Source organism: Bidens hawaiensis, unplaced genomic scaffold (assembly GCF_021521415.1).
Source record: "Bidens hawaiensis isolate Kalapana, Puna unplaced genomic scaffold, B.hawaiensis_p1.1 tig00025392_1, whole genome shotgun sequence".
NCBI classification, from domain to species: domain Eukaryota; kingdom Viridiplantae; phylum Streptophyta; class Magnoliopsida; order Asterales; family Asteraceae; genus Bidens; species Bidens hawaiensis.
Genome location: NW_027494060.1, coordinates 67,556 through 139,644, shown reverse-complemented (window position 1 = coordinate 139,644; position 72,089 = coordinate 67,556). Strand labels below are relative to the sequence as shown.

At 39.9% G+C, this 72,089-nt stretch overlaps 2 protein-coding genes and 1 long non-coding RNA gene across 3 annotated transcripts; 1 reads left to right on the top strand and 2 right to left on the bottom strand.

Annotated features, from left to right (window-relative positions):
• Positions 1-18,164: 18,164 nt before the first annotated feature.
• Positions 18,165-29,490, bottom strand: LOC143571556 (beclin-1-like protein). Its single transcript, XM_077056950.1, has 9 exons — positions 29,361-29,490; positions 28,770-29,197; positions 28,578-28,702; positions 28,455-28,503; positions 24,478-24,636; positions 24,241-24,326; positions 24,052-24,123; positions 18,496-18,645; positions 18,165-18,421 (listed from the first exon to the last, which is right to left on the bottom strand). The coding sequence occupies exons 1-9, from the start codon at positions 29,488-29,490 to the stop codon at positions 18,217-18,219; spliced, it is 1,404 nt and encodes a 467-aa protein (XP_076913065.1). The 3' UTR covers positions 18,165-18,216.
• A 1,263-nt stretch (positions 29,491-30,753) lies between these two features.
• On the bottom strand, positions 30,754-42,780 carry LOC143571555 (phragmoplastin DRP1A-like). Its single transcript, XM_077056949.1, has 16 exons — positions 42,619-42,780; positions 42,025-42,088; positions 41,835-41,939; positions 41,145-41,246; positions 40,247-40,297; positions 40,084-40,145; positions 39,387-39,477; positions 38,779-38,843; positions 32,647-32,841; positions 32,427-32,546; positions 32,197-32,267; positions 31,888-32,113; positions 31,669-31,719; positions 31,364-31,592; positions 31,143-31,282; positions 30,754-31,058 (listed from the first exon to the last, which is right to left on the bottom strand). The coding sequence occupies exons 1-16, from the start codon at positions 42,745-42,747 to the stop codon at positions 30,930-30,932; spliced, it is 1,830 nt and encodes a 609-aa protein (XP_076913064.1). The 5' UTR covers positions 42,748-42,780; the 3' UTR covers positions 30,754-30,929.
• Positions 40,993-41,247, top strand: LOC143571557 (uncharacterized). The gene is made up of 2 exons (XR_013142115.1): positions 40,993-41,026; positions 41,058-41,247. It is a non-coding gene; the product is annotated as an uncharacterized LOC143571557 (long non-coding RNA).
• Positions 42,781-72,089: the final 29,309 nt, after the last annotated feature.

Genomic DNA, 72,089 nt, shown 5'->3' with positions numbered 1-72,089 from the left:
GGGATTGCCCGCAAAGGGGAAACCAAGCTCGCGGGAGAGCTTTTGTGATCAGCGCGGGTGAAGCTAAAGAAGAGCCGAATGTGGTAACCGGTACGTTTTTGCTTAACGGCCATTTTGCATCTGTCTTATTTGATACTGGCGCTGACCTGAGTTTTATATCCGCTGAGTTTAAAGACTCCCTAGGCCTAGCAACCAGTAGACTAGACACGCCTTATACTATAGAACTAGCCAATGGTAGGCAGTTATGCGCAAACGAAAGAACTGAACAATGTGTAATAGTCATGGGAGGTCACGGGTTCAATATTAACTTGTTGCCAATAGACTTGGGAAGTTTTGACATTGTGGTAGGTATGGATTGGTTAGTCGAGAACCGCGCGGAAGTTATTTGCCATGAGAAGCAGGTTCGGATCCCACTGTTGAACGGAGAAACCTTGGTGATTCAAGGGGAAAGAAGGGGAGTTGCGACGAAACTGATTTCGTCCCTAAAGGCGCGCAAGTGCCTAAGGAAAGGGTGCTACGCCTTCCTGGCGCATGTCGTAGAGAAGAAAGGAGATGAGCGAAGAATTGAAGACTTACCAGTAGTGCGCGAATTTCCAGAAGTTTTTCCTGAAGATTTGCCCGGATTGCCGCAGCCGCGACAAGTCGAGTTTCGTATTGATTTGGTCCCAGGAGCTGCGCCAGTAGCTCGAGCGCCTTATCGATTAGCTCCATCTGAGATGCAAGAGCTATCCAATCAGTTACAGGAACTATTGGATAAGGGTTTCATACGCCCAAGCTTTTCACCTTGGGGAGCTCCAGTACTGTTTGTTAAGAAGAAGGATGGTTCCTTCCGGATGTGTATTGACTACAGGGAGCTGAACAAGCTGACAGTCAAGAATCGGTACCCTTTACCGAGGATTGACGACTTATTTGACCAGTTGCAGGGATCCAGTTATTATTCAAAGATAGATCTACGGTCAGGATACCACCAACTTAGGGTCCATGAGGAAGATGTGCCGAAAACAGCCTTCCGAACTAGATACGGCCATTATGAGTTCTTAGTGATGCCTTTCGGGCTAACTAATGCGCCGGCTGTGTTCATGGATCTGATGAACCGCGTGTGCAAACCATATTTGGACAAGTTTGTGATTGTGTTTATAGATGATATTCTGATTTACTCTCGGACCAAGGCCGAGCATGAGCAACACCTGAGATCGATTTTGGAATTGTTGAGGAAAGAAAAGTTGTATGCGAAGTTTTCCAAGTGCGAGTTTTGGCTTAGAGAAGTTCACTTTCTCGGTCACGTTGTAAACGAGAAAGGAATACACGTTGATCCTTCCAAAGTCAAGGCCATCGAAAACTGGGAAGCGCCAAAAACCCCAACTGAGGTGAGGCAATTCCTAGGACTAGCTGGCTACTATCGACGCTTCATTGAGAACTTCTCCAAAATAGCTCTACCTCTGACCGCGCTAACTCAGAAAGACAAGAAGTTTGTTTGGGGCGAAAATCAGGAAGCAGCGTTTCAAATGTTGAAACAGAAGTTATGTAGTGCGCCAATTTTGTCTCTGCCCGAGGGGACGGATGACATCGTCGTTTACTGCGACGCTTCACATCAGGGACTCGGATGTGTCCTTATGCAACGAGACAAAGTCATAGCGTATGCCTCACGCCAACTCAAGACCAATGAAAAGAACTACACAACGCATGATTTAGAACTTGGAGCGGTTGTCTTCGCGCTAAAGATTTGGCGCCATTACCTCTATGGTACAAAGTGTGTGATCTTTACGGATCACAAGAGCCTTCAACATATATTTGATCAAAAGGATTTAAACATGAGGCAACGAAGATGGGTGGAGTTGTTGAATGATTATGATTGTGAAATTAAGTACCACCCTGGAAAGGCGAATGTGGTAGCAGACGCGCTAAGTAGGAAGGAGCGAATAAAAACGCTACGAGTCAAGGCTCTAAGGTTGACCATTCACGCAGATCTCTCTACCCGCATCCGAGACGCTCAGCAAGAAGCCTTGAAACCAGAGTTTGTTAAAAACGAATGCCTTGGGGGTATGGTTAAAAGTTTGGAACTGAAGGAGAACGGCAATCTATATTTCGCTAACCGCATATGGGTCCCTCTCAAGGGAGGATTGCGCGAGCAGGTATTGAACGAAGCTCACAAGACGCGGTATTCCGTACATCCTGGCGCAGACAAGATGTACCAAGATGTTAAAACGCTGTATTGGTGGCCCAATCTTAAAGGCGCCATCGCGACGTATGTCAGTAAGTGCCTGACGTGTTCGAAGGTAAAGGCTGAATACCAGAAACCATCAGGGTTGCTTCAACAGCCAGAAATTCCCATGTGGAAGTGGGAACAAATCTCTATGGACTTCATCACCAAACTGCCAAGGACACCTGGGGGTTATGACACAATATGGGTTATTGTGGATCGGCTAACTAAGACAGCGCACTTCCTGCCGATCAAGGAAACCGATAAGATGGAAAAATTAGCCCGATTGTATATTCGAGAAGTAGTTTCAAAACATGGAGTCCCAGTGTCCATCATTTCTGATAGAGATAGTCGGTTCACCTCAAGGTTTTGGAGATCGTTACAAGGAGCTTTAGGTACTCGTCTTGACATGAGTACGGCATATCATCCTCAAACGGATGGGCAAAGCGAGCGAACAATCCAGACATTGGAAGATATGCTACGCGCGTGCGCAATCGATTTCGAAGGTAGCTGGGATACTCATCTTCCATTGGTTGAATTTTCTTACAACAATAGCTATCACACAAGCATTAAGGCTGCGCCGTTCGAAGCTTTGTATGGGCGCAAGTGTAGATCCCCACTGTGCTGGGCTGAAGTAGGTGACAAGCAAATGACTGGTCCAGAATTGATCCAGGAAACAACAGACAAGATTTTTCAGATAAGGGATCGCCTTAAGACAGCGCGCGACAGACAGAAGAGCTACGCAGATGTGCGAAGGAAACCATTGGAGTTTCAAGTAGGGGATAAAGTACTTTTGAAAGTCTCTCCATGGAAAGGAGTCCCCCGTTTCGGCAAGCGAGGAAAGTTGAATCCGCGCTACATTGGACCATTTGAGATCCTGGAAAGGATCGGTCCGGTTGCTTATAAGCTCCGTTTACCCGCCGAACTCAGTGGAGTTCATAATACGTTTCATGTGTCCAACCTCAAAAAGTGCTTATCTGACGAAACGTTGATTTTGCCGATGGAAGAGATTCACATCGACAAACAGCTGCACTTCATAGAAGAACCTATAGCAGTAACCGATTGGAAAGAACAAAAGTTACGCAGGAGCAAAATCAAGTTAGTAAAGGTTCAATGGAACTCGAGGCGTGGGCCTGAGTTCACTTGGGAAAGAGAAGACCAAATGCGCAAGAAATACCCACACCTCTTTCAGAGCATAGCTTCTGACAGCAACGTCTCCTAAATTTCGGGACGAAATTCGTTTAACGAGGGGAGAATGTGACAACCGGTAAATTCCCAAACCCATAAGCCAAGTAATCAACCTAATAATTAGGTGATTGTAAATATTAAGCGCGTGCATTTGTTATGTGCGCCCTGCGCGAGCGCGCCATGTTAGTCAGCGCGTGCATTTGTTATGTGCGCCCTGCGCGAGCGCGCCATGTTAGTCAGCGCGTGCAGTTGTTATGTGCAACCTGCGCGAGCGCACCATGTTAAGAACCAGCGTGAGCATATGTTATATGCGCCATGCGTGAACGTTTTGGCCTTATGTTTTCATGAAACTTTATGTTGTCTAAATGGGTTGACCGTCACGCATGAGGCTAAGGCGGGTGCATCCCAAAACCAATTATGCGCGTGCGGGAGGGGAACTAACCTACCCGCATGGCGGGAACGTTGAGAGCTAGTTTGTCTGAAGCTCCAAGATGGAATTGACTTCAACATGACTGATCACTATGTTGAAATACCAAGACCACCTGGAGAATCTACAAATGAAACTCAAATGTCCCTAACTGCGAGAAGGTTACGTATCTACCCGCAGCAAAGAAATGTCCTTCACGCAGAAAGCTATGCGCACAAAGTTATACGCGCAGAACACTTAGTCTATTCTCCAGTTATAAGGAGATTACTCCCGCCCGAAAGGAAACAGTAGCGTGTTTCAGAGATTTTCCACTTTTTACTGTACACTGACAAAAGTACCTGAAAAAGCACACTGTAACATGAAAAGTCAACTGTCAGCCACCCTATTCTCACCAACCCCAGACCTGCATGTTCTGTCCAAATCAAATCAAAATCTTTTATCCACCACTCCACTCTTAAGTAAATAATAATAACTTCCATACTTTATCATCATTACATTTAGATATGAAAAGATTTCAATCCCCTAAAGCAAGGGATTGTGTTCCCTTGAGTTTGCCTATAAATTTGTAACCTAAATTATCACCCAAAACACACTTCAAAGAACTACAAACTTGCACTAATCCTCTCCCAAGCATCCGTTGTTTTCATTTCCGATCCTGTTACTAGACCTTCGATTCCGAGGCCAACACCAAGAAAACCCGAATCTCGATTAATCCCTTAACAAGAACCACAGGTGAGTCTCACAGCCCCTATTTTCACTGTTTTTAAACTACTTTCGGGGCGAGGGACACGTACTTAAATAATGTTTTATCATGGTATACTTACAAGCTATGCAAACGATTACGTGTTTAAGTTATGTTTCATGATGAGCAATGCGAACAGTTATCTATGGTATTTCGATGTTAGTGCACCAGATTCGAGTAAGTGATCACTTTACCATTGGAACTCTAAGGGTAGGGACTGCTGGTTTGATCCGCCCACTCGTAGGGGTCGCACCTCTTACACAGACGAGTGCCTAGTATGGTCATGGGGCAGTACTATGGGTTTGAGCCCGCTCGTAGAGGTCGCTCCTCTTACGCAGACGAGCGCCTTGTTTTCCGGCACAACGTCCGCGCGTAACCCGCGGGACGGTATTACAGTATTATTCGCTCGTAGTGGCAGCGCCACTTACTCAGACGAGCACAGTTTTCCAGAAGTGTCCGCGCGTAACCCGCGGGACGGTATTACATTATTTTAGCTCGTAGTGGCAGCGCCACTTACACAGACGAGCACAGTTCCCAGAAATGTTCGCGCGTAACCCGCGCAACGATTTTATCAGAATATGTTGATAGATCTATGTTTTACCAAGCATGTGTTTAATAATGCTATCAGAATTATGTTTCAGAATGATTTGTATCAAGATTATGATGCAATACGATTTATCAAGTTACTAAAACTTGTGAACTCACTCAGTTTATACTGATTCAAATATTTTTACGTGTCTTTCAGGAGATAACTAGGTAGCGCATGGAGTCACACTTAGAGCACCTCACGCTGAACATCTAAAACTAGCTTTTTGGAAGATTTTAGTTCTATCCCTTCGATGCGCGTGGTTGTACCCGCCGCGCAAAGGGGATATGGCGTGGAAATCTTCAACAGTTTTTATACTTGGATGTTTTTATGTAATCTTTAAACAATGTAATGTATTTGTATTAAACATTTCATGCGCAATGAAAATCTTTGAATGTTTTGCAATGGCCCGTGCTTAATTATCAATCCCCACTCGTGCACGCCCGGCTGTTTCCGCCGCTCAGGGCCGGGTGTGACAGTTATAACTCGGATCTGTAAGAATCTAAAGGAATCTAGGGTAACTCACTCCCGTGCAATCACTACCCAAACCCGCAAAAGACTAAAACAGACGACACTTAATTACCTCCCGGTCTCTCAAGTGGCAGAATACTAGGTATCTTTAAACTCTCAATTACCGTTCCTATGGAATACGTTAACAATAAACCATAAACTAGTTACAAACACACAGTAAGTAACCTAATATGCATCCATACATGAAAGACATTCACAAAGACGCATATAGATAAAAAACTGATAATAACTTAACACCAAATACGCATATGCATCACAACCAAATAAAATAAAAACTTTACCAAAACATGAAGCAATAATAAATAATCCAAGACAAAAAATAAAACGAGTCTAAAAAGTATTCATCCAAACCCAGGCAGTATAACAGTTTAGCCTATCATAATAATATTCGACGAAACAAAGATATAATAATTATCGCAGTTCATCGAAAAATATAATAAATAAGACCTGCTAGCTTGCTTCTTCAATTCTTCGAATTTTTTTGTAACCCAAAGATGCACAACAGCCTAGGGGCGGCTCCCCCCTTGACTCACGTGCCCCCTCTCTGACTTTCGTTGAACAGGGGATGGCCCCCTTTTTTCGTTTGACCAACTCCCCTCACTTTTCTTTTTATATTTTCTGAATTCTTGTCCAAGTCTCCCCCCACGGCCAAACCTATGTGAGTCCAGCCTCTTTTTAATTCACGTATTGGGCAACAATTGCTTGTGGGCTTGTAATGCTCCATTTACTCCAACTTAAATTTAATTCAACGTAGCCCACTTTCTAGAGTACTAAACGAGTAGTTTTTATTTGTTGATGCATAGCTCAATACCACATATTATATGTTTACTTTATTTGAGATTTGAACTTTTCATGTGAAACTCCAATCTACATCATCACCTGTACAAAATCAACATTCATGTTTTAGTCTTATATTGAATGTGTTCATAAATTAAGAATTATAAATCATATAAATGTTATATAGGTTAAACAAAATTGATTTTAATAATCTGCTCAATCAAACAATATAATAATAACGTTTATTATTTACTTGACAATTTAATAATGGATTTGCTTGTTTTAGCTCGGTGTCTCTTAAAACCTTAAAAACCCACATATGAACCACTTAAAATAAAGTTTAATAAAATCTGGCTCCAAAGTACTTAAAAAGAATAGAAAACATTTATATAATTAATGTATAATTAAACCACATCAGACGTATAACTTAGCCTACCACAAAAAGACACGCGTCCAGACGGTTATTGGAGATCTTCTAGAATGGGACAGCTGGCCCTATCACAATTCCCACATCCTTTGGTTATAAATACCCTCTTCATCTGCATGAGGTACACATTCACTCTCAAGTATTTACTTTCAATACTCTAGTACTCTCTTCACGTAAGAACAGTACTTATTCACATGACGGAGGGTGGTTACGGGAAGACCCCCCCTCTTGTCATTCCCGTGACGAGACTCACGGTGTTTGTTTTGCAGGTTCCGGTCACTGGAATTTGGGAAGTTGTGCTCATATCGTGTTGGTTGTTATCGTATCCTACCCGGTTGACTCATTAGATCCAGGATCCGTTAAGGGGATTGGATCGGTGTTTCTTCATTGGCGCCATCCGTTTTGGTTTTAGAACTGCACAAGTTTTCGTTGGTTTTTTGGTTCGTACGATATGAGTAAGCTTCCTGAAGGGCCGACGGGAACTCCTGTACATGTTTCATGTGTTACGGATACCGAAACACCCATAGGCTTTGCCTCGAGTGTCTTCGCATGTATCACTGCTCCTGGTAGTTCTACTCCAGGCGATTTGGGACATGCCACGATTCCAGCAGATCCTACTCCGACGGACCTAGGGCATGTCACAGCGCCAGGAGGTTCTAGATCCAGCAATCCCGGGCGAATTACGAAGGAAACTCGTCGGACTCATTCAGAGTTAGGTCTGGGAGATGATTCTGGCGAGTCTGAGCAAGGAAGAACCCATCATCATAGTTCCAGAAGTAGGGGACCCTTGTCTCCGGACGAGTGGTTCCGTCTCCAACAAGAAAAGGTGGTAGCAGAGTATGAGCGAGGGGTGCGCGAAGAGCGACTCCAAGCTCGAACTCTAAACTATGGAGAAACTCCTAGGAGAGCTCTCTCTCCTCCCCCAGCAGTAAGGAGGAGTTAGATCCGCCATATGTAACATCCCAGCCTCTCGTACCACCAATATTGTCCGCTTTGCCCCCGACGGGTTGCCCATCCGGGAACTCACGGCTTTGTTTTTGGTTGCCCAGGTGGTCACACATCCTAGTACTACTTCCATCTAATCACACTTAACCGTGGAGTTTTCATGTGTTCCACAGCCAACTAAGCCCAAAACGCATTGGTGATGTTAAGAGGCAAGACATTACTTATGAACCAAGGATCTCTTTTTGTCCACGGCCAATGTGGGATAGCCTAAGAGTGGGACGATGTTGTGTTTGCCAAGGGTGTTACAAACAACCCCCCTTTGGACACATCGTCCTTGATAAGGCATGTCCCATCATCCCGAACGGCACAAGAGTGGCTCTGATACCACCTGTAACACCATAATCATTGTATTTTGTTCGGGATGATGGGACATGCCTCATCGAGGACGATGAGTCCAAAGGGGGGTTGTTTGTAACACCCTTGGCAAACACAACATCGTCCCACTCTTAGGCTATCCCACATCGACCATGGACAAGAGAGATCCTTGGTTCATAAGTAATGTCCTGCCTCTTAACATCACCAACGCGTTTTAGTCTTAGTTGGCTGTGGAGCACATGAAAACTCCACGGTTAAGCGTGCCTAGGTGGAAGTAGTACTAGGATGGGTGACCTCCTGAGAAGTCTCTACCTGAGCAACCAACAACAAAGCCGTGAGTTCCCGGATGGGGAACCCATCGGGGGAAAACTAGACAATATTGGTGGTACGCGAGGCCGGGGTGTTACACCATAGTATTCAGGCGGAGAGAGATCCTAGAGAAGTTCAGAGATTGCGGGACCGTCCTCGTATGGTCATGCACATACCATCCTACCTTGACGAGTTCGACAGTTATGTCCCATCATACCGTCCAGGTGATATTAGTTACTACACTGGTGATAGCCGCCTTCACATAAATGAGGGAACTAGCCGTCCGCAGGCGGTAGTTCGCCAGGCGGGTTATCACAGTCATGCTGAGGAAGACTTTTCTAAGCCATATCGTCCGGCTGCTTTCGCTGAAAAGTTGAAGTTCATCGCAAAGATTGCAACTGCCCCGTTCACGGTTAACGCTAAGATCCCAACATCTGCAGGGAAATATGATGGGATGACTGATCCCAGTGATCACCTGCTGAATATTGTGGCAGTTGGAGGAGTTAGCGGTTGGACTCTACCAAACTGATGCCACATGTTCGCATTAACCTTCACTGGGGAAGGGAATTGTTCAAGAAGTTGCCGGATGGACAGATAAAAAGCTGGGATGATTTTGTTGCTAAATTCTCACAACACTTTAGCCAGCAGAGAAAACACACCCGCGACCCATCCAAAATATTGGACGTCGTTAGACAAAACAATGAGTCTATTGAGGACTTCATTACCGCGAGCATAATTACAAACGCCAGTCGCAGAAGTATTATGATTCGCGGGTCAAAAAATTGCATGTTCGATGCGGGATATTTTGTCTTCCGCAATAATGAAGCTTCCATCCAAGAGCCTCCGGGCAAGTTGGCCCCAACTTGGGATGGCCCTTACAAGATTAAACAAGTATTATCTAAAGGTGCCTACAAGTTAGAAAAGTTGGACGGGACTGAGATTCCTAGAAATTGGAACATAGCACAGTTAAAAAAATGCTACATCTAACAAGACATGTTTTTATTTTTTCAGGCTTGCGCGCCAAATAGATTAATGAAAGACGTATAGCGTCGTCTCTTGTAATTTCGTTCGGCTTAGGCCTTGGCTATGAAAAATTGTTAGTTTCATATTTCAGTCTTATGTAATATACGTATTCTGGTCTGCGTGCCAGAAGGGGTTCATATGATCGAACAATAAGAACGGCGTAATCCTTTATTGACATAAAAGAAGATCCTACAAGCACTTATATTATGAAAATAAGACAAAGTGTATCGGATAATGCAAACTTCTTATTAATGTACAAATGGGATTACAAAAAGATTACAAGGAAGATAGATCTACAAAAACATTACAAGAGATATAAAACTATGTTGCTTCATCTTCCGCGTCTTCATCTTCCGCATCCTCTTGATCGGCGTTGACAGTTGCAAGAAGTTTCTTCAACTGTTCAACCCCGTCCTCTTTATCAGCAATCTCTATTATTTGGTCCGTAATAGGAAATTTTAAATTGTCAAACGTATTCGTTTGATCAGCAAGAGCCTTGGCGGTATCTTGGCCATGTAAGACGAATTCCTCGGGGAGTCTACCTTCTTTAGCAAATTTAAACCCTTCCCGGAAACCCGTCTGACGACCATCTCGAGGAGATGCGATCAAAAGTCGAGCAAGACAGTTCCCAAGTTCATCGCCACTTCGAATATGGGCGATAACCTGTTAAATTTAAACTGTGAACGAGTGTATTACATTTGATTACATAATTCAATAAAATTGGGAGTAACTATTACCTGGGGAACTCCCTCTGCCAACAACCATTTTGTGTTCGCCTCAGCCCGGACAAGTTCCATCTTGTGCCCCGCACATTCCAAGGCTTGCTCCCTGTTCTTGGCAGCAAGGGCGGTAAGGCGTTCATCCTTGGCCGCCGATTCAGCCTTCAGAGTCCTTATAAACTCATCAAGTTCATCCAATTGTTGCTGGAACTGGCTCCTCTCTGCTTCCAGAACAAGCTTGGCATCCGCCAATTGCCGTTCCCAGCTTCAGTAGCCAAACGGCTCTCCCGGGCTTAATCCATAGCCCTCAGGGCTTCACTTTTCGCCTCGGAATCCTAATTCATACCTAGCCAGTCTCAGAATATTTCTTGAGTGGGGGAGATGGTGTTGGATAAGCTGTAGGAATAGGAATTCAGCAACTCTTGGCGCGGGCGCCTACGTTGGCGTTCCCTTTTAGCAGGAGGAAGACTCCTTTGCAAATATTCCATGCAGACGTCCGCATCGGAAAAATTTGAATCATGACGTAAGGACCAACGCGGACGACGCATAATTGGATCTTCCTCATGAAGGGGCGAAAACGCTTGTGGTCTGCGACCAAAAGCACTAACACCTCCTTCATCCCTAAAACGGTAGGCAAACTGGAAAGGTGAAGAAGTAGCGGGGTCCTCAGGATTTCCGTCCTTATTACTCCCAGAAGGTGGGGTATCCATGATAGTGATTGGATCCTGAACATCTGCTGGCGGAGACGTGGGCGGTGTAACAAGTGATGTTGACCCCCGCAGATCAGTAGGACCCTTCGCATATTTATCCAAAACTTCTATAAGAAAAACAATACTTTAGGAAATCAAGCACACACCTCACGTGTTAATAATGGATCTCAAAATTGCAACCATTAAAATTACCTGAAGAAACATCATCAGTTACAAGCTGTTGGTGACGAGCGCCTAAATTTGGCCCTTTCTGTTTTTTGGATGGGACGGCTTTGGTCGATTTTCCTTTGCGTTTCCCCGTCATTTTAGAAGTACTCACACCAACAGCTTGATGCTCATCTTCGATGGTGACATCGTCAGCAGATGGATGATGGCCCTCGATTGTGACATCGGCATTTTCGTTGCCAGCTTCCTTATTGGTCGCCTCGGAAACCACAGGTTCCGGGCGGAGCGCGGTGGGGAATAGGAAATTGGCACGTGTATGCTCTAAGATAGGCGCGTCCTTCGGGTCGATTTGGCGGCGCACCATCAGTCCCTCTTCATGGTCCAAAAGAGTACTAAATATAGAGCCTTCACCTGTATCAACAAAAATAGAAGTCATACCTCAAGAGGAAAGTTACAAATAAAAAACAGTAACGGACCTACCCTTGTTTGGTTTTTTGTAGTATGGCTCCAAATCAGGGAATGGCCATAGACGGCTCATCTTAGCACTCACCATTGCCCCCTCATGTATCGCGCGCATAGGAGTTGGTGTCTTGGTCAATGTCGTGAACCAAGGAAGGTCCACATGGGCGGCGGCAGAAACTAATGGCATCTTGTCTTCCGCCTTACGATAGGTCATCGTAAACGGAATGACATCCTCCCGGATCCAGAAAAATGTTGGCTTCCATTCATGGAGGCTGCAGAGCCATTTAGTACCAATAACTGCCTTCCCGGTGGTAGCCCAGCTATACCACCCGCCGCGGAAGGTCATCTTGTAAAAAACGGCAAACATGCCGACGAACAGTTCAAGTTCGCGAGCTCGACAACAGAACTCAAAATGTCGAACTCTCAACATCCCAAAGGGATAGATCTGCGATAAATGAAATCCATATGCTGTCAAGATTGATTGGAAAAACCTCGTCACTGGCAACCGGAAATTGCCTGTTGTAAAATGGTCCACATAAACGGCCATTTTATTCGTCGGTGGTTCGGTGGCAACGGCACCGCCCGCCGGACGTTCTGGTTCCCACTCTGTCGTCAGGCCATATACGTTAACAAAGTCATTATAGTCCTTCACCTTGAGGTTAACGACAACCTCCTGAATAGCAGGAGCACTCTTCTTATCCCCCACCATATAATTAAGAATATCAGATAATACAAAAAAAACTCACTATAAAGGTCGAAATGTATAATGAAGAAGTCTCAGATCTGCTATTGAAGAGAGAAGAAGAAGAAGAAGAAGAAGAAGAAGAAGAAGAAATAGTGAAACGTGTGAATGAATTGAGGTGGATATGGCCTATTTATACGCGTCGCAATTAATGCGACCGATTGGATGCTAGTGGAGAGAGAAACAGCGACCCAATTACAGACTGACACGTCATGCGGGAAAGACGAAAAAACAAATATAGTCTGTCAACAGGCGTCTCACACGTCTTGTCAGTTATTCTGCGGCGTTTCTCTTTCTGCCATGTCATTTCTCTCACCCCACATGCAGAAATTCAAAGTTGGAAATTTTGAAAATATCTCACAAGATATTATCATAGAGCAAAAACAGTGCAAAACTCACAAAAGGACAAAAGTTTTCTTTTTCATTCATAACAAAGATATTTACAAAGATATGGAAATGAAATTACAAGCCTAATGCCTAAGGGTCCTGGGCGGAAGCATCTTCCGGAGGTATAGATGGAATATCTTATGGAGGAAAAGGCGGAGTTTCTTCAGAGTCCTCCTCCAAGTATTCCTTCAACTGTTGAACACCATCAATCGCCGCAACAAACTCTGGAAGCTTCTCTTGCAAAGGAAACAGTAGATTATCATAATCATTGATCCGCATGTCATACTCCTGAGCAACGTCAAGACCATGAAGCGGATGATCTTCAAAAGAGCGACCGGTTTGAGCATACACCATCCCTTCATTGAACCCCGCTGCACGGCCAGATTGGGAAGAAGCCTTAAGTAAAAAAGGCAAGGCTATCTGTCAGTTCGGGTCCCTCCTTGATATGTTTAATCACCTATTACAGTAAAGAACACTTATCAAAATAATGGACGGAAAAAAATAAAATGACAAGCGGCAGGTTGAGGAGAACGTACCGCATTAAGACCTTGACCTAGTAACCATCGCAGGTCTTGTTCAGCACGATCAGCCCTATCTTGTAGTTCCCGGAACCCGTCAGCTGTTTTTTGTTTATCATTTAACGATTCAGCTGCACAGGCTTCCGCGTCTTCACGAGCCTGCAAGAGGGAGTCATAGGCAGCTTGCATTTCAGCAGCATTTTTGTCTTTTAATTCGGACTACTCATTCTGCAGCTTCAACTCTGTTTCAAGCTCATGGATTTTGGCACCTTGGTGGGTCACTTGGTTTTCTAAGGCCGAATTAGCCTCAAGTGCCCTAGCCAGGTCCTTCTTTTTTCGCTGGGTTTCATCCCGAGCAGCTTGAAGGACAATATTCTGCTTCTTACAAGCCTCCTCCCACCGCCGTGCAGCAGCCGTATGACTGTCTCTCTCACTCCTGAGGGCAATCTCGGCGTCACTCAGCTTCTATTTAGTTGTGTTGGTTGTAACACGGCATTCGTCAGCTTCTTTTCGAGCTTCCTCAGCAGCCGGGGTCATCTCCCCCAGCTTCTCACCCATTGTCCGCCACTCACGCAATATTTCTTGTCCACAGTCCATAGTGTTGGCCAAAGACGAGGAATAATCCATGTGAAGGTCATGGCGAGAGCGTCCACGTTGGTGGACTCACTCCGCAGGCGGCACACAATGGTTGATGAATGCTGAACAGACATCAGGATCAGTAAAGCGGGACCATTAACGATATCCCAATTTGGGGTAAACAAGTGATAATCCTCCCCAGGATTCGCTTTCCCATAATAATCCGAACTGGATGATGGACGGAACACATGAATCGAGGAGGATTCCCGGGAAGCATCTCGGGTTGTCACCCTCTCAACGTCCTGCGGAGGGCGTAGAGATTGAGAACCTTCCCCTCCACCAATGAAAAAAGGTGAGGAGGCAAAGGGAAACGGTGGAGGCGGTCGAGGAACAGATTCTTGTGTTTCGGGTATTTCTTCGTTCACAACCGGATCATTTCCTGTGGAACCAAAAGCTCCCCTAGTCCCAAAAAGATAGTCCAAGGAGTCTTCAGTTTCTGGCTGAAGGACTGGATTCTCTTGGATCGCATCAGCAGGAGCTGGGAGCCCGTTTCCTTTCTCTAGTGGTTCGCCCTCTTTTTCTGGAGGAGGGGACGGTAGTTTCTCTCCCTCAGGAGTAGGATACGGTAATCTACCTCCACCAATAACATCCGACGGATCTAAACAAAAGAATCACTCATTAGCAATAATCAAAGGCATAAAAATACAAAGAAGGGGGGCTAGTATTATTTACCAGCTATCTCCTTCATAGACCAGCAAGGCTGAACGTCTTCTTCGGACGCCGCGTCTGCTGCTTTTTGGGCGCCGGACCTTCCTCCGTGTAAGCGGAGCCAACACCTGCGCTGCTTGCGCGAAGAAACTCGAAGTTTCTCTTCCGCTCAAGCTCTGCTAATAGATGTGACACAGACGATATTTCAGAAGCGCCATCAGAACTTTCGTCTTCTTGGGTTGAAGAATCGTCATTCGAGGAGAGAATGACGATTACCCCTATCAGAAGAAAAAACGTTAAGCGGACAAGGGTTTAAGGTGTACGCACCTGATTGGAAGATCGCATCCGAATTTGCAGGCTCGGCTGGTACATTGGTGGCGAAGAGGAACTGACTTTGTGTCCTCTCCAAAACAGGTGTTTCATTCGCCTCACGAATGCGTTTCGCCATGCACCCCATGTTCTCAAATAGGGCATTTAGCATAGGCCCTTCACCTGAAAATACACAAAAGGTCAAATAAGCTGATTAATAAAGGAGACAAAAGAGAAGAGAGGGAAAAATAACTTACGTTCGTTTGCGCCCATAAAAACAAGCTCTAAATTAGGGTATGGCCACAAGCGGCTCATACCCGCCCACACCAGAGCTTCCTCTGGTAGAACCCGCATAGGGGATGGCTCTGACATCAGGGTGCGGAACCATTCCTGCTTCTCATGAGAAGCCGTAAAAACCTCCGGAAGCGTCCCGCCAGCAGGGCGATGGACCATGGGAACTGGAACAACGTCTTCTGAAATCTAGAAGAACTTGTTGTGCCAATCTTTGGAACACCCCCCCCCCCCCCCTTAGGCAGAATGCCAATAATCCTATCCTCTTTAGCGTAAACTTAAACCACCCGCCGCGATTGGCCATCTGAGCGGTCAACACAAGGTAACATTGCTTTCGCCTTACACAAAAATTCAAAATGAAGAATTAGCATAACGACAAGAGGATGTAATTGGGATAAATGGATCCCAAAGGCACTCAATACCTTCATAAAAAATTTCGTCATAGGAAACCGGAAATTTCCATACTCAAAATAGTCAGAGTAGACATCCATCTTGCCAATAGGAGGCAAACTCGCTACGGATCCGGCAACAGGGAACTCAGGTCCCCATTCCGGTGGGATTCCATAAATACGAAGTAATTCTTCGTATTCAGAAACATCTCATTTGATCTATGCAGTATCAATGGTCAGTACCAGAGATCCTGCACTATCAGCCATCGTTTCGTTGATAAACGGAAAACAACGAGCAATTGTGATAAATATCGAAGATATTGGCTAGAAGAATCGAGAGAAAACAAAGAAAAATCAAAATATCAAAGGCAATAAAATTTCACAAAGAAGTTAATCTCCACTATTTACACCCATCGCAATTAATGCGATGGGATATGAACAGTAGAGAGAGAAAATCATCACCCATTCAAATTCAACAGACGCCACGTCACGCGGGAAATTTGAAAAAGGGAAAAAGGTGCACAGTCGGGTACAGTGACAGCCGGCATAAACGTCCTATCACCTGCCCATGCGCCTGCGAGTGGTCAACTTGTCTTTTTCATGATTATTTACAGTTACAACTGAAGATATTTCTACTGGCATAAAAAATTTAAAAACCCCCAAATTTATCTTAAGTCCAAAATTTCACCCGCATAAAAACTTCACGCGGAAGAAACAATGGACTAGGGGACTTATAGAGGTAGGGTACCAAAAAGACCCAAATACCCTTAAGTATCACACGCGGGTAGGAGAGGAATCCCTCATATGCCACCCACGGAACATATGGATCATCTGCATAACATGATAGAGGAATAACATCCTCATATCACACGCGGAAGCATCCATGCACCCTTAGACGTCATCCGCATGATAGCACATCTATCCGCCAAGATTGACCGGAAGGCAATGCCAATAGGACATTTGTAAATAACTAACTACCTTCTAGAAGAATAACCACGATCGTTACTTGGAGAATACGTGACCCGTCGACCAATGAATGAAGGACACCTGGCCAGTTTGTTATAACCGTGCACATGGCCAGGGATCAACTCGTCCTATCATAGAATGACACGTGTCCAGGTTGTTACCCATGCACATGGGACGTATAGCTCAACCTACCACAAAAGGACACACGTCCAGACGGTTATTGGAGATCTTCTAGAATGAGACAGCTGACCCAATCACAATTCTCACATTCTTCGGCTATAAATACCCTCTTCGTCTGCATAAGGTACACATTCACTCTCAAGTATTTACTCTCAATACTCTAGTACTCTCTTTACGTAAGAACAATACTTATTTTCACGCCGGAGGATGGTTACGGGAAGACCCCCCTCTTGTCATTCCCGTGACGAGACTCACGGTGTTTGTTTTGCAGGTTCCGATCACTAGACTTTGAGAAGTTGTGCTCATATCGTGTTGGTTGTTATTGTATTCTACCCGGTTGACTCATTAGATCCAAAACCCGTTAAGAGGATCGGATCGGATCGGTGTTTCTTCGAAAAGCAGTAAAGTAAAGGTGTAGTAAAATATAACGGGGGTACATTTAGTTATATTGACCAGGCAGGTTCAAGTGTTTATTTATATAGTATTTTATTACTTAATAACTGAAGCACATATAATGTGTCACAGAGAATAATAATTAATTAGTTAAGATATTTACAATCTCGTGCAATAGTCACTGGTTGACAGGTTTGCAATCTCTTCCACTATCATGTACAAACAAACCATGATTAATAATTGATATATACAAAATTAATTCATTTTCATTCCATCACCTACCTACCTCACTTATTTATTTTTTTATATTTATTTTATTTTATAGAATGACTAACTCAAACACACTTTAATACTACTCATTTGAAGCGTTAACCATTTGAAGAAGAGCGCCATTTTATTCGTTATGTACTTATTGTTGCATAACCGAAGCAGTGCTTTAATTTCGTCGAGGTGTTAATTCTTAGTTGAATGAACATGATTAGGAAAATAGACGACTTTATAGGCTAAATTCGAAGGTCTCTATTATTGAAAATTTAGCCGGACAGATAATCATCAGTAAACAGACTCATCAAAACTCCTCTTAACTCTACAAGTTAGTCAACATAAGTAGTGAAATAATTAATACAGTTTCAAGTGTTAATTTGTTGACAATTAATTATATGAGGCGTTGTTCAAAGTGGCCAACTTGGTTTTTCTTATAGTATTGGCTTGGCCAATTGCTTTAAAGTTAAAATTTAAAAATATCAAGTCCTTATCCTATGTGGTTAGCAACAAGTACAAAACTAGATCTACCTTTTCCTTTTCCTTTTTCTTAAATTACAAACATGCAATTATTGGGCCTTTATCAATTATTTTATTACAAACAAACACATAATATATCATAGGTATCCATATCCATACATGCCACTCAACTAGGGGGTTGAGGGCCAATACCTCTCAACTTTCATAGACAAGTAATTAATTCAAAACTCATTTTCTGTTTTATGTATACCCATAAGCATATATTATGATACCAATAGACCTAAAATTCCTGAGTTTTTCTTTTAATCCGCCCGAATATTTTTAAAACATCAAATGCATATAAATGGATTTGAACTTACAAAATGTTTCTGAATACATATTCAGAAGGTACCACTTTTACTAGATTTGTATGCATTAACAGACTACAATATCAATTTGGTTGCTGCTTTTTGTACAAAGGAGTTGATGAAGAGGAAGATGGGAGTTGTGAGAGTGGTTGGAAGTTTGTATTGCCAACAAACCAGTAGAGGGCCCACTTCAAGTTGCAGAGTGTATACTTGAGAGCTTTTGTCCAATTCTCCTGTTTGTTGAAGCTCTGTGTGATGGAATAGCTTTCCACTTTGTCATTCTCTATCCTGTTATTATCCGCCAGCATTAGCCTAGTCTTCTTAACATAATTATAAACTCACTAATCAGATAGTTTACTTACTTGTAAGGAAGTTTGAAACATTTTTCAGCCGGTATGTTGTTTTCTTTATCCTTGGACTTTGCAAACTCCGCAAACTCCTTCAGGGACGTCAAGAACAACGTCATTGCCTTGTCGTATCGAGTGCTCCAAAACAGATTCACCGGACCAAACCTATTAAGAGTAAGCACCAACCCAACAATCTCACTTATCTAGTGCAATGTTAAAAAAACAGAAAAACCATAAATCAAGATATGACAAGTAGGGGTGCGAACAAGCACGGCTACTCGAGATTGATTCATTGAATATTAGACAGTGATTATAGATTATAGTTCTATATATGTTAATGATTGTAAATTATCTCTTACTATTATTAGCTTGATATGGCTCTACATATAGAGTCCCCCTGTACAGAGATTAACATCATCAAAATACAATATACAGCTTTCATACCAAGATTAGTTTGGTATCAAAGCCAGGCTCCAACCCTAATTTCAGCCGCCTCTCTTGTTCCTCCTTTATTTATTTTTATTTTTCTCTGGTTGGCCTCTGCTCTTCCCAATCGGTCCACAATGGCCATCATAGCCTTCACCACAGTGGAGAAAACTAATCACAATTCTCACAAATTCGGGTTTAAACTTAGTCCTACCAATTATGGATATTGGAAAACAATGATCCAGCCCTTCCTCATCACCAATAGTCTTTTTGGCTATATCGACGGATCTGTTTCTTGTCCATGTCCAACCATCACTGTCCACTCTTCTAACAAAGATCCAGCGCCGCCTGCAATACAACCAAATCCTGATTATTCTGCATGGATCTTAAATGATGCTCACGTCCGTATGTTGTTGCTTTCAACGATCTCTGAAGCATCGTTCCAGAGCATGTACAGGGTGATACCTCTCGTGACTTGTGGCTGTCCTTGGAACGTGCTTATGCACCACATATATCTTCACGAGAATACACCCTCAAAACTCAATTGCTCAAGATTGAGATGAAACCTGAAGAAACTTCTGCTGCCTATATTACTCGAGCACAAGAGTATTCAGATGCTTTAGCAAGCATTGGTGAGCCTATGAAAGAAAAAGATGTCGTTATGCTAATTATTGTGGGTCTTAGGGAAGAATACAATTCGTTGAAATCTACCTTGATTGCAAGACACCCTCCTGTTGATCTTTTGGAACTTCCTGGACTGATTGCTGATTACGACTACATGACAAAGAAGTCTGATCCCACAATTGCTGCTACTCAAGCCTTCATGGCTACCAGCAGCCGTGATTCAGCCTCTTCCACCGGATTCCAGCTTCCGCCTGAAACAGTACAATCTCTTCAACAGTTGATGACCAAATTAGGGTTTACCGTGCAACCTGCACAACAGCCGAATCAGGCTTTTTATACCACTCGTGGACCAACCAACCGCAACTGTGGTTCCTCTAATCGACGTGGTCGTGGAAACTACAACAACAATCAATCTTACAACGCCAACCAATCCTACAACAACAATCAAAACAACCCAAACACTACAGGTAACAATTCAAGATTTGCTTGGGCAACTAATTAGAATACAATCTATGGTTCATGCAACAGGTGTGGCATTGCACACATTCCATCACTCTGTCCCAATCGTGCACCAAGACAGGCTCCACAAGCAAACTATGCTGATCAGCGTTCACAATCATCATCATCATGGTTGCCAGACACTGGTGCAAATAGTCACGTGGCACCCGATCTCAGCGGCTTTGACAACTTTGAACCTTATAATGGTAAGGATACACTACTTGTTGGTAATGGCAAAGGTTTACCTATTCTTCATATTGCTTCTACCACATTTAATTCACCAAACAAAACCCTTTCTATTAAAAAAATTCTACATGTTCCACAAATCAAACGAAATCTTCTTTCCGTACAACGTTTTTGCGAAGACAATCATGTATTCTTTGAATTTCACTCTACCTTTTTTTGTGTGAAGGATACGGCTACCCGAACTATCCTCCTCGTGGGTCCAAGTAAGGATGGTCTCTACTCGTTTTGCTTGCCAAAGTTTCATCCAGTTTCCAATGTTGCCTTTTCCGCAGTTCGAGCTTCCCCAACAACTTGGCATCAAAGACTTGGACATCCCCACCCGGAGCTTTTACGGTCTATGATTTCCAAAATTTACCTTCCGGTTACAAATAAATATGTTTTTCCTTTTTGTAATTCGTGTCCTATGGGGAAGTCTTCAAAACTGCATTTATCTTCTTCTAATTATAAAAGTACACATGTCTTGGATTTGGTTTATTGTGATGTTTGGGGACCCGCTCCCGTTACTTCTTTTTATGGCCATCGTTATTTTCTACTATGTGTTGATCATTATACCATATACATGTGGCTATTTCCCATAAAACAAAAATCTGATGTCTTCGGAACCTTCAAACAATTCCATACAATGGCCGAACGACAATTTAAAACACAACTCAAGTCCGTCCAAACAGATTGGGGCGGGGAGTTTCGAAACCTATCCTCCTTTTTCACAACTCTTGGGATTTTACATCGTCTCTCTTGCCCTCATACAAGTGAACAAAACGGATTTGTTGAAAGACGCCACCGTCATGTGGTGGAAACCGGTCTCACCCTCTTGGCACAATCTGGTGCTCCAATGCGTTTCTGGAACTTTGCCTTTGAGACCGCCACATACTTGATAAACCGCATGCCTTCTCGCACATCATCAAACATATCTCCCTTTGAGCATCTTTTTAACCGCAAACCTGATCTGTCCTTCTTACGTGTTTTTGGATGCCAATGTTTCCCTCACCTTCGCCCATACAAGCCACACAAGATGGATTTTTGCTCCCTACCCTGTATATTTTTTTAGGGTATAGCCCCTCTCACCACGGGTATATTTGCCTTGACCCCACTACTGACCGTATTTATGTTGCTCGACATGTACGGTTTAATGAAGCACTTTTTCCTATTCTCCAGCCTTCCTCTCCAATTACTAACCCTCACCAGATCCATATTTTTCATCCTATCCAGCCCCTGCCCTACATGAACTATCCAGCCTATCAAATTTAAATACACCAGACGACCCATCACACATCCCTAAAAATAACTCAGCTATTTCATCTCCTTCATCCATGGCCCCACACACAACACCCACCAACATAGTTCCTGCCCCAGATGCAACAAGCCCAACACAAGATTTCCCCGTTCCTACCCAAACACCTACCACCACCGAACCTAACACCTCAGCTCCACCCAACACCCATCCAACCCCACCTCTACAGTACACCAATAGCCGTCGACAACCCACCTAACCCACAACCAATGACCAATTATCTACACATTCTAGCACCACCGAAAGCCAAACCCGTACACGTCCACCAAACCTTCGACCCAACCCAAAGCAACGTACTCCGTACAATGCTTCTGCCTTTCACGTTTCCACCGAACCCTCCACCTTTGCTATTGCCAACAAAAGTCCTCAATGGCGTGCTGCCATGACTGAGGAATTCAAAGCTTTAATGAGAAACGGTACATGGACTTTAGTACCACATGTTCCTAATGCTAATGTTGTTAATTCTAAGTGGGTATACAGGTTGAAACGAGATGAACACGGAACTATAAAAACTTTACAAAGCTCATTTGGTAGCTAAAGGTTTTCACCAACAGCCGGGAATTGATTATCATGAGACGTTTAGTCCGGTTGTAAATCTACCACTGTTCGTGCGGTACTGTCACTTGCTGTTACAAGGCAATGGCCTTTACGCCAGCTAGATGTACAAAACGCTTTCTTACACGGTGACCTCCAAGAAACCGTTTATTTACGGCAACCACAAGGCTTCATTGATCCACAAAAGCCGAATCATCTGTGTCTGCTCCATAAGTCCTTATATGGACTCAAACAAGCCCCACGAGCATGGTTTAATCGTCTTTCAGGGGTATTATTTCAGCTTGGATTTCACGGGTCCAAAACGGATCCCTCGTTTATTTACTCTCACAATGGAAATTTACTATATATGCTCGTGTATGTGGATGATATTATCTTAACAGGCAACAATCCCCGCCTCATTGATCACATCATTCAAAAGCTTAGCACTTCTTTTGCAATCCAAGACATGGGGCGACTTTCATATTTTCTAGGCATTGAGGTGGTTTTCAAAGGTAATGATTTGCTTCTCTCCCAGAAGAAATACATATCTGACATTATTCATAAAGCTGGTCTATCTCAAACCAAACCAGTTGACTCTCCTATGGCAACTAACTCAAATCTGGCTCTTGGTGATAGTCCTCCGTTTGAAAATCCTGTTAAGTTTAGGCAAACTGTTGGTGCACTACAATACTTGACCCTTTCGAGACCGGACATTACCTTTGCGGTTAACAAAGTGTGCCAGTTTATGCACTCCCCTACAGAACATCATTGGTCCGCAGTCAAAAAAATTCTCCGGTACCTTCAAGGAAATACTCATTTCGGTCTCCTGATTCAACAAAAATCAGCCCCTATCATCCATGCAATACACGGATGCCTCCGGTCCATCTCTCACAGCCTTTTCTGATGCAGATTGGGCTGGTTGTCTCGATGACCGTCGGTCCACGGGGGGGTTTGCTGTCTACCTTGGATCTAATCTCATCTCGTGGTGTGCTCGTAAACAACGTACTGTCTCTCGGTCATCTACAGAGTCGAATACAAAGCTTTAGCAGACACGGTTCTTGAGTTAACATGGTTAGAGGCGCTTCTAAAGGAACTTCATGTATCTATGACATCAGTTCCTATTTTGTGGTGTGACAATCTTGGTGCCACCTACCTTTCAGCTAATCCGGTTTTTCATGCTCGCACAAAACACGTAAAGATTGATTTTCATTATGTCAGGGAAAGAGTTGCTCGAAAACAGCTTTCGGTTCAGTTTATCAAGACAGATGATCAAATTGCAGATGTGTTCACAAAGCTTCTTTCGTCACAACGGTTCTTGCTTCTTAGATCCAAGCTACAGGTCGCTCCCCGGCCTTAGCTAGACAGTGATTATAGATTATAGTTCTATATATGTTAATGATTGTAAATTATCTCTTACTATTATTAGCTTGATATGGCTCTACATATAGAGTCCCCCTGTACAGAGATTAACATCATCAAAATACAATATACAGCTTTCATACCAAGATTAGTTTTGAAAAGCTCAATCGAGCCTAAACGAGCCCGAGCCTAAAGTCCTGCTTGTTATATAAACGAGCATGCACTTCACTTATCAAGCTCGAATCGGCTCGCAAGCCTAAACGAGCCTGTCATTTACAAAATTTCTATAACTAATATATCATGTTATGAAAAAAATAGCTAAATAATATATATTATGTTATATATAAAATTATAATTGAAAAAAATATATAAATAATTATAAATATATAAAAAATAATTAATAAATAGTAAACGGGCCGAACCCAGATCGAGCTTAAAAAATTACACACGAGCCAAGCTCGAGCTTTAGAAATAGAGTTCGAAACAGGCCGAGCTCGAGCTCGAGCTCGATCTCAGTGTAATTTAAACAAGCCGGGCTCGAGCTCGGCCCAGCTCGTTTGCACCCCTAATAATAAGGTAGGATAAAAACTTACAGCTCATAAGTATTGTTGCTGCTGTCCATTATTCGAGGATAACTTCCCATAGGAAGAATTTTTATTCGGTATCTGTGAAACGCTAGGTTAAGGATATAATAACCTATCGACAAAAGATTGTAGCAGTAGCACTGATAAAAGAATTTATCATATATAATTTAGAAAGCAATATAACCAACATAAGGATACTGGTACTTTGGTCTGAAATATTGAGACATTGTATGAAGCAGAAGGCAAGCTTGGCCCCACGCAGCATTTATCTCATCCCACTCAACCTGTCAAAGTTGCAACCAAAAAACTCGGTTAGTTAAAAAAAAACAAGATTCATCAAAAACCGAAACTTAATTCAAGATTAGTGGGACAAAATTCATTCATGGTAAGATGCTTTTAGGGTTCAACAGTTTTAATAAAGTAGTAGCAACATACTGGGATTTTAGGGAGTCTTCCGAGCCTGAAGTTGTTGATTGTTCCAAATTCTCCATCATACCAAATTGGAAAAGCATCATTGAGAACATTAGTTCTCTTCAGGAGTTCTAAATGTGCTTGTGATACTTCAATTTTCGCCAATATCGCATCTCTCTCTTCCTGCCACGATAATTATTAGAAAAGAAATTCATACTGCAAATAACGCAACTTCCTGACATGTTATTGTTTTCAAGTTAGCAAAATATAATATCTGATGTCTAGGGGTGCAAACAAGCAGAGCCAAGCCGCTCGCAAGCTAATTTGAAATCGGCTCGTGAAAAAGCTCGATCGAGCTGAGCCTAAAGAAGCCCAATCTCGAGCCTAAAAGTAAGCTCGTTTACGAACGAGCCCGAGCTTCACTAGTCGAGCTCTAGCCGGCTCACGAGCCTAGCACTTTTATAATTTTTATTATATATATATGTGTATAATAATAATAACTAATTATTATATATTATGTTATGAAATAAAAACTAAATAATACATATTATGTTATACATAAAATTATAATTGAAAAATATACAAAAATATTACAAATATAATTAATAAATTAGTAAACAACCCGAGCCCGAGCCAAGCTCGAGCTTGAGAAACTGCTCACGAGCCGAGTTCGAGCTTTAGAAATAGAGATCGAAACAAGAGCTCTGTGTAAGTTAAACAAGTCGAGCTCGAGCCTAGTTGTGCCCGTCTCGTCTCGTTTGCCGCACCCATGTCAATGAGATACATCTGGTCAAGAATATGTGCAGTTCTCTAATCATAGCTGCTGTTACATATTCATATATATGTAGATAAAACATAACAAACTTTGGTTGCACTTTATTGCAGCTACTTTGAGTACTTATTGATGGTTGTGGCTTATTCAACACCTTTATGATGTCAAATATTGATATAAACTACAGACCCTCTCAGATATACAAGTTAGAGTGAAGTGTCATTTTCATCCATTAGGTTTGGTTAGTTGCGCAACTTTAGTACAGACGTTTTTTTTTCAGCTGGGCCCTTGAGGTTTCTGAATCTTGCCATTACTGTCAATTTCACTAACCCCGTTAAATATTTTAACATTAAGTCAGGGGTATTTCGATTTTTTAACCAATTTGGATGAAAGTAACAATTGTGATCAAACCTCAAGGACGATTTTATAAGATCAATATTTATATTTAACCTCAGGTTCTGATTCCGAGATAGGCTGAATGGAACAAAGCTTGCAACCTCATTATTTTATCTAGATTCCTATTTAGATGTTTGTTTGATAATTTAAAGAAGGCATGAAAAGGATATCAGGTACACTGGTTTTGATCTAAAGGAAAGTTAAGAAAACAAAAGTCAAAACATAATCAATGTTTGATGCAGTTTTGGAATTAAAGATTTTTTGGCATATTTAACAAAAAACTTTAAAAACTCGAAGTGAACCGAGCATAAACGAGCTCGAGCCCGAGCTTCACATATTGAGCTCAAGCCGGCTCACGAGCCTAAACGAGCTTTTTATTTAATATATTAATATAATAGCTATGTATATACAAATCACATTTATTAAAAGCGTGCGCTTTTTGCGCTTAAGCGCATTTAAAGCGCCAGGCGCATTAATTGCAATTAGCATGCAGCAGATATTTAAGACGCAGTCTTATTTTTTCAAACCTCCCCATTCGTATTAAATTCCCTTTAATAATCTGTACCTATTCTCTAGGAGTCCCTAACACTTCACTATTTAAGGGGTTCCACAATTAATATTATAGCACACAAAATCATCAATAAATTAAGAATTTATAGGTTTAGTTACAGGTTAGTTTTGTTCTTAAAAAACCTAAATTCGGATTTATTTCTTTACTCTGCATTTTGTGTTCTTTGTTTCTTATGTGTTCTTCATAAGATGTTCTATTTAAGTTAAAATTTTTGTTTTTTTTAATGTGCGCTTTTTTTTCAAAATCGGGCGCTTTTTGTGCGCTTATCGCTTGGGCGCTAGACCCAGCCTCAACGCTTTCGAGCGCTTATCGCATTTGATAACTATGATACAAATAGTTAAATTATATATACGTATAATTGTATAAATATATGTAATTAACTAGAAAAATACGTAAATATAATAATTAAATGAAAAATATTAAATAAATGAGCCGAGATCAAGCATGACAACTACTCACGAGCCGGGTTTGGCTCGTTTACACCCCTAGACCCAAGCGGCATCATTTACCAATCACTGACTATTATCGACCATATTTGACCATTATTAAACAATAGTAACACTAATGAGTAATGGCCCTAATTTTGTACCTCTTAGTCAAGTTCATCATATTTTGTGCATTTCTTGAAACCAAAGATGACTTCTTTTGGAATTTTTATGCAGAGTTGCAGACAATACAGTTGAGTGACATCTTGGTTTAAAAAAGCGTTAGGCGAGGCGAGGCGAGGCGAGGCGTTTTGGTTCAAAAATTCGAAGCGCGAAGCGAGAGCTTCACGTATGTGAGGCGCTCAATTTAAAAATTACTAAAAATTAATTATACATGACATATTTTACTTGAAAATCAATCATAAAGATAAAACATATTTGTTAAAACTAAACATGAATACTTAATACGTAGGTTAAACATTATAAAAACATATTTAGAAGTTGCAAAACACTTCAATTCTTAGAGTAAAAAGTAAAAGATATAGTAAAAAGTAATAATGAAGAAAAATACCTCTTGAGTCATAAACATATGTGTAATAATTAGGTGAGTTTGAACTGATTTAAAAGATGTTAGTGATAACTGAGGAGAAGATAAACTTGAAACGTCTAGAAGGTTGATATTTGGGAAAGATAAACTTTGAATATGAAAATTAAAGAGTGGTTTGAATTAAATATAGAGTGATAAATATATATAATACGGTTGGGTAATGTTTTATAGATGAGCCTCAACGATATTATTTTAAGCAGATGGCCCAAACAGCTACATTTTCAATCTAATTTGGACTGAATCACATGAGGCGCTGCCTTAAGCGCCTCACGCCTCGCCAGCTGATGCGCCGCCTCAGGGCGCTTCATGTATTATAGCGCCTTACGTAAAATAAGGCGTTTTCAAAAACGCCTCAGGCGCCTCACGCCTCAGGTGCGCCTTTTTAAACCAAGAGTGACATGCCATTTGTATAGTTTCGTGTTGTCTGATTTTGGAGCTCAACCGATCCATATATGTTCATTTTGTTGGTTTATTCAATATGCTTTTTAATTGTTTAATTTAATGTCTCGGTGAACTTGTATTATAGTCACTTCCTTGTTACCACAAAACTGTTTTGTGGAATATGTTTTGATCTTTCGAGGATGGAGTTTACTATTTCAACATCTATACCACACGAACTAACTTAAGTTGTTAATTACTGAAAAAGGATTCATCGTCTTCATATCTTTATATTCTTTATCTGTCAAGAATATTATATCAGTTGTATCAATGTTCTGCTGAAATCGTTGTTCAAGGCTGCTTAATTTCACACATGCCCGCGATTGTCAATCGGGGCCCCTGCAATTGCTGATTTCTCGGGTTTGTTTTCAGATGCTCCTATGAACCACCGAGACTTTTTTTCTTAGTTTTGCTGATTCAGATATGTACTTTCTGTTCACTTGTATAATTATAATAGGTTATCCATAGGTTTTGAACTTGGTAATATTGATATAAACATGCATATATGAGCTACTGTGTATATAATATTTAAATGTGTAAGTTTATAAGCGTGTACGTAAGTTCATATTACAGATAATGCAACTTCCTGACATGTTTTATTTTTCAAGTTAACAAATATAATTCTGGTTGCATTCTACTGCAGCTACTTTGAGTACTAACTTATTGATGGCCATGGCTTACTCAAGACCTTTATGATGTCAAATATTGATATCAAATATAGACCCACTCAGGTATGCATACAAGTTATTAAAGTAATTTTTTTGTAGGTAACAGATTTAGATGCGCACTCACCTGATGGGATATCAACTGAAACTGAAAATTATTGAACTCATGCCAATACCTGAAACAAATTATAAAAATAAATTAAAAACAAATGATTATGGTATTGACTCCACGTGAAAAGCAGCAGCTTACCGTTCCTCCAACTCTTTGAATCGATTAGATTTAATCTCAAGTTCCTTCAATTCGCCAGTTACTTGACTAGACTGTTTTTCAGTTTCTTGGATTGCTGCTTCAAGTTTACGTTCTTCTTCTTCTATCTGCATTTTGAAACGGGATACTGTAAGTGCAATTGCAAGCTCTAAAATGAGTTATCGTGTGTATGACCTTTAGTTTTTCTCTCAAAAAGTCAGCCTCGGTAAGCAGATTACGTGGCTCTCCCTCCAGGCGCTGCAGGCAAGCTTCATACGCCTTGATATCAGTGTTGACATCTTCAACCTCCTTATCCAGCTTATCAGACAGCAGCCTCATGCACTCCAGACATAACGGTTGGTCAAGCTGCGTTTGGGTTGTGGCGATCTCAAACGCACGGTTTAGCACGGTTATGGTGGAGTGGAAGCCGGAACGCGGAGGAGCATCGTTGTAGACGGATGCGGCAGGTGGAGGCAGCACAACGAATGATTCTTCCATGGCTTTTAGAGAGTGGGTGGTGGGTCGGGGAGGAACGCCAGGCCTTTGTTTTGGCAAGACAACAAAGGACTGATCCATGCGAGTGCCTGAAACTGAAACACTCGCTGATCCATGCATCCAAGACCCTGAGATTAACATCATATCATCATGTAACTTAAGCACTTTCGTTTACAACAAGCATACCCACAAGAAACAGTAAAACCAGAAATAATAATAGTAATAATAATGAGAAAATGATAATGAAGAGAACAACCAGAAAGTCAGTTAATAATAAAAAGTAAAGCTGACCTGATTTGGAGTCATTGAAATATTTATCATCAACGCCGGTGATGGAGAGGCTGTGATGGCAGTTTTGGCAGACCCACCGTGGAAGATTCGCCAGGACCCGCGTCTTATTATTATCACTATGGCTCTTCATATCATCGATTCGATTCGATTGCTGTTGTTTGTCTCTTGATTTGGATTTGGGATTATTATTATTATTATTATTATTATTATTATTATTATTATTATTTAATCGATTGCGTAGTGTATGTAATTATTATTATACATATACATACATACATACATACAACTTACAACCAACCCCATTGTTGCCATTCACACCCTCTACAACCTCACTTTACCAAACTACCCCCGAAGTTATTATTAATGTTTCAGATGGCCAAAATACCCATTTGTGGTAATTCATCAATTTACAATATTAATATATAACTTTTGTTTTTTAAATTATAAAAATTTTGAATTCTACCTTTTTAAATGAATATAACATTGTTGTATCTTCTTTTTTAAATATATTATTTTTTTAAAAAAATCTTCAAAATTGATCAAAAATTGATGATTTAATCAATCGAATTGATGTGTACAAGTATTTAGATTCATCAATCGATTATGAAATTGTAGAAATAATGCTCTCAATCGAGCTTTGATTAGGGTTCAAAATATTACGTTCTGACCAAAAATGAACATCTTTAAACGTTCTAATACTTTCAAAAAAGTTTAGAAGTTCTAAACTAACAAGAAAGTCACAAACGAAAAATTTAAATGTTCAGGCCAAATTCCTACCTTTAAACATTCAAATGTTAAACCTTTAAACGTTTAAGGTTAAAAGTTTAAACGTTCAGCAAAAAAGGCGTATAATTTGATCATCGATTCCATCATATGAACAAATATGGAATGTCTGCAATTGGGTTTCTACAAATGGCGTATAATTTACAAATTTACAAATTCAATTTTTATACAACATTTGCAAAATTGTTTTGACCAATTAGCCGTGGTTAACTATGATGAATGAGATAAGAAATTAATTAGAAGAAAAATTGTAACTCATTTCTCAAAATTGTTTTATCTCATAACCTATTCAATAGGTAGGATAAATAAGATAAGAAATTAGAGAATTAGAAATGAAATTAAACACATTTGCCAAAATTATTTTGACACGTGACTTATGATGAATGAAATGAGAGATTAGAGAATTAGAAAGGAAATTATAACTCATATGCTAATATGATTTTGCTCCATAACCCATGGACAGATAAGATGAATGAGAAGAGAGATTAGACCAAGAATGAATATGTGATTGTCACATCACCTTTATTATTTTCTTTTATTAGTATAGCTAGATCAGATTAGATATAGCATGGGTATGTATGGCTCCAAAATACAAATAAAACTAACATAAAATCCTGACATAACAAAACATGAATCAAATCATATATATTCCAAGAAAATGAAGTAGAAACCGGGTCACGCGATACTATAAACATTATACAAAAACTGGTTTTGACGCATCTACGTAAACACAAGGCCACACAAACAATGCACCATGGGATGGATAGATGTATATCTGGAGCACGTCTACTTGGCCCACGCAACTGCATCAACCTCCGCTTGGGCAGACTTATACAATTCCAGCCTCTTGGCCAAGTCCAGTCGCCTCTGCATTATCGCCGGATCCTCGTCCAACAATTTAGCCAATTGCTTACCCTGTCACTCAAACACCCAACATCATTAAACACAACATGACCATCAATCATTGTCTCAAGTCGGTAAGACTAAGTCAAAACTCACCTCCTTTGCACCCAACTCAGTGAAAAAGTGGTCAAGCAGGCTACGTTTAGCCTCACGCACTTGACAGTACACAATAGACTTTGGGATGGAGTGTCTTAGAGTCCCGACAACCATGTGGATGTAAGACAGCACGTTTGATCCTGCAGCATTAATTATTATTATTATTGATATTAACATACAAATTTAAGAAAAATACGCATTGCATTAGCGGCATCACTTACCGATTCGGCGAAGATATGAATCATTATATCGATCGAAAATTGAGTGTGTTGGATTCCCTCCCTTTTCAATATCTTGTGGAAGCTTGCGGAAGAAATCAACCGTCAAGTAGCTGCATTCCATATCAACTAACTGGATAGTAGCTCTCTTACTCTCGTTTCTCATCTTATCTAAGGACTCACAAGCTGCATTCATAACTTCCGCTCTCAGGGATGGGTATTGCTTCAACTCCTACATACATATACAACCCCACCTTTGTTAAATTATATTCACAAGAATATATAGTACTATAAAAACAAAGACTAACCGATGTCTCATTAATTGACTTGTGTACCAGATCCTTCAATACACCATGAACCTGAAGCCAGTTAGAAAGAGGATTAAATCAATTGCATTAAGTTATAGCCGACTGAGTTAAAGTCAAGGTCACCTTCCTTAATGATTATATTGAAGTTTCTGACAGAACTTTTGGTGTAAACGATTAGAAAGATGTACAAATAAAATTTGTATAAACATGGATGCTTACCGCATCAACGGATGCCTCAGCAGGACCTTTTATGGTGATTAAGGTTGATTCAATAAGACGACGATATCCTTGTTCAGGGGCTATTAAATGAGGCTGATATCCATCTGCTTCCGTGATCAGTTTTCTCACGTTTTCCATAGACAGCTGTTTGTCAAATTGTAATCGTTTCAAAGCAGCAGGAAGTTGATTATCAAATATGCTGTAAACTTTGTCACCACCTGGCCGTCTGTAAAGAATAAACTAAACAGTGAAGACATACAGATATTAAAATACTTCGAGTAAAAACATGAAGTTCGTTCTGATACATACATGCCATCAAGATGTTCTTTGAATGTTTGGTCAAAAGCTCGACATATTTCCATAATCATATACAGTTTTCCCTGCAATGCAGGAAAAAAACAAGATAAGGATACAATCACAATGCACAAAGAGACAAACTTTTGCTGACAGATTCTGGGATATTTCAGATTCACAGTTAAGCATCAGGTGAGTAATATTTCACACTCATAAATGCAAATTAAGCCAAAAAAAAAACTTACTCCAGCATCAGTGGCAATGGGCTTCCCAAGACGACTCAATTCTGTTTCAAGTTCAATAATTGTATTGTTGATGAGGGATTGAAGGCCTGGAATTCGTGACTTGATGACAGTTTCCAAATGCTGAAACATATAATAACTTAGAACAGATATCTTTGAATAAACATCCAGGGGAAAAAAACACTCCCTTGTGAATCTTGAGTCTAAAGATATGATAGATTACCTTGGAAAGAACTTTCCCTAAATGTTCAGAGCCCATTTTGCTAGCAAGATGCCTGTACTCTGGAGTATTGGCAAAGTACTCCTTCTCCCTCCTCCGAGCAGCAATCATGTCAACACTTTTGTTAATATCAGCTTGAGATCGGTTCACAACACCAATCCAAGGATACTTCAGCTTATAAGACTTCCCTTCCAACATCTGCGTAGTCCATCTTCATTAAGTTAGAAACAAAAATAACATAAAACCAAAAAAAGAAAACATAGCTAACATATCAACTACTTTAGTAGGATTTAAAATAAAATGATGCCTCTAAACATGTCAGAATATTCAAAGCAAAATGCATAGTTAAGGCTAGATTAAGATAGGGTATTCACAATTGGAATGCTTTGTCAAACCAAGGACAGGCAGTTCCCTTTGGAACAGATAGCATATTTACAGCTAGATTAAAAGCAGAATATAGAATGTGATAGAGATTAGGATTGTGTAGTAGTGTTTAGATTGTAAATAAGAAAGAAAACAGGGGAAAAGTGGCAGAATTAGTATTGCAGCAAGCTTAATAAAAGGAAATTACAAGGATAGACCAGGGCTATGCCCTCTCTCCGTACATAAAGTAGGAGCCTCAACAATCTAACAACTCACACACACCCTCACGTTACATCATTACATACTGCTTATACTCTCTCTCCTCTAACAAACTGCTAGCCACTTTTAGAATTGTCACCTTTTCCCCTTCTAGAATAAGTTTGTAACACTTTAGGCTTATTATTTGGAATGGTTAATGAGTCAATCGTATCACTACTTCCCCGTTCCAAAAAAGTCTTGACCTCAAGACTTGTCTCTTGAAACTGACCCGTAATCCATACTGCATCCTCCCAGGTAGCATCAGCCTCAGATTGCCCTTGCCATTGTTCATGTGAATCAGAGCCATTATTAAGTAGCCGAGTTGTCAGAATAGCAACTGGTTTGAGTGTCTCAGCGTCTCCAAGGTCCAGTTCAGGAGGTAAAACAGATTCGTTGGGTACCCGAACTGCTTTCTTTAAGAGGGAAACATGGAATACTGGATGGACTTTTGAAGTGGGAGGCAATTGCAGGCGATAGGCCACCTGACCAAGTTTTTCAACAATGTGGAAAGGCCCAAAAAATTTTGCAGCCAACTTCTGATGGATTCGATTAGCCACTGACATTTGACGATATGGCTTGAGCTTCACATACACCCATTCACCCACTAAAAAATTGAGATCCCATCGTTTCTTATCAGCATGCATTTTCATTGAGGTTTGGGCATTAGACAGATGAATTTTCAACTGTTTTAAAGCTTCATCTCGGTCCTGAAGTTCCCGAGCAACAGATTCCACACGGACTTCGCCTGGCACAAATTGTAGGACTGATGGAGGTCGACGACCATAAACAGCTTCAAAAGGAGTGGTACCCGTTGAGGCGTGAAAGGTGGAATTGTACCAAAATTCTGCCCAAGGAATCCACGAGGCCCACGTTTTTGGTTGATCCACTGCAAAACAACGGAGGTAAGCCTCCAAACAACGGTTAATAACTTCTGTTTGTCCATCAGATTCTGGATGATAAGCTGAACTCATGTGGAGTTTGGTGCCCATAGAACGAAAGATTTCCTGCCAAAACTTACTAAGAAATAAGGGATCTCTATCACTAACAATGGATTTAGGTATCCCATGATGACGAATAATGTCCTTGATAAAAGCATCAGCCACAGTTTTAGCAGTATAAGGGTGCTTTAATAGCAGGAAATGAGCATACTTGGATAATCGATCCACCACCACTAAGATAGCGTTAAACCCTTTGGAAGTGGGTAAGCCCACTATAAAATCCATGTAAAATTTTTCCCAAATAACCTCTGGAATATCCAAGGGCTGAAGTAATCCCGGGAACAACTGAACTTGCTTTACACCGTTGGCATATGTCACATTCCCGCACAAAGCGTTTGATAGTAGCAGCCATCCCTGGCCAATACAAATTAACAGCCAGTCTACGATAAGTTCGGTAAAAACCGGAGTGACCCCTGTGGCAGCAGTGTGGAATTCGTGAAGTAGCTCAAGAATGAACTTAGAATGTCGTGAAATAACTACCCGGTTTTTATAGTGAAGTACCCTTTGGAAGTGGGTAAGCCCACTATAAAATCCATGTAAATTTTTTCCCAAATAACCTCTGGAATATCCAAGGGCTGAAGTAATCCCCCGGGAACAACTGAACTTGCTTTACACCGTTGGCATATGTCACATTACCGCACAAAGCGTTTGATAGTAGCAGTCATCCCTGGCCAATACAAATTAGCAGCCGGTCTACGATAAGTTCGGTAAAAACCGGAGTGACCCCTTGTGGCAGCAGTGTGGAATTCGTGAAGTAGCTCAAGAATGAACTTACAATGTCGTGAAATAACTACCCGGTTTTTATAGTGAAGTACCCCTTGTTTGAGGGTATAACCAGGAAACTTAGTTGGGTTGTCCTGATATTTCTGAATTAAGCTTTGAATTTCAGCATCCAGTTTAGCCTCCTCAAGCAATTGAGCGCCTTGAAACCATAGAGGGGAAGAGCTAGCCAAATTAAATTCCCCTGTATCAGCCCGGCGAGATAAGGCATCAGCAGCTCGGTTTTCACGACCCGGTTTGTATTGGATATCAAAATCGTAACCCAATAGTTTGGCAACCCAGTTCTGTTGATCGAAAATGGAAACACACTGTTGCAACAAAAATTTGAGGCTTTTTTTATATGTGTAAGCTATAAAATGAGTACCCAATAAATAGGTTCGCCAATGTTGCACGGCTAAAACCAACGCCATCATCTCTTGTTCATAAGCGGATTTGGCCAAATTCCGGTCACTTAAAGCTTTGCTAAAATAAGCAATGGGCTTATGATTCTGCATTAAGACAGCCCCAATGCCTCGGCCCGACGCATCACACTCAACCATAAAAGGTTGGTTAAAATCAGGAAGACTTAAAGCAGGGGAAGTGACCAAGGCATGCTTGAGTTGGTCAAATGCCTGTTGTGCCTCTTGTTGCCATAAAAAAGCATCTTTTTAAATTTAAATCAGTGAGGGGTCGTGCTATACTGCCATAATTTTTTAACAAATTTGCGGTAGTAGCCGGTCAGCCCCAAAAACCCCGTAAACCCTTTAAATGTTTAGGAACTGGCCAGCCCAAAACCGCTTCAATTTTCTTTGGATCCATTGATACCCCATGACCATCAATAATGTGCCCCAAATATTCAACAGAAACTTGTCCAAACGAACACTTCTGTTTATTGACCTTAAACTAATGATGCAACAGAATGCTAAAAACCATGTGTAGATCCGCCAAATGTTCCTCCCAAGTAGGGCTGTAAATAAGGATGTCGTCGAAGAAGATATCTATATCTATTTATATTGTTACAAGAAACATTTTATTCAAGGATTAAGTTATTACTCAACAAAGAAGAATTTAAATTATTAAAAGATAAGATGAATTCAGAAGCAATATATATATAGCAGACAGAATTCCAGTGTCTAATGGGGACCCTACAATGGATTTCATTTTATATCTATCTATCCTACAAACATATCAAGAAAAAGAATAATGGATGGGTCCTTGGATTTATTTGTGACTTTGAGGAGCCGTATGAGATGAAAATCTCATGTACGGTTTTGCAATAGGGATGGGAACAGTGATGTTATCATCTACTATGATTATCTAACAGTTCAAGTACAGTTGATATAGTTGAAGCGCAGTCAAAATATGGTTTATGGGGATGGAATTTGTGGCGTCAACCTATAACCACTTTGCGTCGCAACAATGGACGAAAAACATCATTCATTACTGCTTGAAACGTGGAGGGGGCGTTAGTTAAACCAAAAGGCATAACAAGGTATTCGTAATGGCCATCATGTGTGCGAAAAGCTGTTTTCTCAATGCTATCCTCATTCATACGGATTTGATTATAACCCGACTTCAAATCCAGCTTCGAAAAGAAGCAAGCACCATGTAACTCATCCAATAATTCATCCACCACTGGAATCGGATACTTATCAGGAATAGTGGCAGAATTAAGGGCCCGATAGTCAACACACATACGCCAAGAATTATCTTTTTTGCGAAACAAAATTACCGGGCTAGAATAAGCACTCTTACTAGGACGAATCATGCCCAACTCTAGCAGCTCCTGAACTTGGCGTTCAATTTCGGTTTTTTGGATGTGAGGATAGCGATATGGCCGAACACAAATGGGATCAGGAGATTTGAGGATGATGCAATGGTCATGGGAACGAGTAGGTGGTAGGCCAGAAGGAGCTAGGAAAATGAAAGCAAATTCGGTGAGCAGATGAGCAAGGGTGGACTGTTGATCAAGCGAAAGAAAGGACGAAGTGGTAGAAAAAGACATGGTAAGCAATGAAGGATGAGGAGAAAAGGAAGATACCTCATCTGAGGGAAGCCACTGCTGAAGAGCAGCCGGAGAAGATTGACCAAAATGAAGGCCATGTAACCGAACAGATTGTCCCTCGAATTGGAATTGCATCCAAGAATTATGCCAATCATGAGTCACCTCACCCAAAGACTGTAACCAATCCATACCCAATATCATATCAAGGTTGCCAGTATCAAAAACCAGCGCATCAAGCACAAACGTGCAAGGACCAATGTGTACTGGCAGTCGTTGACACTGCTCAGTGACAAACAAACACCTGGTGACCATCCCCTAATTTGATTCGAATACCTGAAAAGGTGGTGAAAGAAAGACCCAACGCCAGTACCACACGACGAGAGACAAAATTGTGAGTGGCACAGCTGTCCACCAACATACATACTAATCGGAATACCTTGTAAAGCTCCTTCTAATCGTAAAGTTTTAGTTCCACCCATGACGGTCAAGAGACCATCAGACTCGAGGGCGTTGCATATGCCTGTTGGAGAGTCCTCAGGCGAGGTAGCAACATGTGAAACCGGAGTGTCCATTAAAAAACCTTCTAAAGAATCATACTCATCATCCCCTAATAGAACCCTAAGTTTTCCCTCAGGGCATTTGTGAGCTGGCCCATATTGTTGACCACAACGAAAACACAAACCCTTCTTCCTACGGTCTTCCCACTCAGTACGAGAGAAAGATCGAACCCCCCTATCACGATGAAATACCTGCCCAGAATCAGAAAAAGTGGGAAGAGATGATTTGGAAAAGGGCGTCGGACGGAATGAATCAGAACGAAGTGAAGAAACCCTATCTATGGATCTGGGTGAAACTAAATATTTGGGCTCATGACGGCCCAAATTGTTAAGCCCATTAGAGGACCCAACAGAATGAGATCCAGAGGGATTGAGGTAACGAAACGTGAGAGAGATCCATTGTCGGAATTAGGTCGGAGCGTTGCATCCACCTCCTTCGACAAATACATCGCATCCAAACGGGTTTGTGGGCGATGCAATCGAACCCATTTTTTTACATCATTCTTTAATCCAGCAACGAAATATCCCAAAGCTTGAGATTCCGGTAAACGAGGAACCAAGGACAACAAATACTCAAAATCATCAATATAATCGTGAATGGAATCAGATTGTAGAATAGTAGCCAACTGCTCATAGGGATTGTGAATCTCTAAACCACTGAAACGTTGGAGTAATTCAGCTTGGAAATCAACCCACGGAAGTAATAATTCTGAACCAATGTTGAGCTACCCCAACCATACTCAATTGAGCTAATCGAAGACGTAAATCATCTGGAGTACTATTGATATCGAAATAAAGATCAGCCTTCTGGATCCACCCTTGTGGATCGAAACCCTAAAACTCAGGGAGTTTGACCTTCTTCACCGCCCATGGTACGTTGGTAGAAGAATCCGACGGACCAGATCTGGGACCAGAGGCGGAGAAAACCTCGCCGGAAAACCCCGAACCCGGAGAACCATCGACACTTCTCTTATCCTGATGTTTCATCCAAGCTATAACCACTTTCCTAAACTCAGCGGATTCCGCTCAATCATCTTCTAACGTCTTCAAAGTGGTTTTGATTTCAGCAACATCACTTTGAAGTTGTTTGATCTGACCCTCTTGAGCATCAAAACGAGCATTTCTGCTGAATCATCATTTAAATGATACACATGAAAGAAGCACAATTATGACAAAACAAAACTCAGGAGCTTACATCAACTGCATCAGTCCCCTTGTCCATAAGATCAATCTTCGTCAAAACGCCAAAAGTCCTCTCCCCTGTAAATTCACATTTTACCAAGTAAATTTAAAAGTAATAAATATCAATCATGGAGCTGATATGCATAGCAATGTTAAAACCCCAATTTAACTTGAATGTTTGGTAAACTGAACCATGCAAATATCAATATACAGAATTTCACATCTATCACCCTCATGATATGATCATATGTGATCAAGAACAGAATTTCATTTGCATGTCTACATCCTTGTAAACTATTGTTGTGAATCAATGGCAAAATCAAATTTTGAGGCACTAGACTTTTAAAACAGAACACAGAGCCACAAGAGTTCCTACATCTTACTGCCTCCCAATGCTATGTGCATCTCTTGATATTAGTTTTTTCTAGTTTTCTTGCTTTAAAAAATAACCACATCACATAAGAAAATGTGTGCATCTTGAGAACCAATTTTTTGAATATCATCATATTATGTTAAAGCCTCTGATTACTCAAACGAATAAGTTCACCGAAGAAAAAAGACAAAATAGAAAATCTGAACTACCACTTGAAGGTTATATCATGAGAATATTCATTTACAAACCTTGTGGGTCTACTTCACGAGCAATTTTTATAGCATCTGACGTAGCCAGATCTTGATTGGCAGGAGAAACTGCCAGAATAATGCAGTTAGGCTGCAAAGCAAGCAGATAAATAACATTAAATATGTTTGAACAAGACACTTTACTATTTCAAATAAATGATCAGTGCAATGAGAGAAGTTGCTTGTTCTATGTTGCAGAGCAGCCAAATGATGTTATTTAATATATTTGCATCATAGTTGTCAATAGCAACAATAGTTCTGTATTTTTTTTCTTTTTCTTTCCTTGCCTTTTTCAGCTATTTTGGTGGTGTGAATGTATAGTTATTGATTATAATTGCTACAATAGTTGACTACTTGAATGTAAAATATGTCTTAGACTTCTAATACTTTATTGCTAAACATGAAATAGCGAGTGTTATTTCATCGCTATCGCTACGTAGCATATAAGTAGCTTGCCTCTATTGACTGCTATATGCTATTGAGAACTATGGATTGCATACAATAAAACAAGAGCTAAAAGGTCAATAATCTTTATCAGGAAACAAAAGAGAAGTGGTATTGCACATGCCAGGAATGCCTGACAAGGTCTCCAACAAACCAAACAAAATTGTTTTAACATGTCCCCAACAAGAATGAGCCGGAAATGTGGGGAAAGATATCTTTGTAAATGCAGATAGCAAATATAAATACAATTTACCTTCTCAATGTAGGACCGCACCATGTTTTCAATGTCCTGCACAATGCTCTCTGATTGACCCTCTACAAAGATCATATAAGAGTAAAATGAGGAAACCACAACTTACCTAAAATTGCAAACCAGCAACAGAAAGAAAAAAAAGAAGTCATGATGCTAAACTCACCTACAGCTACTTTTGTCAGACCAGGAAGATCGATCAGAGTCAAATTCACAACTGCAAAATCATACATAATACATTAACAAGTAGTTGTAGTAGCCAAAACAAGAAAGTAGCATATACAACGAATGCAAATAAAGTAAAGGCAACTAAACATTGCACCCTTTTTGATTTATATAACTATGGGTCAGATTATTTTAGAAGCCCTATTTTGGTTTAATTGGTATGGGTTGATTTAGTTCCTAAATTTAGGTTAGATCAGAGATTAAGTCTGTTTGTGATATCAAGGGCATGTACCCTCAGCGCGTTTTTTAGTTTGCACGAAATCATACTCCTACCAGATCCATGGATGTCATATGAAAAAATCCAACTCGAAGACCAAATATTACTATATAGCAAACATTTCTAGCAACCTTATCATAAGCTCAATTAATTCAAACTAGCATACGTAGCTCTACAACCACTCCAATGCCAGGTGTATGTTGTATTAATGTTTAGGACCCATGTTCTTATCCTAAACAATACTGCTTATTGTCCAAAATATGCTATAAACACCCCAAGATCCCTACACTCTATTTGAAACTAGCATACTTCTTAAAAACTTGCACACATCCATCTTTTTAAAGGACCCCTCAACCTTTTAATGCCATCAAAAGAGTTATCAAGTTCAATGTTCATGTCATTATTCTATTTTAATTCTTCAGCACAGCGATCCCATAATATTACAAACCAAATATAAGAACAAGTCAACAGTCATAGCTTCTAAGTCAAAAGAGGTATATAGTTGTTGCTAATATTATTAGTCCTGGTATAACAGATGGTAACTGATAAGTTAAGAAGGTCAACATTACATAAACAAACAAAGTAACAAACACAATGAAATGTAACTAGCAAGCTATCTCACCATAGGGAGAATAGATGCTGAGATAAATTGGGACTGATGAAATCTGTTTGGTTCGGCCTGTCTCACGATCAGTCTCATCAGCAATCTCTTTCCTGACAGCAGCTGCACAAAAAAACCAATTAGTCTGTCATAAACATAAACAGCCACCATAATCAGTCAATGTTTTTTTCTTAATAAAATGAAAAAAAAAAAGTCTACAAACATGCAGTATTGAAAAAATCGCATCTAGTCACAGTTTAATCGGCGATTAATCGCTAATCAGTATGCTACCGCTACTATTTCACTTAAACGAACCAACAAATCGGTAGTTGGTCAAAGCCAGGCCAAATTGACACATACTTTCAAAATCGGTAATATATCAGTCAACAGCGATCAAATTTCGGTCAAAATCTTTGAAGTTAGAAAATATGCTTATTACTCCAATCTGATTTTTAAAAATTATATATAAAACTTCGAAAAACATTGGACACACACTCTCTCACACACACACACGTATATATACACAGAATTTGATAAAATACATATATAATTCTAATTAAATTAATCCCTAATTCCCTACTAACCGCTAGTCGGTACCCCACCTCCCGATTAGCGCCTAGCGGGTTCTAAAAACATTGCAAATAAGGAAGCTACAGCTATTAAAAACTTGTATTTTATGATAAGATTGGAGATAACCAAACAGAGACATACCAAAATCAGTAAACCTCTTTTTTGGTAGGTGAGCAAATTCAGCATATTCTCTTCCCTCGTCAATTCTATGAAGCTGTAGAACAAGAGGACGCCGTGTAACAATCCCTGCATACATACGTTTATTTCGTTAGCCCGTTGATAGCAGCTATAAGAGAATGCCAAAGAGAAGATAACTGTGCATTTTGATTACCAGATCCACGAGGCAAAAAATCCTTCCCAACAACGCTCTCCAGCACAGATGACTTTCCAGAGCTCTAAAATGCCATAAATCCATTGCAACAGACATATGTATTCAAAACAAGATTGGTTGGTATATGTTACATAACTTATATAAAAATAATATACTAACTATTTCCTAGATCTATAATCCCTAGGACAGCATATTAGGTCACGAAAACCTGTACAAATCAACAAGGTTTTCATCACAGTTTACGGGTTATATTATCAAATAAAACAGCAGCAGCGATACGTGAAGTTGAGATTCAAACTAGAACCTAATAATTCTGAAACCTAACGAGTATATGTATATGTATATGTATATGTATATGTATATGCAAACAAACAACGGATAGATCTGAAGTTTAAAGGAGCGATATGATATTAAATCAACTGTTGAATGGTTCACTAACCGTTGTGTTGGTCTACAGACCTAGGGATATATATATATAAATAGAAATAGATAATAAGCTATTGTAGCGGATCGTACAGATCTAACACAGTGAAGTTGAGATATAAACTAAAAACCTAAATAATAATAATTGGTCAGATGAGATCTGGAGTTTACCTGACCGCCTACGACGGCGATTGTAGGGAGTGCGTCCCAGAGAGTAGGAAGAGAGGATCCTTCGCCGAAATCACCGAGTGCGGTACACGCTCTCTGCAGTTTGTTCACCAGATTTATCAGATTCTCCATTATTATTATTATTTCTTCTTAGATCGGTGATTGTTACGCCAGGCAGGCAGTCAAAAGATGCAGCAACGGCAGAAAATGGAAAGTGTGTGGTTTGTAATGACTCACGACTCCAAACTCTGTCTTTAAGCAACCAACGCGTATCGATAGATAGATGGATTTTCAAATTTTAAAATTTACAACAAAGACTTTACTTTAAACGAACGAGGTACTAAATCTAGGTTCGAATTTGATTTTGGAGTTTAACGAGCCGAGCTTGGGTTACTTTCGCTCACTTACAGCTCAATTCTTAGGTTGTTTCAAATCAAGTTTTTTTTTAACTAGTTTTTATTCGAGCTTTTATTAAACAAACCACAAACCCGAGCTTTTTAAACAGCCCTACTGGGGTGTCCGCGCGATACAACAGAAAATAACCAATAGTAACTCTAACCAGTGACGGATCTAGACCAAAATGTCAGGGGTAACGTTATTTTTTTTTACCATGTTTTCATATAATGTAAACTAAACAAAAATAGAAACACAATCCCTCTTCGATTTTTGAAAGCTTGAAATCGAACCGTTATATCATCTTCTTTTACTTTATTAAGCATTTCTCTTTCGACCATCGACCACACAAATTAAAGCATTGTTCAAATACTTATCACTCATCGATTGGGCAAATCCGTCTTGAGAAGCCTCATATACGCATCAAACCATTTTACATTAAAGTGTCTCCGGCCACTAGAATAATTTGTCCGTTTAAAGTCATGACCTCGTTGTTGAAAAACCCTTTTAACAAGATGCGTTCTTCTTATGTCATCTATTTGATTAGGATGATAACTAGCAATATGTGGTCTTTAATAGGGATACGAAGGAAGATCACTTAAATCGATTGTTGAATAGATTGAATGACTTGAAGCAGGGATATTTGGACCAATATTAGCATTTTCTTTCATATCATTATTTGAACTTGGACCAATATCTTCATTTTCTTACATATTATCAACAATATTTGAACTTGGTGTCGTTTAAAAAGATTGCCAATAAGACTTTGTTAATCATCATCCAAATTCCCTAAACAAAATATAAACCATAAACTCATAACTAATTCCAGTTTACACATAAACCCTAAATTCCTAATCAATTTCAAAATAGACATAAACCCTAAATTATTATCATTTCCAATTTCTTACTTATATTATCCAAAAAGCCAATAAACCATAGCCAATCACTCAATTGTCGACAAACAATTTCAAATTAACAATTTATATGAACAATTATGATTTTAGTTAAAAGTAGAATATCTAAATTAAGCAAGTACAAAGTCGACTCGTGGCGGTGAGTGGTTATTGGATTTCTGGTAATCGAAGGAGGAGGAGGAGCGCGGACCTGGCGGAGTAGAGCAGGTGGTGACCGGTGGAGTACCAGAGTGGTGTCGTGGTTTATTTGTTTAACAATAACGAATTTTTTTAAAATGGTTAATGGATTTAATTTGTTTGGGCTTTACACTTTGTTTGGGCTTTAGTTGGGTTGAACTTTTAAATTGGTTTGACTTAAAACATACAGGGGTAACGTTATTATTTTTCAGGGGTAGTAAAACACGAAAACCGACCGAAATTTATTTGTTTTACACTACCGACGAAAAGTTGAGGGGTAGCAGATGCTGTCACGCCCCAACCTACGGCGGAAATGTCGGGGCGTGAGCTGATTGCTCACAACTCTCAAGGTACTATCATGAAATTATAAAGCGACAATATCTAATTAATCTATTTATTATCAAACAACATTTAAATAAAACAAAAATAAAGAAAATTTCAAATACAAAACCAACTATTATTGTATATGTTTATTATCTTAAAGTCATCTCTACATGAGCTTCAATTCGACAAGCAATCCAATCTATAACATGCAAATGCGTACAAAATATATATATGTCAACAACACATGTTGAGTGAGCAGATCACCAGTTTTAACACAAACAAAAATGATAATATATAATGATATAAATGAATGAATAAAAATAGACAAAATTGTTATATGTGAGTATAAACAATGAAACTGTTAAGCAAGTAATGAGTGTCGGTGAAACCATTGCCAATGAAGGCTCCAGCCACTACGACGGTCATTAGGGGTGTTCTTCGGGTTCGTTTTTCGGGTTTCGGGTTTTTCGGGTCGGGTTATTCGGGTTTTCAAGGTTTTAAATCTTAACCCGAAACCCAACCCAAATCTCTCGTGGGTTTTTCGGGTTCGGGTAATTCGGGTTCGGGTTTTTTTCGGGTTGAGTTAATCGGGTTTCGAGTATCCTAGAAAAAAAAGCAAACAAATAAAAAAACATCAATGCTTAAAGTAATACAACAAATTCTTTTTTGCTCGTAACGCAAATAATCTAATAATAAACCAACATAATTTGATAAAACAATTCAAAAGAAGAATAAAACTAAGCAACTAGAACCATAATATTCCTCAATCGAACGTAATTTGGTTGTTCGATTATGGTTGCTATTAGTAAAAACGGAAAACATAAATTAAAAATAAATAATCAATCCATAATAGTGTGGCATTCGTCAATTTCGGTTTAGTCTCTGTACTCGTTTATTTACCCGTTTGTAATCGGATCTTTCTATTTAATAAAAAGCGTTGAATTATTAACTATGTTTTCGGTTTTATCTTTATCGTAATTACACGTGGCTCGTAACCATTCATTTAATGTAAAATATATGTATTTTTACAACAATTGATCACCAAACCAATTTCGATGGACCATGTTGCAAATAACAAATTTTTTTTCCTTTTCTTTTCCCCTCTCCCCGTCGCCAACATCCCCCCCCTTCCATATTTTTTTGATCAATTAAACCCATTAATCGCGGAATTAGATCAATTAGTTGGAGCCTTAACATACACGCTTCATCTCGTTATGGTATAACGCGTAAATGATAGCTAATTTATATCAAATCGTATCAATTTACTTAACTCTAGCCGCGGACTGAACTTGACCTCGTTAGCCTATAAATACATGTCCAAAACTCAATTAAATGGCTTCACACCATTATCTCACCTTCACGAAGCAAACCCCTAAGTCAATTGCATCTAAGAAGCCGTTCTGAGTCTCGTTTGACATCGCGTTTTGGCCGAAACCCTAGCTTTTGGTTCTCCTTCAATCCTCCATCATATTAGGTAATTAATATATGGGTTAGGTTCGGATTTGGGCGTTTGATAAAACCCCTCTGTCAATTTTAATCGATAGAGGGTATATAATCTTCAAATTAGGGTTCTTATGGTTTAGGGTTTATAATAGAATTGCGGGAAATCAGAACAACAGTATACGTATTTTCTTTTCTGTGTTCTAAGTATGTGAGACACTAGCACAGGTGGCCCGTGCATATTTGTTAAACACCTTGAACCGGCCTGGGGTGCAGGTTCGATTCCCCCAGGCTCGGTTTTTGTTGATATTTTTAATATTAATTGTTTTTAAACCTTTTTAATTATTAAATACTTTACAATATTAACGTTTAAAATAAATATTGTTTACACTCGTTTAACTAAACCGAACCCCATTGAACCTTTAAAAATAGAGTTTATTTAACGTTTTCGTATATATATATATATGTATATATAATTCGGAATATATATTTTAAATGGTTAAACTTATATTTTTCATTTAATATTCCAACACGATTTATAAGAATAACTAAACTAATAAAAGTTTTAATTACACTTTTAAAAACCCGTTTTAAATATACGTAACAAATTAACGATTCCCAAATCTATTATAAACCTATTTTTGTTTTGTATTCATTCTTTTCACTTTAGATATTTATGTTGTTTATATTATATAACTAGGACAAAATATCGGGACTTCTCGTGTAACCACCTAGTTGCTTTATTCGTTACCATCTCCTCGTTACCGTATTCCCTATTCCAAGTGACTTCTTCATAACCTCATTTTAACGCTTTTAATATTTTTTTGGGTTGTAGCATGTCACAAGTTTTATCTCGTTAGTTATGTGTTTATTTACAAATCGATTCACAATTAGCATACATGTTAATATTATTCTTGCATATTGTTTATGATTATACGTGAACTTGCTTGCAACGTGTTTACATTTCTTATGGTGTATGTTACACAAACGAATACACATAGTGGGAGGGTTCTACGGGACGTACCTACGTTGTCTAACATTACGACTTCGGTTGTTCGTAAGGTAGTTCTCATTTCCCCTATTACTACGGCCTCGGCTAAAGGAACGAGATGACGACATTAATTGATTTCATTTACTTTACGCTTGAATATTTATTACATTACGAACGTTGAATCGTGCCTTTTATATATGTATACTCAAAAACTTATGAAAACTCACCAACATAATTGTTGACAAAATATATTATTTTCAACGTGCTACAGGTTGAATCGATGGCATGTTAAGGATGAAGATCATTAGTATACCTTAGGATATTTGAATAAAGAACTTATTATTGTTTTGATGAAGTGTTTTTTTATAATTATGAATAAATGTGTACTTGTTACGTTACGAAATTAAATTATATAATTATTGCCGTTTTAAATAGTTGGTTCTACGTGACGGGTATGTAGTAACTGGAAGGGTGACACACTTGTTTTTCGAACCCTTGACACCAAGGGTTTTAAACCTAAGGATAAGCAATGCGTATAAATCCCAATCAGACGCGGGACCCGGTTGCTTACCTGGAGGGTTCGAAAAGGGTGCTGAAACTTATTAGGCCAAATCATATCATGAAAACGTCATACGAACCATTACTTTAAGTTGTCGAACGTGGCCATTTTCCTTTGTGAATAGAGAATGGTTGCACTCCTGCTCTTAAATCTCATACAAGTCATGGTGGTAAATAAATATCCTAATTTCAATACAATTTTCATGTGATTTTAGTATTATCATTATTTTTTTGTTCAAAAGGTTTAAGTATTCCACTTCTCGAAATCTTCACTCGATAACTCACGCGCGTAGTACTCTCTATTTTCAGCATGTCTGCTCGTTTCCCTCGTCGTCCTGCAAGAAACTCCAGCCGCAAGATGACAGCCCAGATCACTAAGCAACTGACTGCTGTGCTCCCGAATATGGTGGCTCAACTGCACCAAACCATTGCTTCCAATTCGAACTCAGCCACTTCGGTTCGAACTCCAACTCTTGTCGTTACAAGACCTTCACCGATAAGAATCCTCTTAAGTTTGATGGCTCTGAAGGTGCCACTACCCTACTGGAATGGTACCAAAGTATGGAGAGTACTTTCCTCCATATCGAATGTCCTGAGGAAAAGAAGACACACTTTGTTTCAAGTGTCTTCAAGAAAAGAGCCTTAACTTGGTGGGTGCAAGAAAAATCCACTCGTGGTGCTAATGTAGCCATGGCCTTGCCATGGGAGGAACTTAAGGAAATCATGACCGAAGAGTTCTGTCCACCCAACGAACTCATGAACCTTGAGGTGAAATTTTGGAATCTTAAGCAAGAGGGTGGTGTAACATTCGCTACTTTTCAAACCTGAAAATCCGACCCGTTCTAAATTTCGATTTTTATTTATAGATATATGTATTTACATAAATATAGATTTCAGTTTTCGTCTTATGAAGTCTCGATGTATTTGTATACTTTTTTTTATTATCTATACAATATTCTCGATAATTCAAGTTAAAATTCAATCGTTTGCTATTTGTTTCTTTTAATTTATATGACTCCGATATTTAAAGTTTTACTTAAACGAGTCCCGAACTATTCAGGCATAATACGAAAAATACTTAAGCTTATAAACTTCTTTGTCATTGCTATAACATTCTAAAATTAAAGGTTCAAATGGTAACAATAGTTTAGTTATGACTTAAAATAAATATCAAACTCCAGGGGCTGAATGTGTAAATAATTCAAAATATAATATAATAATAAAAATTATAAAGAAACCCAGCCCTTTTCCTTCTTTCCCACGTTTTTCCGGCAGGGGCACCGCCGGCGGCGACCTTATTTTTCCAGCGACCTTCTTGAAGCCATGTTTGACCTTCGTTTTGATCCGTTAATCATCCTAAACTATTTCTCCACTAATTATAAGCAATAAAACGCGATCAATTTCACCATTAACAACTTGTTTAATACCCATTAATCACCGGAACTGTCGGATTATAATAAAGCTCTAATAACTAGTAATTAACATCAAACGACCCAATTGACACTATAAATAGAACCTACTCGTTCATCTATACTCGCTCACACCTTCATCTTCATCTAATATACTCGCTGTAACCTATAATTGGTTCGTTTTATTCCGATTCCGGCCAACCATGGTTCTCCGTCAATTCGTTACATACAAGGTAATTTTTATATCAATTGTTATAGTTTTTAGCCGATTAACAAAACCCCTAACCAATATTGAACAAACAAAGAGTGGATTTGGAGAATTGAAAAGCTAGGGTTTTGAGAAAGATGATGAATATGAACTGTTATATTTAAATTATTTTTCTGGTTGTTTTATCAAAAGAAAAGCTGGTCTAGTGGTTGAGTTATCTTTGTTTGGCCACAAGGACCCGGGTTCGAACCCGGGTTAGCCCCTTCTTATTTTTCTCTCTCTTTGTTTTTATTTCCTTTTTAAATCATTTTTCCTTTATTAAATAACCAAACTAAAAATTATATAAATCAAATTATTTTTAAGATCAATAAAAATTGTTATAAGTTATTGTTAGCTTTCCACCTAAAAACCAATTTTTCAAACTCCTCAAGACTCGTTTAAAAAAACATATATATATTGTGTTTTGCTCGTTAAACTTTATAACCCGTTAACACTTCGTTTTCAAAATAAAATATATCGCTAACACCAATATTTCCATAACCCTTATAATATTCAAACATGATATTAATCTCATAATTTAAACTAATATTAAATTCATAATTACTAACAATTCGTTAAAGCTTAACAATAATACTATATTATTATTAAAACTCCATAGATTGATAAATATACATTAAACACTTATAATCCCCGACAACCCAATTTATTTACTTTTATAAACTGTTAGTTAATATTTTATTTTGTATATTCAATTCTAGTACGTGAAGTTCAGTTGCTGGTGCACAATCCCAACTGGAAAGGACCTTACTTGCGCTTATCTGAGTACGCTGGTGCACAATCCCAGTTGGAAAGGACATTACTTGCTCATTTACACTTGTTCATGGAATTGTAGATTTTTATGTACTTATATCAAAACTTGTGTGAACTCACCAACTATTCATTTAGTTGACTTTATTTTATATATATGTTACAGGTACAATTATTAGAGGATGAAACGGAGAAGAAACTAGAACTTAGGTTATATTAATAACTGGACACTGATATACGTCTATTTATACATCTTGGATCCCTTGTAAAGTTATGTTTATTTAATATTTTGAGTTCGTTTTAGTTCGTGTTTTGGTTTATCTTTTATTAATTTAGGTTTTGAGTCAAGTATTTCATATATTTACATGTTTTATATCGTTTGGTGTCTTGAATGTTAAGCCTTAATTCTTTCTATCTTTTCATGCAAAGTTTGAGTTCGTGTTGTTCGTTAATGACTACATGATTATTCCACTTAGCGTTTCGATTTGTTTTCATGTAGATGGTGGTTTGAAAGTCCAGGAAAAGATGATCTAGATGGTTCTTAACGTTACTTTATGTTCAAGAAAGAGATCTAAGATGATTTTATAACAAATAACAAGCAAAAATTCGTAGGCTACTCATATGGCGCCGCGCCCCGCGAAGGCAAAGGGCTAAGGCGGTGCGGGGCGCCTAGGCCTTCTGGTCAGCAAAAAAATCAAGCCGCGCCGCGCTAAGGCAAAAGGCAATATGCCTTCGCGCGGCGCCTAGGGCTCCCTGGTCAGCCATCTTTGCAAGTCCAAGCCCGTTACTCGCTTATATAAACATCTCTTGCAAACCTAGCCGAGCTAGACACGATTGCAGCCGATTTACCAAGGGTTTGTGAAGGTTTTGAAGCTAGGAATCAAGGAGCATCATAGAGCTTTCATACAAGTGTTCAAGGGTCGATTAAGAAGGGTTATTTCGTTCTTTTTCATCATCCTTGTTCATTATCTTTCATGATGTTTCTCTTTGGTCTTTGGTTTAGTTATTTATCTTTGTTTATGACTATGCTAGGCTAGACTTCATGTCTACCTAGGTTTGATGAACATGTTTTCGACTTGATTCTTGCTTTGGATAATGTTTTGGTTATGGTTTCGTTTTATTAATAGTAGAAGACTTGGTTTTGCTTTCATGGTGCGTATAAGTGTTTATTATCTTGGTTGATTATTAACTATTGCTTCACATGGATTTTGTTTTCTATTGATTGTGTTCTTTAGATCTTAGGGTTCATGTTTAATCTTTACTTGGTGTTTTGATTATTATGGTTGAATAGGCCTATTAGATCATAGAAGCTTGTTGATAGTTGGTTAGGCTTTTAAATGTTTGCTAAATTCCAATAGCTGTAAGGTGAGGAGTTATTCATGTGTCTTGGTCAATTGCATGCTAGGATAGATAGTGACAATATTCTTGCTTATTGTGTTGATCCATGTTCATGATTTCATGTTAGCTTATCAAGTTATCTAGGGTTTAGTGTTTCGTAAGATTGCTTGCCTAGGATACTATTAATTAACCCTAATTGATGACTTTGCGGAAATCAATAATACTGATTTGCTTAATAATCTAATAATTGTTCTTTGGGATTTCGCTTGATTTAGTCAAGGGTCCTTAGGGTTTTGTTAGATGAATACGTTTAGAAATCAGTTTCCATACTCATGTTATTTGTCCATTGCTTGATGATTGTTGATACATGGGATTCTTACCTAGGTAGATTCCTTCTCTGATTACTTTCGATCTCGTGATAATTGCTTGTTTCTCGTTTGCTTGTTTATTTGCTTTTTTAGTTAAATCTTAGTTTAAAAACCCCCTTTAAACATTAATAATAAAGAGTCGTGTCGTAAGTCGAGTCTAATTAGTTAATTAACATAATTTATAGAGTCATGCGGGTTCGATATTCCAGACTTACTTAGCTTTAGTACAATTGACCGGTTCACTTGCCGGTGTTTTGTGTAGTTGAGTCTTAAGTCTTGTTTTTATTACTTGTTTAGTTTAGTTAATATTTTATTGACTGTTTCTAGCATATCAAGTTTTTGGCGCCGCTGCCAGGGATTCTTGGCAATTGCGTTATTTGCGTTAATTGGACTTATTTGCTACATTCGTGCTATTTGTTTATTTTTGTTTGAGTCGTAGGAGTCTAATTTAAGTTTTAGTTTATTTTTATTTTTAAGTTTTCGAGTCTACTCACTTGGTCTTTTGCGTTTTCAGGTTTATGCCACATCTTCGTTCGCAAGGACCACTGTCAGAAGCTAGTTTGTCACAAAAATCATCTCCACCCAGTTCACCGCCAGAAAGTTCGAGAAATCAAGATCAAATGGCCGACGACAGAACAATTGTTGCTCAAGCCTTCGATGGCTTAACCGGAAACCAGTCATGCATCGTCATTCCTGCAATCAACAATCCCAACTCGTGGCAAATTCCGTCATACGTCATGAAAAACATCGTTCAAACTAATCAGTTCACGAGGCGTGATGACGAGGATGCACCGGCTCATATTAACCGACTTTACCGCGTTTTGAAAACGTTTAATTTACAAGGTGCTACCGAAGATGATATTTTCTTACATCTGTTTCCGTTTTCACTTGCATGGAAAGCAGCTACTTGGCTCGACACTCAGCCGCCTGACATGTTCACCACTTGGGAAGCACTACGTTCTGCATTTATCAAGAGATACTTCCCACCAGCTAAAGCAGCTATTCTTCGCGATCAGATCCACTCGTTTCACATGGAGCCGGGGAGAAATATTGTCATGCTTGGGAGCGTTTTCAGAACTTGCTGTCTCGATGCTCACAGAATGGTCTCACACCGTGGGCTCTCGTGGAGAAATTTTACAATGGGTTGAACTACGAAACCCAAGTTCGGTTCGACACGGTCGTGGGAGGAAGTCTACTGGCTAGGAAAAATGTCACCAAGTGTAACGAGATGTTTGAGAGCTTCGCTCAATCGGACCTTGCCAAAGAGCCACATCGCGGGAATTTCACTCACGTCAGCAGTAAATCCTCATCCACTCGAGGTGTACACTAGGTTAATTTGGATACTAGTGTGGCTGCTGCTTTGGAATCACTAACTAGAGAGGTTAAGGAGCTGAAGATCAAGGTGGACATGTGTGATTTTTGTAGAGGTGGACATGGTACGTTGGAGTGCCCGGTGATGAATCAACAGGTCGATTTCGTTGCTGGTCAGACTAGGTTTCCCAACAATTATAATAACAACAATCAGAATTGGAACACCTACAAGAACCCGAATCAGAATAATGCTAACTGGCGTTCGTCGGGTGCACCACCCGGATTTCAAAATTCTTATGCTCCATGACAAGGTCAGTATTATAATAATAACAACACCGATGGTACTAATGTTCAAAATAATGTGCAGGATTCGAACGATGGACTTAGGCATTTGGAAGATATGATGAAGCTAATATTGGATAGAGATCAAGTTACACAGAAAAAGTTAGCCGAACACGATTTGCTCTTCAAGAATCAACAAAATTCTATTCTCGATATTCAAAGGATTGTTGGTGATATTTCTTGTCGTTTAGAAGAAAGGCACCCAGGTCAGTTTTCGGGTATCCCTCAAACTAATCCGGCTGCTCAATTGAAAGCCATCTCCACTCGTAGTGGTAGGGTTTTTGGTTCGGAGGTAGTTAGTAGAGAAATTAGGGAAGATGGGGACAATGAGTTGATAGATGAGGAGATAGAGATAGAGGCTCTAGGTAAGTCACATAGTACAACGCCAATCATAGAGCCGCAAGTTAAGAAAAACACCGATAAGAAGCCGGTTGGAACCCGGCCACCACCACACACCATTGACCTAGCCTATGTCCCGTATCCCGCTCGTCTAAAGAATCAAAAGTATACGAGTGATTACGAGCATTTTCTTAATATATTTAGCCAATTGAATGTCAACCTTCCATTCGTCGAAGTCCTTCAGCATATGCCTAAGTACGCCAAATTTTTGAAAGACCTTCTTAAAAGAAAGGATAAGTTGGAGGAGCTGTCGAATGTACCACTAAATGGAGAGTGTTCTGCAGTAGTTCTCAATAAAGTACCGGAGAAATTACCCGACCCCGGTGTTTTTACCATTCCATGCCTTTTCGGAGTGATACGACATGTCAAGCATTAGCCGATCTAGGAGCTAGTATAAACCTTATGCCATATTCTTTGTATGAAAAGCTAGACCTAGGAGAGCTCACCCCCACTCGTATGACGTTGTCTTTAGCCGATCGTTCCGTTAAGTATCCGAGGGGTGTCGTAGAGAATTTGCTCGTTAAGGTAGATAATTTGGTTTTCCCTGCAGATTTTGTTGTTTTAGATATGGAGGCCGACGAGAGAGTTCTTATTATTTTAGGTCCTCCATTCTTACGTACTGCTAGGGCGGTCATTGATGTGTTTGAAGGTAAGATCACTCTTAGAGCCGGTGATGAAAGTGCCACCTATTTAGCTAAGTCCATGAGACATCGGAGTGGTCAAGACGATCTCATTGATCCATGTCATCCAGTTTACTCGATAGAATCATTTATCTCGGGCATGGATCCTAGTCTTGATTGTTCCCGTTCTGTGAGTTTAAGTGTGGGGAAAGAACCAACGGTTTCGAGCTCTCGGGAAATGGTGAAGCATGTGGGAGAAAAGGCGGTGGTAAGCGTAAGTTTGAGAAGGTTCGTGGAGTTAGAAAGAAGAAGACCAAGATTGATGAATGGTAGGATCGTGGTTCAGTATCTTTAAGGGCATTGGAGTTCTACCGAGGTGGAGGAAGCTCCAATCGGTCCGCCACGTGATTCGCATAGCATGGGTTCTTGAGTGAAAGCTCAAGTGTAGAGTTTGTATACTTTATTTTATTTTTATTTCTATTTTCTTTTTCTTTGAGTCACTAACATCGTATTTTGTAGTTCTTCTTTGTTTTGGTGTTTTTGAGTTTTGCTAGGTAAAAGAGAGACTGTATGAGCTAGGGAGAGATCCCCGAGGTTGAGTATAATGAAACGAACAAGTGTGGGGATGGAGTTGTGTTGGAGCCGTATACTTCATGTTTATTTATTTGCTCCTGATTATTATATTTTATATATTTATTGTTGAAACACTTTAATTGCTAAATATCTATCATTATGATAAGATACATTTTTAGATATGTTTGTTTTGTTTTGGCTGCTTACGTTCGTGTGAGAGAGAAGGAGTTACCAATTGCTGAGCACGTTCGTAGTTGGAGGGCATTCGTGGAAGAAGACTTTGGCATCATGTTTCATTCGCATATTACCAGCTAAGTCTTTTCCACTATCTAGCTTATTAACTTTTTATTTTGTTTTTGTTTTGTTGGGTCAAGATTTTGACCCAAATGAGAAGATTTGACCTAAATAAAGATTATGAAAGATTGGAATCTTCTCAACCTCTTCAGAAACTGCTAAGTATTGAATCCGAGCACACCTTGGGATCCGAGCAAGCTTTTACTTAGCCGAGTACGAGATTTTGCCTCCCGGGCAAGGTTTACTTCAAATAGTCTTCTTAAGTGGATATCCGGGCAAGGTATATTAATTTAGTGCATTCCCGAGTATGGATCACTGAATTTGGTATCTCCGAGCAAGGTTCACTTTGTTAAGCAGGTTTGTTCTTCAAGACCAAGTATTTTACTCTTCCGAGTAAGGTTTGGTCAACCAAGTCCATGAAGCCAAGTGATTGGAAAACCGGGCAAGGTATTCTTTAATAATTATGGTCCGAGCAAGCTTGATGTATAAATGGAATATATCTCTAAGTAACATCGGCAAGGTTCAACTCAAACAAAGAACTGTACTACCGAGTACACTTTGCTAATAAGTTATTTATAGCAAAGAGTTGAATTGGACCATCGAAGAACAAGGTTGCTCGTAAGGGGTTGTCGGGCAAAGTCTGGCAAAGTCAAGAAGACTGAAGTCTACTCGGTGAATATTTTACTTGGTAAAATATTCTTTAAGTAAAGTCTACCCGGAAACTGATCCCGAGCACACTTCTATGTTACCAAGGTATGAAGGATGGCCGAGCATACTCGGAAAGACAAAATTGATGCAAAGCCTACCCGGAAGACTTGTTTTACACTTAGTTTATTTTGAATATGTAATTTGAATATGTATTATCGGATAGGGTTTCTAGAAGGAATGACAGCTGTCCTAGGTTGGCAGGCCTATAAATAGAATGTTTAGGGCACGCCGCCAGAAAGAGAGAGGTAGAGGGAGGCAGAACACACAATACGGATAAGACTGACTCATTTATTGAGAGAATATTGTGTGACGGCTGTCTTAGGATTCCTAGAAAACCCTAAATCGATTATCCTTTTGTATGATTAACATTATATAAATGGAAATCTTTTGAGTGAATCTTGAGTGTGCCTTCTACCTGTGATTATTTATTGCAACCGTATGTTTGTTATTGATTCCGCCTTTAACAAACGGATATCTTTCTAAATATAGCAACCCGTCATTAACTCTCTTGTCAACACGATTAATCTGTGTGAGTTATGACTTGATTGATTAAGATCCAGCTGAAATTCAAGGGACCCGACAAGTGGTATCAGAGCTTGTTTACTGCTATTTTAGAAAGATTGTTGCTGATTGAAGATTTGAAGAAGAATGACGTAAGCAGACCACTATTCAATTGATTTGTGACGTCAGCAACTATGTTTTTCATTTTTTCTTCTAGATCTACAATCTACCGGTGTTTTCTCTTCCTTATTTCAATTAAAGTTCTAATCTTTATATCTAAATCTTGTTCTAATCACATCAGACACATCAGATCTAAACATTCTGTTTTCAGATCTGATTATTTTGAAACTCTTTTTAAAGAAACTGATTTTTGATTTCTCAAAATGTCTGGATATGAGGAACAAGAGGTGTCTACTAACAAGATACCTAGGTTGTATGGACAGGAAAACTTTATCAAATGGAAGGTACTTTTTGAAGCAGCCGTATGCTACAATGATATTGACATGTGGAACTCCATCAAGAATGGTCCACAAACTGCTGTTGAAGAAGGTGCAAATGCTACTGCAACTGCTGCTGTAAGGGAAAAAATGAGAAAGGTGGATGACAAAGCCTTAGCTATGATTAAGCTAGGTTTGTCTTGGGAGATTCTGACCAAGGTGGCTCATCACACAACAGCCAAGCAAATGTATGATGCCATTCTTGAAATGTATGAAGGGAATACTGAACTAAAGAACATAAAGAAGCAAAGATTGAAGCAACAATTGGAAAGGTTCAAGTATAGAGATGGAGAAAGGTTGAAATCAATACTAGAACGATTCTAAGTATTGTGAATGAGTTGAGAATAACTGATTATGTAATGACTGACTTTGATTTGAATACAAAGTTACTTAACTCAATGCCAAAAGAATGGTATACTGCTTCCAAATTCATCATTCAGAAGCAAAATTTCAATGAATTGAAATTGGATGATGTAGTATGCTTTCTTCAGGCTGCTGAACTTAAAATGATTGAGAATGAGATGATCAAGGAAGATAGACCATGTTTCAATATTTCAAATGCATTGATTGCACCAATGGGAAATCTGTCCACCAAGAACCAACAGCAAATTCCCATTATTGAAGAACCAGCTGAACATAATGCTGTCACTCCAAAATCTTTCATTGGGGGTAGCACAAGTAATCAAGGAAATCAGCAGAGGTTCAATGTGCAACTGATTGATGATTCTGATTCTGCCTCTATGTCTAGTGGAAATGTTCCTAACACTGGAACAGGACATAGTCAAAGCAATGAAACACAAGCCTTGTTGTCTATGTTTACTGAGTCATATAATGCATTTGTTGCAAAGAACCTAATTCACACAAGTGTGGTACAAGATGATTTGGAACAAATTGATGCAGATGATTTGGAAGACATGGATTTGAAATGGCAAGCTGCCATGTTGGGTTTGAGAAGTAGAAGGCTGTATAACAGAACTGGTAGGTCTCTGGTTTCTGGTCCTAATGACAGGATTGGTTTGACAAGTCATAAGCAATATGCTACAATTGTCAACAACCTGGTCATTTTGCAAGAGAATGCAATCAACCAAGAAACTTTCAATTGAATCAATTCCAGAATCAACCAGGAGGTCAGCATCAATATCAACAAAATCAACCAAGAGGTCAGCAGAATTACCAACAAAATCAGCCAAGATTCACCAACAACAGCAATCAAATGAACAACTTCAATAACAACAACTACAACCCAAACTTCAACAACTTTCAGCCTCACATGAATAGTCAACAACAAAGTATGCAATAGAATCAAGGTTTTCAAATGAATAACAATCAAAACCTTCAAGCCTGCTCGAATATACCAAACACCATTGTTCCAGCAAATCAAAATCAAATCAGAAATCAAGGAAATGTGGCAGTGACTACACAACATGAAGGAAATTTTGATTGGAGCAATCATGAAGAGGACATTGCAGATGACATCAGGAAAGCAAATGTGGCATTCATGGCCATAATTGAGAAAGAAAAGGGATCATCATCTCAGGTACACTCTGCTCCTACAGTTGATTTAAATGAACTTATCATTGAATTGAAAACAAAAGTAGGCAAGCTGGAAAGTGAGTGTTTCAGAAAACAAAGTATCATAAATGAGTATGAGGCAAGTGAGATGATCAGTGATGAAAAGATTAAAAGCCTTGAAGATGATTGCATGATCATTTACAGAACTCAAACCAGATACATCACTGAGATTGATGGATTAAAGAAGATGTTAGTTGAAGAAAATGTGCAAAACACAAGACTAAAGGTTGAAACTGAATTTCTGAAGAATTTAGTCTCAACTGGCAACATATGTGGTATACTGAATCAGGTGAAAGAACAAGACAAATACAAAACAGTTCCACCTCCATTCAACAACAATTTTATGCCAAAAGTTGACAAAGAGAAAAGAGATGCATACTTGCAACAATTCAAAGATGTCTTTCAAGACAGGGAAGAAGTTGTTGATTTGTACAAAAAGGTAGAAGTGAATGAAGAAGGAGAATTTGTGATTAAGAAAGAAGTAAAAGAGGATAAGTCAATTGGAGTTCAAGTCTCTGAGGATGACTCTGATTCAGTTGAATTAGATCAAGATGATTTGAGTGATTTGATTGATCAAATTACTGAAAAGGAAATCAAAGCTGCTGAAAGAGGAAGAAAATATAAGAAACCTGAATCTGTTGATAAACTTCCAAAGTATCCACCAGTCCCACCAAAATTGAAGAAACAGAATGACAAGATGAAAAGAGAACATGTTTCTTTTGATATCTGTGAAAGGAGGAAGATAGACTACAATGCAGTCAGACCTCCAAGCAAGGCTGTATTGAGAAGGATAAAACTGAACAACAACAAGAAGAACGTGAATGAAAAGGTTGATACAGAAAATTTTATCCTAGTTTATCCAATCTTTTCTAGTCATGAGGTGCTTGATGTTGGAGAAGTGGAAACTATGGAAGAATATGAGAAAAGACTGACATGGGTTAGAGAAAGCAGTTGTAACACCCCGACCAAAGGCGGATTATACATCGGGGCGCCACATATTGTTTCATTACTCGTGACACTATTGGGTGTCAATATTTAATAAATATATTCATTCACGCACGCGCAACGTAAACACGAGATAACACAAATCAACATAAATCAATATATTATAAGGCAAAATATTCGAACAACAATAACTTGTCTTGATACATTTTAATCTAGGTCCAAAAGTAAAAACGTCCTACGTGTCCACAAGCTCCAAATGTAGCTACAGCAAACCTGAACATGTGTTAAAATAAAACGTCAAACACTTGCGTGTTGGTGAGAAATCAAGTTTAATACAATACATAGATAACAATAAATCTGCGCGCAACATGTGTATGTCTGGTTTTCAACAAGGGTGTAATCCGATCGGGACCAACTCTAAGATTCATACTCATAGACTGCCAGTGCTCACAATTGAGCTCACAAACAAGAAAGACTGTGCAAGTGTAAACAAAAGAGAAAATCATAAACGATAGTTCTCCCGTGTTCATCTAATGGTACCATGAGAACTGCGGAATAGACCGACAAGACGGTTAATGATCCACACATACAAATAAACAGCCAAGTCTACGTCCTCAACACATGGGATACTGCGCGACTAAAGTTCATAAACAAGTTTAAGACTCTAAGTTTGTACGAACACATGAACATCCCAAAACATTAAAATAAAAAGGGATTAGGTACGAGATTACTCACTTGATAAACGATGCGGTGTAAGATAAAGCAAGAACCAACTTTAAACAAGCACAAGTTAACCTATAAATAAGATTATTGTTTTAATGATTTGATTTAAGTCTTGATTATAAGTTAGCATAATTAATAAGTAAATTATTATATATAATATATTACCGGAAAAGCAGGGCAGAACAGGATAGAAGACGAAGGCAAAGAGAGAGGAGACGGCAGAGGAAGAACAACGGCAAGGAGTAAGAGAGAACAGGAGAGATTAAGTGCTTTGTGTGTGTAGTGTTAGGAAATTAACATTATTATTTATAGGGAAACCCTAGGGAACACAATCCCTAGAAAAGGGGAAAAGATCTCCAAAAAGTAAAAGATTCCAAAAGCAAAAGATATCAAAAGATATGGCAGCTGCAGGGGGCAAAGGAAAAGCTGACAGGTAACAGTAAACAGGCATGGGAGGGTCAGATTGTAGGTTCCTGGACGGATCGTACACGGGATGTCGCTAACAACGCAGGTGCGGAATCCCTGCGTAGGTAGATACGAGTGTAGAATATGTAGAGATCGAACACACAAGCAATAAACCAACCACGTTATATTGATAACAAACACGTGACCCGAGGTCACTGTTACAGACAATGACTCGTAACTCGTTTACTGAACAACTGAAACAAAACCCTAAACGACTTACACAAACTGTTTCGCTGAAACAGTATATAAACACGACAACTTCGCCATAGGCGAAGTTGTCAATAACTTCGCTGATTCAACAAGTTCGCCATAGCGAACTTGTTGACAACTTCGCGTATTACACAAATAAACATAATCAAAACATAATTGCATTACAGACTCGATTACAAATGCTAGACTATGAACTACTGACACACATGTACCAACAGACTCCCCCTTGGCAGTAGCTTCATATCTTGATCTTCAAATCTTGAGTCTTGTAATCTTGCATCTTTACGCATGCGCCCCTTCTCTAACACATACCGACACCACCCGTTGATATTTCCTAGCTTGATCCTTCCAAGCAGGAATGTAGAAGATCTTCTTCTCGTTGAGCACTTTCAGATCAGCCTTCGATAGATTAACAAGATGCATCGGGTCGTAAACCCGAAGTACTTCTTGTTCATCCTCATCTTCCATTAGCGCCTCAGCTGTCTCACAATCCACGTACCACCATTTTAGATCTTTGAGCACGTCCTTGGGCATGAACTTCATCGGTACTTCTTTAAGGCACCGGATCGGTTTGTATTTCATGACCATCCAATGTTTTCCATCAACTCTCAGACCTCTATCCTTGTCTTCTACAAGTTTTCCCTTTTGTGGTTTCAGTAGCTCAAACTTTTTCTCTTTAACGCACTCTTTCCACACGATCTTCGCAATGATTCTAGCCATGTTGTCTTCACTTCTGTTTATCAATCCCAATCTGGCTAAATCTTTTACTTCACATTCTGGCAGTGTGTTTAGAGATCTCAACTTTCTCTGGAAGTACTGAATGCCATCGTATCTCTTGATCACGAAGAGCCGCAGCTGCTCGTCGTATAACCAGCAGATAATACCTTTCTTGGCTTCCGCGTATCCCTTAATATTGTAACTTTTTCTGAACATCTTAGGGACCGCCGGCTTCTTCGTCTTTACGAACCAGTGGGCACAACCCTCCTTCCATTTCGGTTGTTCCTCCCACTCAACATCTTCCTCCGCGTTCTCATCACCCAAACCTGGTCTCTCAACCTCCGGAATCTCGTGTTCCACGGAGTCATCTACAATATCACCTTCTTCTAACACGTTTTCAACCGTAATCTGCTCTCCAATCCTCTCGATCTCATCAACTGGCAGCACATCATCTTCCATCATAAACTCATCATCCTCCTCATCCAACTCTTTCAATGCGTCGATAACATCTTCAACATCAGCATCATCATCAACTGCTACCACGTCGTCACCAGCTGCATTTGTAGACTCCCCCTCAGCTGTGGAAGCCCCAAGAGCCTGAGAGGTTCTTGGCAGCTCACCACCTGCACCTTCCGGTGCATTGGGATCATCGTCATGATCTTCTCTCCGTTTCGTCCTCAACTCATCACCCCTACACGTCTTCTCCCCCTGAGATGCCAAGAATGCCTTGAAGGCATCTATTACTTTTCCGTGTTCAACCAGGAGGGCTGCTTGTAGTCGATTGGATTCCACTAGGCTCTGAATGATCTTTGTCTGATCAGCAACAATCCGCTCTAGTGATGTAATCCTCTCGGAATCTGAAGTAGGCGTTGGAGTTGGCGGGACATCAGCAGCAGAAGTGACCGCAGGTGGTACACTTGGTAACCCTGCAGTAGTAGTGATGGTCGACTCCACAAATCGTGCAACTACCACCGGTGGATTAAGCGGTTGGGGTGGTAGGGACACAATTGCTGGGGCCGACGTCTCGACAGCAGTAACCTGTGCTGTAGTAGGAATAAGAGACATACCAGACAAGGCAGGTGGAGCAAAACGTACCAGCCTTGAAGATTCTCCAGCTCCCGAACCCATACCTGTCTGTTCTCTTCTTGAACGTCTGAGCACAATCTGCACTGCCTCCTCTTCATCAATTTCGTCCTCATCCTCGTCTACAGTTCTCGGCCTCTTTCCCGTAGTTCTCTCCCGAGACACCATAAGTCGTCTCGCTTCAGCAAACGTTTCGTCTAGATCGGAGTCAGCTACCGAAGTAACTGCTCTAGTAACATCCACAAACTGAGGACCGGAGACATCCATATCAAACACACCATGTACGCCAAAGGCAGCATTAAGATCAACGTCTTCAGCAGTAGACACAGCAGGAGATACCGCAGCTGGCACAGCAGCAGAGGCAACAGTAGATACAACAGGAGCAGCTGATACAGCATGTGGTGCTGCCGCCTGATGTGGTTGCGGGTCTCTGAACTCGTCCCCTCCTGCAGGAACATACTCCGGATTGATGAGATACCCGAATAATGGAGTATGCCTGGGACGCAGCTCAGGCTTGCTACGAGTGCTCGAAGTGCGGCACTGAGCAAAGATACGTTTCGTCACGCATTCGACGTATCTAATCGGGCGTCTCTGCGGTAGCGACGGAGCGACATGATTCAAAATCATCTGTAAGAAACGAGGATACATAGTGAATCGCTCGCGCGCCACAGCCCTTCTCTGACGATCGATCTCGTAGAATATTAGCTGACTAAAAGAATATCTGCGGTTGTAAGTCAGCGCTATCATGGCCGACTGCATCGTCGCGCCCATCCCATCTGTTCCTGCCTTCCTGCCGGACATGCATACAATCAATACATGCATCAGGAAGCGCCATTGATCCAGCAGAAACCCTTTCCTCCTCTGCGAGTCCCCCAGCGGACCCGAATAACCCATCCTCAAATAAGCTCCATCCCGGAAAGGAGCTACGAACTCCGTTGGGCCATCTCTTGTTTCTTCACCGAACTGCAGAGCCAACCGTATGTCTTCCGAGGAAAACTGTATGTTATGACCATTTACGGTTGCTCGCATCACCGGAGGCTCAGGCCTGCAATCATAGTACACTGTCTGCCAAAAGTCTTCAATGTTAGGCAGAGAAATGGGCAGTGTATTTGTGAGCGCGTGAAAGACTCTTGATCGCAGGAGAAACGTGATAATCTCCCTGTAGTCTTCTACGCCTCGTGCGTCTGGATCTAAAGTGATGTACTGGTTATGGGCTGGAAAGAATTGTCGTTGATCATCACCGTCGTCACCACCAGCACCTCCAACAGCAGCCATATCTGCACAAAACAAAACAAGTTAGACAGTTTGTAAGCAACCCACAAGTTCGCTTTGTACCACGTGCGAAGTTGTGATTAAACCTGTACAGGCGAACTTATAGGTGAGGCGAAGTTGGGAACAACTTCGCTTCAACTGTAAGTTCGTCGAAAACTGTTAAGTAAATTGGTATAGGCGAAGTTGATGATAACTTCGCCTTATCACAACATCGCCACAGGCGAAATTGAGTTCAAGGCGAAGTTACGGATAACTTCGCCACAGGCGAAATTAATCTCCTGGCGAAGTTGTGGATAACTTCGCCTAAACCTTAACTTCGCCTGAATCTGAAACGGCGACTGTTCAGATTCAAAGGGCATAGATCCGATGTTTTCGGACCGATTTGACGATACAGCAATGAAGAACAACATATCGTAATGGTGTTAAGATGTAAAGCTCGTCCATGAACACGTAACGTAAGGTTGAAAAACTTGGTTTTGAAGGTTCGACGACCCGAGGTCTCGAACCGGGTAAAACTATAACGAACGAGTAAGTTTGGATGATATTGACAACACATACCACGAGTATAGTAGAAACTAGAAACACAAGATCGAAAACGAATGGTAAAACGAGATCGCCGGAAAAATTAATTATAAGTTCGCCGGTAAATTGAAAATAATGAACTGGTACTGTATCAAAAGCCTTATATAGGGCAGAGTTGGGTCAGGCGAAGTTACTCCTAACTTCGCCTAGGCGAAGTTAAGCACAACTTCGCCGAATTCAACAACTTCGCCCGTAATTTTCAAAATCAACCCTTTAAGTATGAAGAATCTTGCACTTAACATTAGAAGCTTCCAAAAAGAGTTAAACAAAAATGATCATGTCCAAGTAACCAGTTATAAGATAATACCACTACAAAAATAGAAAACTTATAAAAAATTTAACGAAATAAGGGATCAAATTTCAGTCTAGTCAGGGGCCACTATGTTTTTAGAAAAGATCCCAACAGGAATCATACTAACTATGTGACTGTCACTTGGATCCGTGTTTAGCTGTATTACGACATAGAGAAACAGGTTGTAAGCATGTAAATAACTTAAATGGTTTTCATCGTTTCTGTGATACGGATTAAGGTTCAGTTAAGCTCAAAATTTTAAGTGGGCAACAACTCAGAGATAATGATGTCTTCTATCTATTCTCAAAGCGTATTTGGCTATACCCAAGTCACCCCGAGTTGACTTCGACCCATAGTGTCTGATTAACTTGTATATACTCGTTGTCTGCTTCCCGTTCTCTTCTTACTCCAGAATTGAGAAGTCTTGATTGTTACTATGTCTCATAAGTACCAAAAAAAATAAACATGTATAATAATAATTTTTTTTTTTTTTTTTATTTTTTTTTTAAACCAAACATTCTTATTGACTTCGGAGTACTAAACTACTGCAAGTCCCGAATCTGGATCACTGCAGTATCTTGAAATGCTTTCTTCACGGGAATCAGAACACTCACGGGCTCGTGTATGACTGGGTAGTCGCTTTTCTGCCTATCATTCGGAAAGATATGTGTGAAGACATACAAAACTCTTAAGGAGTTTCCACGTAAATTTGAGTAGTTTAAGTTAGTATCACATACACTTTTACGCACCATAAAAATTACCATGACATACAATGACTGTTCTAAAGCCTTTTAAGCCTAATAACTTCACTAGTTAATCACACACAATCAGTATATATATCATTTTCCAAGGTTGGATCAATTTTCTGTTAAACACAGCAAAGAACTTCTTACGAAGTAGTAGACTTGAAAAGTAATTTCATTTCCCCGTAAAATTTTTGAATTCAATCGCCCCGATCATGTCAAAGTCGTCAGGTAAACGGCAATCCTGAAGATCCAATGGATCAACTGGACCGACCACATACAAGTATGTGTCCTTCTTACTAAGAATGACCGACTAATTTTCAGCAGCTGAAAGAACACACGTCATAACTGCCCCGGTCACTTTCAGTCTTCCGGTTAATGGCTATCCTCATTCTCTAAGTCGAAACGAGGACCAAAACATATCCGAGGATATGTCCATCAAACTGAGGTAACCGACTAATTTTAAGCAATAATGACACAATTTTTTTTTTTTTTTTTTTTTTTTTTTTTTTTTTTTTTTTTTAAATAAACACAAAGGCATGGTTACTCGGGATTGATCATCCCGTTCAGCTCAATTAGGTTTTGAAATCTGGATTTATCAAACGCTTTTGTAAACAAGTCAGCAAAATTTTCAAGTGTATCAACTTTTTCGATCTTGATTAGTTTCTTCTCAGCACAATCCCGTATGAAGTGATGACGAATGTCAATATGCTTAGTTTTACTGTGCTTCACGGGATTGTTAATTACTGAGATGGCGGCAGTGTTATCAATTAAAATAGGAGTGAGTAAGAAATTCAGACCATAGTCGCGTAATTGTTGCTGAATCCACAAAACCTGAGAGCAGCAGTTGGATGCTGCCATGTATTCAGCTTCGCATGTTGAAATTGCAACTGATGTCTGTTTCTTGCACTGCCAGGAAACTAATCTTCCTCCAAGAAACTGACAGCCTCCTGTTGTTGACTTCCGACTCTGATTGCATCCCCCATAATCAGAATCTGTATATGCCACCAGTTCAACGTCTCCTCCCTTTGGGTACCACAACCCTAGTTTCGGCTTGCCCTTGAGATACCGTAGTATCCTCTTTGCACCTTTCAGATGAGATTCTTTCGGATTTGCCTGAAAACGTGCACAAAGACAAACAGCAAACATTATATCAGGCCTAGAAGCAGTTAAATACATTAATGAACCTATTATCGCCCGATACAGAGTTGGGTCCACATCTGCGTCACCATCTGATTCAGCACCCAATTTGTGATTGACGCAGATTGGAGTGTCATATGGAGAGCTGTCCTCCATCTTGAATCTTTTCAGCACATCATGAACGTACTTCGTTTGATGAATGAACATCCCGTCCTTCTTCTGATCAACCTGCAATCCTAGAAAGAAAGTTAGTTCACCCATAGCACTCATCTCGAATCGTTTCTTCATGACAGCTTCAAAATCCTGACACATGGAAACTCTTGATGCAGCAAAAATGATATCATCCACGTAGACTTGAACCAGTAGGAAGTCACATCCTTCTCTCTTTACAAACAACGTACTGTCAATCAATCCCCTTTCAAAACCATTTTCCAGCAAGTAGTTCGATAACGTTGAATACCAGGCACGAGGTGCCTGATGTAACCCATATAACGCCTTGCTCAACCTGTATACGTGATCAGGAAAGTCTGGGTCAGGAAAACCCGGAGGTTGCTCAACATACACAACCTCATCAACTTTCCCGTTTAGAAACGCGCTCTTCACATCCAACTGAAATACCTTCATCTTTTTAAATGCAGCAAACGCCAAAAACAATCGAATCGCTTCTAACCGGGCAACAGGAGCGAACACCTCATTGTAATCAATACCCTCTTGCTGATTAAAACCTTTAACAACCAGCCTCGCCTTATTTCTTACGATAATTCCCTTATCATCTCTCTTACACTTGAACACCCATTTTGTGCCTATAGCGTGCACATTCCTTGGTTTTTCAACCAAAGTCCAAACTTCCATTTTCTCGAACTGAGCCAACTCTTCTTGCATGGCTTCGACCCACGAGCTGTCCTTTAAAGCCATTTGATAATTCTTTGGTTCAATTTGGCTTATAAAGCAGGAGTACAAACATTCGTTCAGTATACCCGTTTCCTTAATGCTTGTATAAACACAGGTGTGCTCATTCAAGCTACTTCTGGTTTGTACACCGGAGGACACATCACCTATAATATTCTCCAATGGGTGATCTTTGTGAATTCTCGTGGTCGGAACAGCACCGACATGCAAATTATCTTCCAAATTTGAAGAGATCTCATCTATGGTTGTTTCTGGCTGAGAGTGAAAAGGATTAATAAATTCTTCTTCAGTTGAGGCCGCTGGGGTATCGATAGGGTTTGATGTGGAAGGTTGAGATTTCTCAACCATCTGATGTTGCACTAGATTCTCTTCCTCATCAAGTATCATCTTCGTCACAGCTCTTTCGTCTTCTTCAGAAATTTCCAAATCAGGTACGTTAAACGACTTAAAAAGTTTAACATAGTCGAAAAGCTCAGCAGGTCCATTGCTTGGTTTTGGCGGTTGGTAACTAGTAATGTCGGTGTTACAAACCACCTCCACCTTGCAAGTCGACGTATTGAAGACCCGTCTGTTGGGAGTCCCAACAACATAACCGACTAGGATTCCCTCATCGGCTACTTCACCAAATTTCGAGTTAGTCTTCAAAATCGAACAAGGAGACCCAAATGGTTCAAGACCGCACAAGTTGGGCTTCCTTCCGTGCATAAGCTCGTAACAAGTTTTTCCAAGTCTCTTAACGGTTAACACCCTATTCAGAACATAGCAGGCTGTAGCAACTGCTTCAGCCCAGAACATCACAGGAAGCTTCGAGTCTGCCAGTTCTGGCTCCTTCAATTAACGTTCGGTTCTTCCTTTCAGCCACTCCATTCTGTTGTGGAGTATACGGAGCGCTGTATTGATGTTCAATTCCCTTCTGAACACAGAAGATTTCCATTTCAAAGTTCTTGAACTCGGTCCCATTGTCGCTTCTGATGTATTTAACTGATTTACTCATGACGTTCTCAACTTTTGTAATTAGATTCTTCACCATCTGAGTTGTCTCGTCTTTTGTTTTCAGAAAATATACCCACGAGTATCGCGAGTAGTCATCAGTTATCACCAAGCAGTAAGAGGTACCTCCTAGACTTTGTACATTCACGGGACCGAAGAGATCCATATGAAGTAGTTCTAGAGTACCGGCAATTGAGTTAATCTTCTTGGTGAGATGGGATTTCTTGTGTTGCTTTCCCTTCTTGCATGCTATACATTTGTCTTCAAAGTTAAAACTTTTTAAGGGAACGCCCATCACAAGCCCATTTTTGACAATGAAGTTTATCTTCCGAAGATGAATATGTCCCATTCTCCTGTGCCACAATTCTGATTCTGATTCGCTTGCTTTTGTCATTAAACAAGATTCTCCGGTGGCCATTTCAGTAGACCTCATGTCCATCACATATGTATTCGTTTCACGTGGAGCTTTCATTACTATCCATTCGTCTGGTATCTGAAAACCAGGCTTCAATACTATCACTTCATTCTTCGTGAAATGGACAGTGTAATCTTTATCACAAATCTGCGACACACTCAGCAGATTATGCTTTAACTCCTCCACAAAGTTTACATTCTCAAGTGTCATTCTCCCATTCGACACAGTTCCTCTACCGGTAATCCTTCCTCCGCTCTCACCAGCAAAACTAACTCTTGCTCCCTGAACAGGTTTTAAATCTTGCAACAAGTGTTTGTTGCCCGTCATGTGCCGGGAACAGCCGCTATCTACAATCCAAAGATTGTTGGCAGTCCTGTTCAACTGTTCCTGCACAATAAAACAAAGAGTTAGAATCTTGGGACCCAAGACCAATTGGTCTTGGATCGATACGTCCCGTACCCTGGCTTTCTCAAGTTAGCATCAGGATAATTTCTGTAGGTCCTGTTAGGGAATCTCCCTGCAGATTGAGTGTAATGCCTTCCAAACCTTTGAGAATTGAAAGTGTTATATCTTGTGGTTTGGTTGTAAAACTGAGGTTTGTTTTTATGAAAACTTGAATTCGTTACATTTTGGCATTTTTTAAAGTTTTCATTTTTAGCAGTAACAAAATGACGCTTATACTCAGTTTTATTTGACTTCACACCTCTGAATCTCGGCTCCAGAGGGCAATCTGCAACTAAATGCCCTAATTTGTTACATCTAAAGCAACACCGACTCTCCATTTTCTTGTCAAATGTTGGTTTGGATGTAGAAGCAGTGTTACCAGCCGTTCGTCTCACATAAGGTGGGACGTACGGATTGAGTGGAGAACTCTTTTTAGAAACTTTATTTTTATCTCCATCGGTGGGTAACCCTCCCTTCTCTTTTGTCTGACCAGATTCGGACAACTTATCCGAATCCGATGAGACTGGACTCGAAACAGAAATATTCACATTAGAAACAGGCGAACTTGTTTCGCCACAGCTAACACTTGGTTTTACACTTGTAATCTTGATTGGAGTTGTCTGAGGAACTTCGAAATCAACAGATTTCTGAACACTCGGATTATAAGTATAGTTGTGGTTAAAGGGTGGTGGAACTTCGTTATATCCGATTCCTCCCCTCTTTGCAGAGGTACCTTGATCACTCACGAGGTGATCAAGGATTGCCGAGGAATTCCTGAACTGCTCAAGTTTGCGGTTCAGTTCCACCACCTTTACCTGGTGGTCAGCAATCTGTTTATCCCGATCAGCAATCACTTTAGTTTTTTCCTCCAAAACTTCATAACTAAGATCAATTATTTCAATTTTCTCAGCAAGTTTAAGCTTTAAGCTTTGAATGTCTTTTTCACATGCTTTTATTTTAATTTTATAACTTGTTTCTCTTGCTTTCGTAAAATGGTGATCTTCTTTAATAGTTTTAAAGTCAGCATCTAAACGGACGTACTGATCAGTTATCGTAGTGAGTTGCTCAGACAAATTCTCACAACTAGTACAAATATTCTTAGTACTTACCTCGGAGCGATTATCCTTGTCATCTGCCATGAAAGCGGTTTCTTCTTCATTAGCTTTCTCATTTCCAACAACCTTCTCACATTCTTTAACTTCAGCCTCAGCCATGTTCGCTTGCTCACCAGAACCACTTGAATGCGGGTTCCAGTTGTACTCACCTGCTTCTCTGGTCAACATGGCGTTAATCTCTCTGTTAACTCCAGAGTGTTGTGTAGGCCGACCTTGTCCTCGTTCAACCCTCTCATTTCTGCATTCCTTGGCAAAGTGCCCGTACTGTTGACAATTATAGCACCTTACCTTGGATTTGTCGAACCCGGGCCTACCACCAACAAACTTTCTCCCAGTTTTGTTCATAAACCGTTTTACACGCCTCACAATCATTGCCATTTGCCATTGCAAATCCATCTCCTCCAGATCATCAGCATCGATCTGGTCGTAGTCCTCATCCAGTACAGCAGGGTCCACAATCTTCCCCTGGATGTAGTTTTCGTAGGAAGCAATAAATGATGCATAGACTGCAAGCTGCTCTTCAGCAGATTTTACACTCATAGGCATCTTGGAATAATTAATGCTTGAGGCATTTGCAGAAAAACCACTTGAGGATGCTTGAGGCTTTGAAGTACTTGATCCTCCAGCAACGAAACAGACATCACCATTCGAGTTTACGGAAACGTTTCCATCATGAGACGAGTCAGAACCTGACTCCCCTTTTGAGTAATAAGCAGCAGATTCAGGCCTCGAACTTGAGCCTGAGTTAACCTTTGCACCATACATACCAGGGTCTTGTATCTGATCTGTTGGTGTTTCTTTTCGAACCATATTAAGCTATAAGTTCTGAGCTTGTTTACTGCCGTTTCAAGATCATAATTAGGAAAGTCTCTGTCTTCCCTCATAAGAACGGTGTACATTTCCCACTTCGGTGGGAGAGCGTCGAGAAGCTTTTCAACAATCTCTTCTTCTCGATAGGCAATCGAATAATTGCTAAGCTCTGTCATTAGATGATAGTATCTGGTGATAATATCATCCAGTGATTCGTTCTTCAAAAATTTGAAGACGGAGAACTAGGTCTTTAAGAGTTTGATCTTTGATGCACGGATACCCACATTCCCCTCGAATCTATTTTCAAGAGCATCCCAAAGCTCTCTCGCAGAAGTGTACTTTCGGAACGTATGGAGAACCTCTTGAGGAAGTGCCATTGTTATCGCAGCATGGGCCTTGCTTTCGGCCTCGTACATTTTCTTTTCTTCGTCCTCCATTTTGCTGTACTTCTTAACCACGTCACGGCCTTCGTATTGCATAGTTGGAGGGATATATCCATCCTGGATGCACACCCACATTTTGGCATCCTGGTATTTAATGTATTGGATGAATCTATCCTTCCATGCCACGAAGTCAGTTCCTTTCATCAACCTCGGGGCCTTAGTGGCTGACCCCGCTTCTACTTCCATCTTGACCAAATCGGAGATGTTAATTGACGACATCCTTGCGAAAACCTGAAAAACCTGAAAATACAAAAAAAAAATATTAAAACAGCTCAGTAGGCGAAGTTAAGAATAACTTCGCTTGAAAGTTAACTTCGCTGAACAGAGAACTTCGCTGGGTCTTAAGTTCGCTAGACTTGGCGAAGTTAAAAATAACTTCGCTTAGAATGAGCGAACTTAGGAGATAAGCGAACTTGGGTGGAAAGCGAAGTT

Coding starts and splice junctions, on each gene's coding strand:
- LOC143571555 (XM_077056949.1), bottom strand. CDS start 42,747: ATGGAGAATCTGATAAATCTGGTGAACAAACTGCAGAGAGCGTGTACC. Junction 32,547..32,646: donor TAGGGAAAGTTCTTTCCAAG/GTAATCTATCAT, acceptor TATATGTTTCAG/CATTTGGAAACTGTCATCAA. Junction 31,593..31,668: donor AGTCAATTAATGAGACATCG/GTTAGTCTTTGT, acceptor ATATGTATGTAG/GAGTTGAAGCAATACCCATC.
- LOC143571556 (XM_077056950.1), bottom strand. CDS start 29,490: ATGAAGAGCCATAGTGATAATAATAAGACGCGGGTCCTGGCGAATCTT. Junction 28,703..28,769: donor TTTTGAGAGAAAAACTAAAG/GTCATACACACG, acceptor TTCAAAATGCAG/ATAGAAGAAGAAGAACGTAA. Junction 24,124..24,240: donor TATTTCAGACCAAAGTACCA/GTATCCTTATGT, acceptor AGCGTTTCACAG/ATACCGAATAAAAATTCTTC.